Here is a 72089-nt window from a genome sequence, read left to right on the forward strand (position 1 = left end):
AGTGAAAATTAATGAAAGCATATAAAAGACTGGAAGGAAAATCTGTGTGATTCATGAGACATGGTGGAACCAATAAAAATCCTACTCTACACAAAAGTAAAAGTTTTAATCTCTCCATTGAGTCTGACTCATTGAGCCCCCATGGACTGCAACCCACCAGGCTACTCTGTACATGGAATTCTCCAGGCAAGAATAATGGAGTGGTTGGAGTGGGTAGCCATTCCCTTCTCCAGGGAATGATCTTCCCTACACAGGGATTGAAATCATGTCCCCTGCATTGCAGGAGGATTCTTTATTGTCTGAGCCACTATGGAAGCCCAGTCTACACACATGTGAATGTTACCATCATCAATAGCAGTAAGTATTAAGTGATATCTTTCCCAGTCATCACATACTATTTATTTCATATAGGTGAACATTTATTTGACAATTTTATTTAGATGGTTGAATTAATACCCAAGGAGGTCTCATAGCTTTCACAGTCCAAACTAGGATTACTATCTAAGTCACTACACAATATGGCCTTACTTATAATTTTAGCTTTTTTTTCTTCTTGTCACACTATGTACTAGATATGACATCAGTTCAGTTCAGTTCAATCGCTCAGTCATGTCCGACTCTTTGCGACCCCATGAATCATAGCACGCCAGGTCTCCCTGTCCATCACCAACTCCTGAAGTTCACTCAAACTCATGTGCATTGAGTCGGTGATGCCATCCAGCCATCTCATCCTCTGTCGTCCCCTTTTCCTCCTGCCCCCAATCCCTCCCAGCATCAGAGTCTTTTCCAATGAGCCATCTCTTTGCATGAGGTGGCCAAAGTATTGGAGTTTCAGCTTTAGCATCATTCCTTCCAAAGAACACCCAGGACTGATCTCCTTTAGGATGGACTGGTTGGATCTCCTTGCAGTCCAAGGGACTCTCAAGAGTCTTCTCCAACACCACAGTTCAAAAGCATCAATTCTTCAGCACTCAGCTTTCTTCACAGTCCAACTCGCACATCCATACATGACCACTGGAAAAACCATAGCCTTGACTAGACGGACCTTTGTTGGCAAAGTAGTGTCTCTGCTTTTTAATATGCTATCTAGGTTGGTCATAACTTTCCTTCCAAGGAGTAAGTGTCTTTTAATTTCATGGCTGCAGTCACCATCTGCAGTGATTTTGGAACCCAAAAAAATAAAGTCTGACACTGTTTCCACTGTTTCCCATCTATTTCCCATGAAGTGATGGGACCGGATGCCATGATCTTCGTTTTCTGAATGTTGAGCTTTAAGCCAACTTTTTCACTCTCCTCTTTCACTTTCATCAAGAGGATCTTTAGTTCCTCTTCACTTTCTGCCATAAGGGTGGTATCATCTGCCTATCTGAGGTTCTTGATATTTCTCCTGGCAATCTTTATTCCAGCTTGTGCTTCTTCCAACCCACAATTTCTCATGAGGTACTCTGCATATAAGTTAAATAAGCAGGGTGACAGTATACAGCCTTGATGTACTCTTTTCACTATTTGGAACCAGTCTGTTGTTCCATGTCCAGTTCTAACTGTTGCTTCCTGACCTGCATATCTGTTTCTCAAGAGGCAGGTCAGGTGGTCTGGTATTCCCATCTCTTTCAGAATTTTCCAGTTTATTGTGACCCACACAGTCAAAGGCTTTGACATAGTCAATAAAGCAGAAGTACGTGCTTTTCTGGGACTTTTTTGCTTTTTCCATTATCCAGCTCATGTTGGCAATTTGATCTCTGGTTCCTCTGCCTTTTCTAAAACCAGCTTGAACATCTGGAAGTTCACGGTTCACGTATTGCTGAAGCCTGGCTTGGAGAATTTTGGGCATTACTTTACTAGCGTGTGAGATGAGTGCAATTGTGTGGTAGTTTGAGCATTCTTTGGCATTGCCTTTCTTTGGGATTGGAATGAAAACTGACCTTTTCCAGTCCTGTGGCCTCTGCTGAGTTTTCCAAATTTGCTGGTATATTGAGTGTAGCACTTTCACAGCATCATCTTTCAGGATTTGAAATAGCTCACCTGAATTCCATCACCTCCACTAGCTTTGTTCATTGTGATGACATAGGATAGTAATTAATCACTCTGAACCTTTAGTGTACATATATGTGAAATAGACACAATGGTGACATTTCTTCAAAGGTTATCTTAAAGAATGAATGAGACAATGTCAGGTAAGCGCTGAGTTAATGTGTGATCATACTGCTCCCCAGTACATGGTTGTTACTACATTAACACAACTATTGGTTGTTGTGGTGTTAGTACACTTAGTCCAGTAGCCATTATAATAAACCTGAGAGATAAGAGCTATATCCGTCTAGGTTTCCCCTCTGACATCTACTCATACTAAGCCTCAAGTACCTTTTAATTTGACTTTTTTTTTCATTCATTTCTTCCTCTGAATTCATTCACTTCTCCAGAGAACTCCTTTCACTCATTCAACAAATCTTTGTTGAGTGTTTATCATGTGATCAGAACTGTGGAAAGAGGTGTTGAAGTTCGAGTGGTATGGAATTCAGGACACTAACCTGTGTGTGACAGTCTGAGCCACAGTCAGACCCTGCTAGTGACAATCACCATGCTTGTTCTAATTCATGACTTTTATTTCTTCCCTGTCAAAATAAGATATATAAAAGGCTTTGTCTTCTTGGGAATGTTAATTACAACTTCCATCTCTGATGTGCTTAATTACTCAGTCATGTCTGACTCTTTGTAACTCCATGGAGTGTAGCCTGCCTGTCTTCTCTGTCCATGGGGATTCTCCAGGCAAGTATACTGGTGTGGATTGCCATGCCATCCTCCAGGCAATCTACCCAACCCAGGGATTGAACCCAGGTCTCCCACATTGCAGGTGGTTTCTTTACCATCTGAGTCACCAGGGAAGCCCTTAAAGTTTTCTGGTTTCAGCCAAATCTATCAATAACCCTGTGACAATTCCACTTTGTCAGGAGAAGAATAAAAGACATTGTAGTTTTGAGCAGGTGATTAACACTTTCAGTTTTATATTTTAGAAACATTTACCTGGGGCAGGTAAATTATAGAAGGGGCAGGACGGAAGGGTTATATATATATATATATATACACATACACACAACTTAAAAGTTGCAATTTTTATATTGTTTGGAGACCTTAATGAAGACTACAGCCCAGAAGACAGCTGCTCAGATACCAGTGAGAAACTGATCTGAAAAGGTAAGAGAAAAGTCAGGATATACAGAAGTTTTGCTGAAAAAAAAATGTGGTTGAATATCAAACCATCATTGTTAATTTACAAAAACTGACAACAAACACACACAGCTCAAGTTCATGATGTTAGTGCTTTTCTTTTCATGGGAAGATGTAAGAATGACTTATTGAAAATTATTCCTTTGATATGCATCTTAACTATTAGCTTCCCTGATGGCTAAGTTGGTAAAGAGTCTGCTTGCAGTATGGGAGAACTTCATCCTCTGGAGAAGGAAATGGCAATCCACTCCAGTATTCTTGCCTGGAGAATTCCATGGACAGAGGAGCCTGGTGGGCTTCAGTTCATGATGTCACAAAGAGTCAGACACTGAGTGGCTAATACCTTCTTCCTTAACTATCTCTGGTTGATTCCTGTGTTATCCTGAATTCCCCCTAGGGCACACCTGGGGGTGGCTGCAGGGTCTGAGGGCTTGAAGGAAGACAGCAAATGTTTTTTACCAGAAAGGTAGGCAACATTGTTTGTTTACTTAACTGACAGGCAAGCAACTTATTATTTTTTGGCCACACCTTGAATAGTGACAGCTGGGTGCTGTGCTCAGCCATGTCTGACAGCCATGGACTGTCACTTGCCAGGCTCTTCTGTCCATGGAATTTTCCAGGTAAGAATACTGGAATGGATTGCCATTTATTACTGCAGGGGATCTTCGGATCTTCCTGATCCAGGGAACAAACCCATATCTCTTTCTTCTCCTGCATTGGCAGGCAAATTCTTTACCACTAGCACTATATGGGATGACATCTTAGCATATGTACCCTAACCTACTCAGAAGCTAGCCACTTCACACTGCTGATCTGATTTGCTTCCCCATTTTATCTTCACACTCTTGACATGCATAGTGGTTTCAACCAAAAGCTAGGTTATATTAAGACAGATTGTATTACCCTAATATTATCTCCACACAAAGTGGCTCTGTTTCTTCCCTTTCCTAAAAACTGCCTGGTAGTAATTTCCTGATTCATTTCACAGAACGAATTCAGTGAGAACTGAAGTGACAGGTAAGAAGTGAATTTATTTAGAAAGAAACACACTTCACAGATGGTGTGGGCCATCCTAGAATGCAAGAGTGTCCCTCAGAAGGCATGGTTACTTTTCATAGGCTGGGTAATTTCATAGGCTAAGTCAGATAAATATTCCAACTATTTTGAGGAACAGGTGGGGATTTCCAGGAGCTGGACCGCCTCCCACTTTTTGGTCTTTGATGGTTGGCCTCAGAACTGCCATGGTGCCTGTGGGTGCGTCATTTAGCTCGCTGATGTGTTACAATGTGTGTATACTGAGACTTAAGGTCTAGTGGAAATGGACTAGTTCCCTATCTTGGACCTATTTTGTTCTTATCAGTTTATGTTGTCATCTTTTTATGACAGCAATTTATGTTGTCATCTTTTAAAGTTTGTGCCCTATCCCCTTCCCTCCTATTTCAATTCTCCACAATTTATTTTTGCATTCTATCACAACTGCCTTAGAGGAAATCTTGAATCTTACTATTAATACTATTGAGAGCCATTTGCAAAAAAAGTCAATATGCTCAGTGATTACAAAGAAACATATATTTAATATAAAAACCTTTAAATTTTAAAATGAAGGACAGATTTAGCTATTATTTCATAAAATGATAAGAACTAGAAATGGTCTATGGACCCCACATTGAAGCAAGAACTATTATTATTTTGGCACAATTATTTGTTTTTATATTAGATTTATATCTTACTACTTTACATTTGGAATTCATTTTTTATGATTTCTGATTAAAATTTTACTTCCAAGATGTGAGTTTGCAGTGATGACTAGAAGAGTATGTCTGTTTCTCTCTCCTCCTCTATTGCTCCTCTGGTGCACAGAAAATGAGCCCATTTCTGTTTAGCTCTTTTTTCCTCCTAGATGACTTAGACAGTATGTCTAAAATAGTTTTTATATGATTTCACCTGTTCTCATTTCTGATGAGTCTTCTATCTTTCATTTTATGAGGTGTTGCTAGGCAATGTCTAAACTATCCTTTATTTCTTGTGATTCCTTAGCTCCTCGATGTTACAGAATAAGTTTTGAGTAGAGGGCACAGAAACACAATATGCCATTTCTACCCTGTGTTTGAATTTCTCTTGATCCCAGACTAACCAAGCTTCAGATGAAGGGAATGGGGTACTATTTGTTTAAAGATTTATTAGCAAAAATTCTACCTAACAGTTCAAACATAGGGAGAAACATAATTACATGTGCGGATTGTCAGCTGCCTCCTGAATTCCTCTGTGTCTCACGGGACAGAATAAAAATGGCAATTATAGTTCAAATTTCAGAGGGGATTGTTTTGATAGCTTTAGCAATAGCTTTCTTATTTTTTTATAAAGTTATGTTCATAAAAGAATGTCTGTGGTAATTTTTGCAATATTACACTTTGTTAGCAGTAATTACTACTTAATATAATCTATGTGACATAATGACATAAAAAAGCTTTCTGAGACATACACTATTTCAGGGTAAAACCTCATGAAATATCATTCTTATTTATGAAATATTTTGTGGTAATATTTTATCTAGTAATATCTACTTAATTTTAGCAATAGTTTATTTCTCTAGCTATGACATATTTTTCAAATTTAATTTCTTTATTGCATAAATTTAAAATCAGAAATTATCAACATTCAATGGTTATACAATTTCAGAGCATAAGAATCATCCATTTTCTTAAAAACCTGTTTGGATATGCAAATTTAAATAGAAAAGTACTCTTGCAAAGAAGTGTCTATTTCAGAGAATATTGAAAATGTGTAGTATGATTTTTTTATAAAGGTTTATATCTTCTCTGTTAACTTTACACAAACCAAAAAATTCAATTAACTTTAAAAAAGACAAAGCCTTACATGTATAGGCATGTATCCTGTTTAAAAGAAGAAAAAGATAAGAAAAAGTCTATCTATTTAGAGTTGTTTAACATGTTTTTCAGTTTACTGAAACTGGATATTTACCACGGTTTACATGTTTCTTTTAATTTAATATTATTGCTAGTTTTAAAGATGAAGATGTAGAAAACAGGATATCACAGAATGCCAATTGATATCTGAATCAGTCAGATAAGATAACTGATAAACATGAAATGAACATATGAATGTGTACATTAAATATAGCTCTCAAATCCTTATATAAGGTGGAGTAGTTAATAAATGATACACATGTGTGTTGTATTTGATTTACATACACCACAGTAGCCACCAATTACTGAGCATTTGATGCCCAAAGTTCAGTCTTTGTATAAACCATTGCCAAATCAAATCTTGGAGACAGAGTTTTGGGTGAAGTAGAAAAGGATAGCATTATTGTTTTGCCAGGCAAAGCAGGACAAAGTGGGCTCCTGCTTCAAAAATCCATCGCTCCCAACCTGGGAGGAGGATATGGTGAGGAATTTTACAGCAATAGTTCAAGGGTGAGAGTGTGCTGACAAGATTAGGGTGTGTTCCAGGTTTCAGGTGGTTGGTCTCCTAATCTTGGTGAACTTCTCTGGTTCTTGTAATCTTGCCCCAGGTGATTTCTTACTTCTTTTCCTTGATTAGCAACTGTTAAAATCTGTCCTTTGGAACTCAGGGAAGGTTATGAAGACTGGAGTCTTGCCTACAGAAACGGGGATAAAAAAGGCTTCTGTGACCAGGAGCCCCACAGAGTCCTCCTAGGTTACACAATTCCTTTGTGCTAGACACTGTACTAAGTGGTATGTATAATTATTATAATTTATTCATAACTCTACCTATCTCCTGAGAAACATGTATACAGGTCAAAAAACAGCACTTAGAACCAGACACGAAACATCAGACTGTTCAAAATTAGGAAAGCAGTATGTCAAGGCTGTATATTGTTACCTTTCGTATTTAACTTATATGCAGAGTATATCATGCAAAATGCCAGACTGGACTGATCATGAGCTGGAATCAAAATTGCCAGGAAAAATATCAATAACCTCAGATATGCAGATGATACCACTCTAATGACAGAAAGTCCAATAATTTGGCCACCTGATGTGAAGAGCTGACTCATTGGAAAAGACCCTGATACTGGTAAAGATTGAGGGCAGGAGAAGAAGGGAATGACAGAGGATGAAATGGTTGGATGGCATCACTGACTCAATGGACATGGGTTTGGGTGGACTCCAGGAGTTGGTGATGGACAGGGAAGCCTGGCATGCTGCTGCAGTTCATGGGGCCGCAAAGAGTCGGACACGACTGAGTGACTGGACTGAACTAAACTGAACAGAAAGAGGAACTAAAGAGCCTCTTGAAGAAGGTGAAACAGATGAATGAAAAAGCTGGCTTAAAACTCAACATTCAGAAAACTAAGATCAAGGCATCCAGCCTGATTACTTCATGGCAAATAGATGAGAAAAAGTGGAAACAGTGGAAGATTTCATTTTCTTGGGCTCTAAAATCACTGTGGTTGATGACTGCAGCCATGAAATTAAAAGACTCTTGCTTCTTGGAAGAAAAGCTATGACAAACCTAGCATGAGTGTGTGCTACGTTGCTTCAGTCATGTCAAACTCTGTGCAGCCCTACAGACCCATAGCCTGCCAGGTTCCTCTGACCATGGAATTTTCCAGGCAAGAATATTGGAGTGGATTTCATGCCCTAATCGAGGAGATCTTCCTGACTCAGGGATCAAACCCACTTCTTTTATGTATCCTACATTGGCAGGCAGATTCTTTACCACTAGTGACACCTGGAGTATTAAAGAGCAGAGAGAGCACTTTGCTGAGAAGGACCTTATAGTCAAAACTATGATTTTTCCAGTAGTAGTGTATGGATGTGAGGGTTGGACCATAAAGAAGGCAGAGCACCAAAGAATTGATGCTTTTGAATTGTGGTGCTGGACAAGACCCTTGAGAATCCCTTAGACAACAAGGAGATCAAACCAGTCAATCCTAAAGGAAATCAACCCTAAATATTCATTGAAAAGACTGAAGCTGAAGTTGAAGCTTCAATACTTTGGTCACTTGATGCAAAGAGCCTACTTATTGGAAAAGACCCTCATGTTTGGAGCAATTGAAGGCAAATGGAGAAGAGGGTGACAGAGGAAGAGGTGGTTAGATAGCATCACTGACTCCATGGACCGATATTTGAGCAAACTCTGTGAGATAGTTAGGACAAGGAAATCTGGTTTGCTGCAGGCCATAGGGAACCAAAGAGTCAGACATGACTTAGCAACTGAGCAACCAAACAACAACTTATGTGCTATTTATTATAAACTTTATATTATTGTTGAAGAATTGAACCACATATTAAGTAAATGAGCCCAGAATGGCCCATCTAATCTTTAGGCAGAACTTTGGTAGAACTTAGCCCTAATCCATAGGCTGTAATGCTGAACTGTCTCAACTCTTAATTATTTTGTCCTCTACCTTCTATATAAAAGTACTTCAAGAATCTGACCAAAGTTTAAAATATTTCTATTTTTCACCAAATAGTATCACTGAAAGTTTAGCTCGAGTCTTCAAGGTATGATGACAGTTATGATTGAATAAAATGACTTGTGAATAATCATTTGTACAATTAGATATAAAATAATCCCACATTTTCTTGAAGACATCACTTTCATGTACTCTATTAGACTTCATGGGCCTCAAACAAACTCAAAAAAAAGTCTTTATCAAAACATGTCCTCTCACTTGGTGACAATGTGTTATGTCTCCATGTATCTGCCAACATGTTTCCGTTGAAAAGTTAAAGTGTTTCTTTTCAATAAATTACAATGATATACTTCTTTACATTTCTGTAGAGAACATCTAAAGAATAAACATCTCTGAGGATAAATATCTCCACAGGGAGACTCGATGTGTTTTACAATAGATCAGTTCAGTTCAGTTCAGTCACTCTGTCATTTGCGACTCTTTGCGAACCCATGAATTGCAGCATGCCAGGCCTCCCTGTCCATCACCAACTCCCAGAGTTCACTCAAACTCACATCCATCGAGTCGATGATGCCATCCAGCCATCTCATCTGTCGTCCCCTTCTCCTCCTGCCCCCCAATCCCTGCCGGCATCAGGGTCTTTTCCAATGAGTCAACTCTTCACATGAGGTGGCCAAAGTATTGGAGTTTCAGCTTTAGCATCAGTCCCTCCAATGAACACCCAGGACTGATCCTTTAGGATGGACTGGTTGGATCTCCTTGCAGACCAAGGGACTCTCAAGAGTCTTCTCCAGCACCACAGTTCAAAAGCTTCAATTCTTTGGCACTCAGCTTTCTTCACAGTCCAACTCTCACATCCATACATGACCACTGGAAAAACCATAGCCTTGACTAGACGGACTTTTGTTGGCAAAGTAATGTCTCTGCTTTTGAATATGCTATCTAGGTTGGTCATAACTTTCCTTCCAAGGAGTAAGTGTCTTTTAATTTCATGGCTTCAATCACCATCTGCAGTGATTTTGGAGCCCCCCAAAATAAAGTCTGACATTGTTTCCACTGTTTCCCCATCCATTTGCCATGAAGTGATGGACCAGATGCCATGATCATAGTTTTCTGAATGTTGAGCTTTAAGCCAACTTTTTCACTCTCCTCTTTCACTTTCATCAAGAGGCTTTTTAGTTCTTCTTCACTTTCTGCCATAAGGGTGGTGTCATCTGCATATCTGAGGTTCTTGATATTTCTCCTGGCAATCTTGAATCCAGCTTGTGGTTCCTCCAGCCCAGTGTTTCTCATGATGTACTCTGCATATAAGTTAAATAAACAGGGTGACAATATACAGCCTGGACGTACTCCTTTTCCTATTTGGAACCAGTCCAAACATGGATCATTGTTCCAAGTCCAGTTCTAACTGTTGCTTCCTGACCTGCATACAGATTTCTCAAGAGGCAGATCAGGTGGTCTGATATTCCCATCTCTTTCAGAATTTTCCACAGTTTATTGTGATCCACACAGTCAAAGGCTTTGGCATAGTCAATAAAGCAGAAGTACGTGCTTTTCTGAAACTCTCTTGCTTTTTCGATGATCCAGCGGATGTCGACAACTTGATCTCTGGTTCCTCTGCCTTTTCTAAAACCAGCTTGAACATCAGGAAGTTCACGGTTCACATATTGCTGAAGCCTGGCTTGGAGAATTTTGAGCATGACTTTACTAGCATGTGAGATGAGTGCAAGTGTGCAGTAGTTTGAGCATTCTTTGGCATTGCCTTTCTTTGGGATTGGAATGAAAACTGACCTTTTCCAGTCCTGTGGCCACTGCTGAGTTTTCCAAATTTGCTGGTATATTGAGTGCAGCACTTTCACAGCATCATCTTTCAGGATTTGGAATAGCTCAACTGGAATTCCATCACCTCCACTAGCTTTGTTCGTAGTGATGCTTTCTAAGGCCCACTTGACTTCACATTCCAGGATGTCTGGCTCTAGGTCAGTGATCACACCATCGTGATTATCTGGGCCATGAAGATCTTTTTTGTACAGTTCTTCTGTGTATTCTTGCCACCTCTTCTTAATATCTTCTGCTTCTGTTAGGTCCATACCATTTCTGTTCTCTATCAAGCCCATCTTTGCATTAAATGTTCCCTTGGTATCTCTAATTTTCTTGAAGAGATCTCTAGTCTTTCCCGTTCTGTTTTTCCCTCTATTCTTTGCACTGATCACTGAGGAAGGCTTTCTTATCTCTTCTTGCTATTCTTTGGAACTCTGCATTCAGAGGCTTATATCTTTCCTTTTCTCCTTTGCTTTTCACTTCTCTTCTTTTCACAGCTATTTGTAAGACTTCCTCAGACAATAGATAATAAGATAGTTTTATATGGACAGGATTTTATTTTTCCAGACTCGATTTTAGAAATAGATGGTTCAGTAGCAAATATTCTGCTACTACATGAAAAAGAAGCAATGTTCCAATTCCTTTTGTCATGAGACTGAATTTTGAAGACTCTATTGCTTATCTCAGGAATCTTTGTTTTGTTCTAAAGTTGAAAGTAATTATATCTCACCATTCATAATGTGGTAATGAAGAAAACTTAATTGTTATATAAATATATATATTTTCCTTATCAACAAAGCCTGTCTGTATTATTACAACCATGTAGACTGTTATATTAAAAATTTAATGGTTATTACTATATTAGTTTTCTTAATATGCACTTCAGCTAGATTGAATATTTTCTTCTAATTCATTCAAAGGAAAATATTTTTATACATTTTGAACATTTATGTTTAAATTTTTTATAAATTTTTTATGCATCATCTTCTATACATTTTAGAAACCATACTAAGTGCTTCTCATAGACTTTAATCGTCAGCAAGTACTTATCACTATTAGGTTACAATAATATTAGTAGTAAAGCAAGATAATTTAAAGTGCCAACAAAATTCCATTTTTTTGCTTCAAAATGAATATGCTAATGACATTTTTATTCAATTTATTTTTCCTCTGGAATGATAACAGCAGGACACTTTCTGATGAATGTAAAATTAATTAATCAATTGCAAACTTCATAACATTAGACTGTAGAGAGGACCACTTAATGCATTCTTAGTTCATTATTTGGTCCATAAGCTATCACAGTGGTTTTCACCTCTGGTTTTGCATAAAAACTACCTCTAGAATTTTCAGAAAATAGCTATTCTTGGATTCCAGCATTTAAGATATTAAGTTTGGAGTAAGATCTGGGAATTGATTTTAAAATTTCCTTTAGTGGTTCTCCTATGAAATAATTTTTAGAACCACTTGTCTGTCTTAATTAGATTATCCTCTTTTGAGAATGGATCCATAGGGAACACATGGTGATATTACTTCTGGTGACAATCCACTTGTATTGATCTTGGATTACTCAAAGGAAGAATTTACTCTTCTTGTGAGTTTCCCAAAGATCACATGCTCATTCATCATACTTAATGTGCAAGGGTTCTGTAGAATAGAAATTTAAATATATCACCTACTTTGGGGAATGATATAATAGTTTTTTTTTTTTTTTTTAAAGAAGAAGAAGCATCAGCAGCTCATTTTCTAAGTGGTAAAGCCTTTAACACATGATCTTGTGTCAGTCCTAAAGTAGCACAGTTGTTGTTCAGTCGCTCAGTCATGTCCGACTCTTTGCGACCCCACGGACTGCAGCATGCCAATCTTCCCTGTCCTTCCTTATCTCCTGGAGTCTGCTCAGACTCACATTGAGTCGATGATGCCATTCAATTGTCTCATTCTCTGTCATTCCCTTTCCGTCTTACTTTCCCAGCATCAGAGTCTTTTCCAGTGAGTCACCTCTTCGCATCAGGTGGCTAAAGGTTTGGAGTTTCAGCTTCAGCATCAGTCCTTCCAATGAATGTTCAAGACTGATTTCCTTTAGGGTTAACTGGTTTGATCTCCTTGCTGTCCAAGGGACTCTCAAGAGTCTTTTCTAGCACTACAGTTTGAAGGAATCACTTCTTTAGCACTCAGCCTTTTTATTGTCCAGGTCTCAAATACATACATGACTACTAGAAAAACCATAGGTTTGACTATATAGACATTTGTTGACAAAGTAATGTCTCTGCTTTTTAATATGCTGTCTAGGCTTGTCATAGCATTTCTTCCAAGGAGCAATAATCTTTAAATTTCATGGCTGCAGTCACCATCTGCAGTGATTTTGGAGCCCCAGAAAATAAAGTCTCTCACTGTTTCCATTGTTTCTCCATCTATTTGCCATGTAGTGATGAGACCAGATACCATGATCTTCGTTTTTGAATGTTGAGTTTTAAGCCAACTTTTTCACTCTCCTCTTTCACTTTCATCAAGAGGCTCTTTAGCTCCTCTTCACTTTCTGCCATAAGGGTGGTGTCATCTGCATATCTGAGGTTATTGATATTTCTCTCAGCAATCTTGATTCCAGTTTGTGATTCACTCAGCCTGACATTTTGCATCATGTACTCTGCATATAAGTTAAGTAAGGAAGGTAACAATATACAGTCTTGATGTACTCCTTTCCCATTTTGTACCAATCTTTTGTTTCATGTTTGTTTTAAATGTTGTTTCTTGATTTGCATACAAGTTTCTCAGGAAGCAGGTAAGTTCACCTGGTATTTCTGTCTCTAAGAATTTTCCACAGTTTGTTGTGATCCACAGTTTCAAAGGTTTTAGCATAGTCAATGAAGCAGAAGTAGATATTTTTCCGGAATTCTTTTGCTTTCTCCATGATACATTGGATGTTGGCAATTTGATTGCTGGTTCCTTTGCTGTTTTAAATCCAGCTTGTACATCCAGAAGTTCTCAGTTCACATACTGTTGAAGCCTAGCTTGAAGGATTTTAAGCATTATTTTGCTAGCAGGTGAAATTAGGGCAATTGTATGGTAGTTTGAATATTCTTTGTCATTGCCCTTTTTTGTGATTGGAATGAAAACTGACCTTTTCAGTCCTGTGACCACTGCAGAGTTTTCAAATTTGATGGCATATTGAGAGCAGCACTTTAACAGCATCATCTTTTAGTATTTGAAATAGCTCAGCTGGAATTCCATCACCTCCACTAGCTTTGTTCATAGTGATGCTTCCTAAGGCCCACTTGACTTTGCATTCCAGGATGTCTGGCTCTAGTTGTCTGGCTCTAAAGTACATTGTAATCAGAAGGGATTGTTAGTTTAGATAACTCGGAGAACTTAAAATTAATGAACTAAGAACAAGGGGTTCACTACAAGGGCTACATTATTATTAATTTATTTTAAAGTTCCATTATCTGATTCTGTTATAAGGCCAAAATGGTCTGAGAGTCTTCGATATGATTGCATTCACAGATAACATATAGGGGTCTCTTAAAAAGACTGTAGCCAAACTTAGTAGAAGAGCCCCTAGGTATAAATAGACCAAGGAACAAACCAGGCTTATTTAATCCCTCATCCCAAAGTGCAGAAAAAGAGAAGTAAGCACTAACTAGTTCATACATGAGGAGAGTCCCTAAGATCAACCTACTAAAGCCTGTTTGTGGTTTTCTCTTTTCGCTATTTCTCACTGTATAGATAGAACTGCTAGACAGAAGGCATTAAATTCATCAGGTATACAGTGAAATGTGGTGACCATAGAATAACTGGACTGCTCTCTGTAAGTAAAATAATCAGTCTCATTACATCTTACCAAACTTTTAATACATCTAAATAGGTCAAACTGTCTCTTCTTTTTATATACTGTGATGTAAAACTCATGTAAGAGAGGCATTTTTAAAACAGTAAAAGATGGAAAAGAGTTTCTGTAACCCCCTTAAGGCAATATGTGTGAAGAGACTGTCCAGAAAGAAGTGAAAGAAATATGTAGGGGGGAAAAGCAGCAAGATTTATTAATGACAGAATGCCAGGATACTAGTGGACTTTATATTCATTACCTAATGGAGCTGTGATGAAGACTTGGGGGCACTGACCTTTCTCTTCTGTGCTGATTCCAGCTTTCAGTTTATGAAACAAAAAGGGACCTGGAACAGGCTCTACCCCCATCAGAGCACTCAGAAAGAACCAATTCTGCCAACATCTTGATCTTGAACTTCTAGCATCCAGAACTCTTAGAAAATAAATTTCTGTGGTTTAAGTCACCCAGTCTGTGGTAGTTGTTATGATCGCCCTAGCAAATTAATCTAATGATGGTAAACTCATATAATTGAATTTGTTATTTTATCAATATTATTGGAAAAGAGGAATTTGCTGAAACTGTCAACACAGAATGTAAAGTACTGATCAACACACAACCTCATATCTCTTTTATAGTTTAAGGAAAAATATATGTTTAAATAGGAAAAATTATAAGTAGCAGAAAGCTTTTTGATTAAAAGAAGATAAGCTCTTTTTTTAGGGAAAATGTTTTTATTTTTTTATAGGGAGAAAACAATTACTGAGAAATAAGCTACTTTTATATCTCATATAAGAAGATACTCAAGATATGTTCTTAAAATAATACATAAAATAATCACATTTGCTTTAAATTAAACAGAAAAAATGACAATATTTTCAGTTCTATAAACAGTTGGCTAAATTTGTAACAAGTGGCAGTAATATAAGTATGGTTTATAGTATAACTATACTATGGCTAGGAATCCTAGTATTATTACAAATATATAAAGTTGATTATACCCTAAAAATAAGATGATTTTTATCACCTACAGTTATTTTATGTCTATAAATTTTTCATGACAAATAAATGTACTTTAATTGCAACCTTGAAATGTTACTTAGATGGAGCTGAGTGATTAAATACAGAAAATAATTGTATATAGTGAATGCTTGTTTTGATTTTTCCAGTTTTAAAATATAGATGATATTAAAATATAAATCTTGTGTGTATTACCCACTGCAACTGAGCTCAATTCTTTTCTAGTGTCATTTTGAGTTCCCTGTTGCCATAGTTGCTGCTAAGAAAATACATTTTTCTAAAAGATTTATAAATAATGATTGCAATGTTTTTAGCTCTTTGTAGTGAAATACAATATCCGATGCCTCTGAGAAGAATATAAATCCAAGCACTAGGGAGCCATTCAGGTCACACTTGAGTCTTGTTACAAGTAGGGCAAGAAAAGTGTCTCACTGGTATCCATTAATGTGTACTCTCCTGCCCACTCAAAAGATAAATTCCATGTATTTAGGTTCAGAAAAAATATATAAGACTGTCTTTAAGCTTTACATCTGCTTTTGTTACTCCAACATCTTGTCAAACAGAAAAAGATTGCATTTATTAACCCTTCTCTTTTCTAACATTACTTACTCTCGTCATTCTTCTAAATGCTAAGTTAAAATATTTAATTTATGTGAACATGTTTTGCCAAGTGCATTCTTAATTCTCTGAATATTAGGTAAATTCTAATTTTTTACTATAATAAGGAATCAAAGTTACCTATATTTGATAAACTGATTTTCATTATGTCTTTTCATATGAGATGTAAATTAATATTCAAAGGTCCTTTGCTCCTCATTTCCCTCCAAACAAGCCACTATTTACTAATTGAATAATTGTTTGCTATTCCACATATAGTGTATGCTATCTGAAAGAGCAAATGTACCAAAAAAAACAAAAAACAAGAAAACAGAGGATGCCAATAAAAATAACATAAAAGACTAGCATCTAGGAAAAAGGAAAAATTGAATGTTTCTGATATACACACACATAAATACACATATCTGATATACATGTCAGCAGTATATACACATTGATTATGTAGATTGTTTAGATTATGAAGCAGTAACAAAATCAAATTTGCATGGGCTGAAAAAACAAAGGTTTGTTCCTTCCTCACATTTATACTCAACTGTGTTCAGTGAAAGAGTTTGCTTTCCTTAGCCACTCTGGGACCCCTAAGACTGCTGAAGTTCCATAGTGTTATAACACCTCCATCTCATCATAAAATTTCAGAGTTCACTGAGGGCTTCCCAGATGGCTCAGTCAGTAAAGAATCCGCCTGCAATGCAAGAGATGCAGGTTCAATCCCAGGGTCGTAAGATCCCCTGGAGAAGGAAACAGCAACCCACTCCAGTATTCGTGCAGGGCAAATCCAATGGACAGAGGAGCCTGGCGGGCTATGTATTCCACAAGGTCACAAGAGTCGGACATGACTTAGCCATTAAACCATCACGGTGGTAGGGGAAGAGAAGGTTAGTGCTGCAGGCTCTCACATGAGCAATTAAATGCTTTGGCAATAGTATATTACTCACAGTTGGTCAAATCACCTTGACTAATTAAAGGTGATGAAGTAATATTCCTTCCATATGTCTAAAAAGAGAGTGTCTATCAATAAGCATTAGAAAGATCAATCACAATGTTTTGCACAACTATTCATTCTCTTACTACTTCTCTTCTGTTTTTTATGTCTTATTTATATCTTGCCCAAGAGTGTCAGTAATAATGTTATCATTTTTATGTTAATAGATACCTATATTATCACCTTAGTGGTTTTCTGATTTTCCATTATATAGATTTCAAAAAAAAATGTTCCATTTTATCCATTCACCCGTTTCCCTGTTTTTTCTTTTAATAGGTTGAAATATGGGTCACAGCGCTTTGTACATGGTGTATCTAATGAATCATACAGTTTACAATTCTCCTTCTGGTCTTGTGTATGTTTGCGTATGGCACCCCTAAGTTCTCAAAACCTGTTAGCTCTTATTATTAATACTTTTGGTCACAATCACTTTTTATCATTTGAGTTTCATTTTTAGTATATATAGTGATGCTATGCTATGCTAAGTCACTTCAGTCGTATCCAACTCTGTGTGACCCCATAGACGGTAGCCTACCAGCCTCCCCGTCCCTGGGATTCACCAGGCAAGAGTACTGGAGTGGGTTGCCATTTCTTTCTCCAATGCATGAAAGTGAAAAGTGAAAGTGAAGTCGCTCAGTCGTGTCCGACTCTTAGGGACCCCATGGACTGCAGCCCACCAGGCTGCTCCATCCATGGGATTTTCCAGGCAGGAGTACTGGAGTGGGTGCCATCGCCTTCTCCATATATAGTGAAAACTCTTCCATTTCTTCTTTGACGTTTTTCCCTCCTGATTTTACATTTTGGTACTATTTCTCCAAAATGTCATATTTTCCAATAGGATCCCATGATAATATGAAAAGGAAAGGAATTAAGTACACAAGCTCACAGTGTATTCATTTGTGAATTTTTTTTTTTAGTGCAAAATTTTTAAAAAAAAATTTTCCTCTTGACAAGATGTGGTAAATTCTGAAAGCATACTGGACTTACATGTGATCTGGATTTAGCTTACAATTCTATTAATAACTAAGGATGTGTTTTTAAGAAATAATCTATTAGAGTTAAATATTTATTATATCATTCAAATAAATCAGTGAGTAACAAAAGTAGCTAAGATGTATTATGATAAATAGAAAAATGCAGAGAGCATGTTAAAATATAATGGACTGTTAATACAGGTTTGTTTGTTTTCTTTTCCCCACATTTTCTCTTTTCTGAAATTTTAAACCACACAGAAGCTCTGTTAAATATTTATATGTGAATAGTGTTATACTATTTTTAAGCTTTTGATTTTTACTGGCAATCACATAAGTTGATATCAGTGGAAGTAAATAAGACACACTTATGTAAATATAAAGGAATTTAATTTTATGATTTTTTAAAATTTTGAATTTATTTTTTCCTTTATTTAAAAGAACAGTTTATTTTTATTATGTATCTTCTTATGTTATTTTTATAATAAAAATATATTTTTATTTATTTTTCAGTAGTTTTATATTTATAGAAACGCTAAGATTGAACTGAAATGAAGATAGTAATGAAAGTTTCCATATAACCTGCACCCAATTTTCTCTATTACTAACTTCTTGTACTAGTGTGGTAAATTGGTTACTATTAATAGATCAATATTGATACATTAGTATTAACTAAAGTTCATACTTTATTTAGACTTTCTTAATTTTCAACCAATGTCCTTTTTCTGTTTCAGGGTCCCATCCAACTTAGCACATAAAATTAGTCATCGTGTGCTATTCAGCTTCTCTCAAATTTGCTTTTCAAAAGCAAAACCAGAGCTCCTCCATGGCTCCTGGTAAATTAGCTTCTTCTGCTTCTAATCTTTGCTTCCTGGCCCCATATACAATGAAAAATTTTTAAAGTATGCTTCCTGATGCTGTTCTTTGTAAAATTAGAAGATAACGGGTAAGAATAATAGTCCAACACTCAAAAATCCAAAGCACTAATTTATGTGCTACATACTTAGTTCATGAAGTTTATATAACAATACAATAAGGTAATCTGTATGGAGTCTGCAGAATCCTCATTTATTTATTTATTATTATTACTTATGATAGAAGAAGTCATGCTCTCTTGCTCTTTTATTCCAAGTTTCTTTTGTGATTCAAATTTAGCTAAAGCAATGTAAGAGAAAAATATTTAGCAAGGCTTCAAGGAAAGTTTGTGTAATATACAAACTCTCTTGGCATGTCACTTTCCTCTTTATCATTTGCCCTACCCCATGATTTTTATGTTGAATAACAAAATTCATTTTGGTTGATAGAAGGACAGAATCTATTTTATATATTATGGATGAAAGTCAACAGCTAAAATGGAATAAGAACATAAAAGTAACAAAGACCATTTTTTATATTTTTGTAGCTTGTATAAGCCCCAACAGCCTAGCTCCATAATTTTTGTGTTTTGAAAAAATAATTTTCTAATTTTTGTTAGTACTAGTCGATTGTGTGACTGCTGCCATTAACTAAAATCCTAGTTGACATTCTAAATTAAATCTTAAGAATAAGGCCTGGTACAGGTACTTTGATGTTTTTAGTAGATATTGTTATAAAGACATCTACCAGTTCAGAAAATTAAAGCTACCAAAATATAAACACCCAGAATATATTAAAATTTGGTTTTCCTTAATAAAAAATATTTACATTAAATATTTTTACACAAAATGAACAAAGTGGGTCATCAGCCATTTCCCTATACACATGACAAAAAGAGAAACTTTGCTGTCTCCAGGACAACAGTAACTCACAAGCCAAAATACAAGATATGGAAAAAGAGGAGTATTTCAAAAGAAAAATAGAAATTGAACAATACATATCATCTAAGAGCAATTATTGAAACCAAGAAAAAATAATTTAAAGTAAGCTTAATAAATATATTTAACTAAAAGAAGGAAATTATTACCAAGTTAGATATGAATGAAATGAAGAACACAGTGGGAGAGATAAAATGTGGAATGAAAATAAAAAATGTGAGATGAATGATCACATTGAGATAAATTTCACAGAAGATGGTGAGAGTAAAGTGATCTAGAAAACAAAAGAAAATTTAAGTTTAGAGGAAAAAAAGCATAAATATCCCAATTATATGGGTATCGTACAGAGAAAATAAAATTAGAAAGGTGAAAATATTATGGTATTAATGGAATAAAAATTGCCCAGATTCAAATAAATTTCATAGATCTTAGACTAAATGGTTCATAGAGTACCTGCTAGGTGAAAGAAGGAAAATTTTAACCTAAATATGTAGTAAAACTTTAATACAGTGATTACAAATTAAAATTTTTTAACCCTTTTTTAAGCCATACAATATGGTTGATTATAGCCTTCTCCAGCAACCGCCTATTTGTTCTCTTCATCTATGAATCTGTTTAATTTTTTTATATTCCACACTCTGAGTAGGGCACCTTTCCTACCTTATTCAATAGAAGAGAATATGAAGCTATCTATGGGCTATGATAGCAGAAAAGGAGCAGGTAACCCAGAAATAACACATTCCCACCTGAGGTGTGTCTTACACTGAAATAGAAAGATGCCCAGGCTGAATGATCACTGGAAAATCAGGGCTCAGAGATGTTTTGGGAATCAGATGCAGCATGGAAGAACACAAATTCGAAGAACTGTAAGTAACTGAGTATAGCTGGAGCATTTTGAAAATCCTGTCACTGTAGGGAAAGCAAGAAGAAAAAGAAGCTAAAATTATAAGTAGGGCCATATTGTCAAGTGACTAAGATGGTAATACCTTAGATGAATACCTTTCTAATTCCAAATCTCCTTAAGATGGCATACCAAGTTTTGTTAAAACATGTCTTTTAGCATCCCTGTGTAACATGCAAATAATTATGCTGTGTAAATTAACCAATTGTTTTATTCATTAATTATGGATTAATTCTTCACATTAGGAGCATCATCATGCATATGTATGAAAAGAAGGGACATTGCTAATGTACATCAATTCTGAGAACATTGGAGCATATAAACTGAGGTTGAAATGATGAGCATAAAATACAGTTATTTGAGATTTTAATTATTGCTTTATACTCAGAACTAGTTAATTCAGCACTGATACAACATCAATTGTCTAGTTTTCTTCATTGGCTTACATATGAATTAGGCTATTTTGTTTACCTCTTGTTAAATTTCTTATTTTTTTTAATATTATAAATTCAAATCCTGTATATATACTACAGAAATTGAATTATAAACAATATTTTTGTTCTTTATTCTCAAGAATATGTTTAAAAGCATGCTTGAACTTAATTTAAATTCTGAGTGAGAATTACTCTTTTCTCTAACTTCATACGTCTTACAAAGATTCAATATGGGTAGTTCCAAAATAAATGACTTTAAAACAAAATATTTTTTAGTAAACTTCCTCAACTTTGCACTTCATTTATTAAAACCGGTGCCTGAAAATAGTTTCAAAGTTTATATACATTGTGCTAAATGAAGTGCTTTAGCCACTAGCAATTTCAGGTATTTAATATTCAACATAGTTCTAAAAGTTGGTGCATGTTTTAAATTTTCATTGCATAGCCATATGTTATTGCTGAGCTCTTAAAATCATTGCTTTGTTATACTACTAAAAGTTGGCAGATGACGTATTCATATGATACTCTAAAATTTTAAAGTAAAAAAAGGTTGATGTATTTTCTGAAAGTTGTGCAGTGATATGCTTAAATAGTATGACAGAATTCTCTCTATGTTCTCAAAATAACAACCCAGTACGTTTTAAGCTTCCAAAAAATATATGAAATCATTACTACTGTTTCAATATATTTTATTCTGAAAATTTAAATAGGACAAAATAAAAGTATGTGCATATATGTATGTACAGAATGGATCACATCATTTGAAATCTGTATTTTCCTTATGCTTATGTGTTATGACCATGTGCCTACATCTCTACCTTTTTCTTAAAGGCTACATATTATTCTTTACCTTGCTGAATAATAATTTGTTTATTCAACCCAAAGTTATGATTTTTCAGAAATAATTTTAATATGTATTGCTTTTTAGTTTGTTAATTAACAACAAAAATCAGGTTCTGTGCTCTTTTGCATCCTGCAGCATCTGACATGTCACTCAACAATGACAACTTGCAAGGACAATAACCAGCATCAGGATGGTGTATAACCTCCTTGCAATAGCTCTATTGCAATTTACCATAGATTTAAGATATTGCTGATGGGGCTCCTGTTGCAAAACCTTAAGATAGTTTCCATTAAGTTGCACCTGAGGCCTTGGGAGCAGACATGTCCCAAAATTATATGCAAATATGACAACACTAGTATTCAAATGACTATTCAGCTTTTGCAGCTGAAAATTCTTACTATCTCTTTTCTCATCTCCTCAAAGCAGTTAACCAAAGGCCAATTAGAGATCATTTTAATGCAATTTTCTGTGATGTAGTTACCTATCCGGGTTGAGAATATGAGAAACAGCTATATTTGGAGAATGGTTCAATACATGTGACCCGCTTTCCAATTTTTTTTATTCTTCAATTAGGTTATAAAATAATGAAATAGAAGAGAAAAGTCAGATGCCAAGCAGTGAATTGCAACTGAGGAGATGAAAGCTCTAATATTCTTCAATCACTTAAAAAGGAAGATTAAAAATTATCTGTCATTTTATCTAGTTTCTAAAATAGTATCTATATTCTGCTTTTACATGTTTTTGTAGTCTACTTTGGGTAGTAAAATTGTATAAAATAAAATATAAATGGGTTAGAGGTCAGCTTGAAATTTTTTCTGAAATATGAATTACCAGTTACTTTTTGCTTCTTAGCTGTCCTTATTTTATCTATCCACCAAGTATCTCAACCTCAGACTTCATTTATCAATGATACACCTTTTTTCCATATATGATATGATGTTTATAATTTGAACTTATTTTTAAAATTTAATGATTCAATAATTTATGTATACACATATGCCACTTCTAATACAAGTATACAAATACATACTTTAGCATGTTACTTGCTTCTGTATTGGAAAAAGTTTAAAAAGCATGAATGCTTATAATGAAATATTTGATGTTAAATGGGAAGTTTCTTATATTAACAAAATGCAGTACACATTTGAAATGGGCCCTTCCAGATACAAATTCTTTCTGTGTCCCTCCTCACCTCTCTGCCCATTTCTTATTTGTAGGAAGGCAATGGCACCCCACTCCAGTACTTTTGCCTAGAAAATCCCATGGACAGAGGAGCCTGGTAGGCTGCAGTCCATGGGGTCGCTAGAGTCGGACACGACTGAGCGACTTCACTTTCACTTTTCACTTTCATGCACTGGAGAAGGAAATGGCAACCCACTCCAGTGTTCTTGCCTGGAGAATCCCAGGGATGGGGGAGCCTGGTGGGCTGCCGTCTATGGGGTCGCCCAGAGTCGGACATGACTGAAGCGACTTAGCAGCAGCAGCATGCTTCATTCACCCTCCTTGACCTTCCTTGAGTTCCAAAGGGCAGATTTAGCTAGTTACTTGTCAGGGAAGGGAAGGAATGCAGAAATGAAGGAGGAACAGTCAAGAAACAACAGTGCAGTGATAAAGCACTCCCCCTCAAGGAATTTGTATTATACTATCTTTGAGTTCTTCTGCAGGAAATAGTCTTTACCCAAGTGGCAGATACTGCGTATCAAAGGAATGATTTCAGTGGACCCAGAACTTTGTATCTTTCCATGCATAGAAAGTAATAAATTCATTAACTTGAGATGCCTCATTTTCTTTAATTAACAGTAGTCTTTTGATGTTCTGTGGTGATGGCTTAGTCACTAAGGGGTGTCTGACTCTTTTGCAACCCCAGAGACTATAGCCAACCAGGCTCCTCTGTCCATGAGATTTCCCAGGCAAGAATACTGGTGTGTGCTGTACTAAGTTGCTTCAGTCGTGTCTGACTCTGTGGGACCCTATGGCCTATGTTCCACCAGTCTCCTCTGTCCATGGGATTCTCCAGACAAGAATGCTGGAGTGAATTGCCATGCCCTTCACCAGGGGATCTTTCTGACCCAGGGATTGAAAACGCCATCTCTTATGTGTCGTGTGTTCACAGGTGGGTTCTTTACCACTAGCGCCACTGGGATGTTGCTATTTCCTTCTACAGGAGATCTTCCCAACCCAGGGACCAAACCTGCATCTCCTGCATTGCAGGTGAATTCTTTACCAACTGTTATTGCAAAAACTCATATGGATCCTATCTCCTTCCTTTCATCTTCAATGAAGTCCTTCAGAGATACCTGAGAGGCTATCTACCAGGCTTAAGTTCTTGCAAAGTTCACTGAAAAGATGTGCAGTTCTGTCAGTCAATGAGCCTGAATTATTACCTTATGTATGAGACTTTCAAACTATGCTTTATTCCAGAGTTTGGAATCTATGTCAAGCACATCCTAAAGCTCAGTAGAATGTACAGATTTTGACTCAATAAATAAAGAAATACCTAACAATAAATGTAAAATTACAAAAAGGATTTAACTTTAAATTCTGAATCTTTTGGCATCAATAATGCAAATTGCAAAAACAAGCAAAAATGTACATAAGGCACAAGAAAACAAAGGCCCAAATTTCAAGAATAATAGGAGAAAAATAAACCCATTAATGATTATTCTTTGCTGTTTCCAATTCAGAGAGGAAGAAACTGGAATACAGTTCAAATAGCACACTTTTAAATGACATTAAAATGGCAACATGTCCTGAAAATCAACTGGACATGTCTTTAAGGAAGGGTGTAATGACAAAATCTGACTCCCTCTTTCCTTTTCTTTGGACTTAGTAAATGTGAAAACTTCACTGATCTTCCAAGTTATATAAAGAAATCAAATGTTGAAAATTTTGTGTAACATCGTAAGGTATAGGATACCCATTAAGTGCTGTCTTGTAATTAACCTTGCTGAGGACATACCTGAGACAATATAGTGGAGGAATTCCACAGTTCACAGGGGCCCTCTGGTTGGGAAGAAGCCCTGGAAGTTCTATCAGGCTGGGGAGTTATTAACTGGTAGGAAATCTAGCCCTCAGGGATGCTAGTCACAACACTAATAGGCATAACTTCAGTGGAATCCTTGGCAGTACAGGAGCTTTATAAGAGAAGGCTGAAAGCACAGACCCCTTCAGAGCAAAAGGCTTAAATAATCCACACCACATCCATATCATGGAACCTTCTGCCAATGTTAAAATAGCAGTGTAGGTCACAGATGGGCAATTATGATCCACAAAACAATCATGGCACATCTCTTGTTTTTGTAAATAAAGTTTTATTGTAAAAAAATACATATTTATGCAGTTATCTCTTATGGCTGCTTTTAAAAAAAGAGTTGAATAGTTGCAACAGAGATCACTTGGGTTTGCTTTTACACAAAGTTTTCTTGTTTCTGGTGAAAAAAAAAAAACAAAAACAAAAAAAGAGGTGAGAAATGAAGTATTTCCTTCCATATCAGTAAACAAGGATGTCACAGTCGGTGACATTGGAGGGCTAGCGATTGTAGCCCTCCAGTGTGAGCTGGTGGTTCCAAAGGGCACTCATTCATGCTATGTCACTTCAGCTGTGTCCAACTCTTTGTGACCCCATGGACTGTAGCCCGCTAGGTTCCTCTGACCATGAGATTCTTCAGGAAAGAATACTAGAGTGGGTTGCCATTTGCTTCTACAGGGGAATTCAGGACACTCAGGAGGGAGAAAAATACTTGCAACCTAGCACAATTAGACTGTAGCCCCTCCTCACTGTGGAGAAGGACATGGCAACCCACTCTGGTATTCTTGCCTGGAGAATTCTATGGACAGAGAAGCCTGGTGGGCTACAGTCCATGGGGTTGCAAAGAGTCAGACATGACTGAATGACTAACACACGTACACACACTCCACATTGTGAGCCCAGGATGTGAAAAACACAGGATATTGGCCCTAGATAGCTGACGTTCTTATGAAAGGAATGATTTCAGTAAACCCAAAGTCTTGAATCATCCCATATATAGAAAAGTGTTAAATTCTTTAACTTGGGACATCTACTTTTCTTTAATTAAATATTTTTATATTTAGACTACCTGTCCTTCATTGCAAAACTTCCATATAGCCTGGCTCCTCTCCTCACCTCCTCAGAGCAGTTTTCTCACGATTACTTGAGATGCTGTCTTCTGAGCTTGAAGTCCTCCCTCCTCCAGGGGATCTTCTCAACCCAAGGCTTGAACTCAGGTCTCCCACATTGCAGGCAGATTCTTTACTGTTTGAGCACCAGGAAAGCCCATAAAACATAACTCTCAACTTTTAGGTTGTGAATATTTTTTTAAGTCAACAGAGGTGTATTTACGAACATGGAAACATTTTTGTTAGATAATATTAAGTGTAAAAGGAAATTATAAAACTATGTATGCCAAGTTCATATATTTTTTTAATACCTAAAAATGTGTATGTGTAAATGCATGTATGTAAATGTGTTTGTGTATGTGTGTGTTTACTTACACACACATTTGTGAGCTTTATAGGAAGGATAAATATCATCTAAACAATGGTTCTGGCTATTAGAAAGGATTATTAGTGACTTCCATTTTGCCATTATCTATTTTAAAAATTTTTAAATAACCCTGTGTACAAGACAGCAAAAGAAACACTGATGTATAGATCAGTCTTATGGACTCTGTGGGAGATGGAGAGGGTGGGGAGATTTGGGAGAATAGCATTGAAACATGTATAATATCATGTATGAAACGAGTCGCCAGTCCAGGTTCGATGCACGATACTGAATGCTTTGGGCTGGTGCACTGGGACGACCCAGAGGGAGGGTATGGGGAGGGAGGAGGGACGAGGGTTCAGGATGGGGAACACAGGTATACCTGTGGTGGATTCATTTCGATATTTGGCAAAACTAATACAATATTGTAAAGTTTAAAAATAAAATAAAATTAAAAAAAAAAAGAAAGGGAAAAAAAAATTTTTTCCAAAAGAAAGTACATACATTAATACACACAAAATATTTTTTTTTTTTTTTAAAGAAAGTGAGCAAAGCCTTTGAGACATTCTTTATCATTGGTTGTACAGTTGAATTTTAGAAAAGGAGAACAGACCCTTCTTGTGCTTCAGTAGTGTGGAGCCTGCCAGCCTCAAGTAACATGTAGGCTTCATTCTAGTGCAGGACAGTCTGCAAATTATGTCAAGGTTCTATGAGTTTGACAGCCGTTGTCTGGAAGGGGACAACTGCTCATTTTCAACTGTGGTCTCACAAGCATGGAGAGACTTATTTTCCTCTGTGCTCCTTCAATCGAACACAGAACATCTGTCACAAGACTAATGTCTGATGTGGCAGCAAAGATTTCTCTTGATCTAAGAGCCCAGTAGCTGCTACAGGAAAGGAGATAAGATGTATAATCAACATGTCAATACTGTACCAGACTTCCATGATTAATTAATTTTTTAATGACAATAAACATTGGAACATTGGGAATAATGATCATGGCAGTGTGTGCATTATATATATATATATATATATATATATTTTTAGATTTTGTTGAGCCTGTCTTTAACAAAAATACTCCTGTTATTAAGGGAAGAATGCAATAATATATTTGAAATATCTCTAATAATTAATGCTATTTATTTTCAGTATGAATTTAAGCCTTTGACTTCAAAGTTTGCTTTTCATTATTCAATATAAGATTGCAAATATTGTCACAAATATCCCCAAATTATTTGAGGGTACTAAGGTTTTTGTTTGTTTGTTTGTCCTGCAAAAATTGAGTTGAATTCAAATGTAACTATAAAACAAGGTGAATAAATCTTACCCAGGATTTGTGCCCAAGATTAACAAATTAAGGTGCAAGAAATTTGGTGAATTTTAAAAGCCTTGGCCTTTTAAAAAATGTTATCTATGTATTATATTTGATTTATTAAACCTCTCCTACTTTATGCTGGCTACAAGGAAAATTATAGATGAAATCTGGGGCTCAGAATGAATTACTTAATTTAGGGCACCGGAGGGGTGAATGTTTAACAAAGTACCCAGGTTAAGAGCATAATCTCTAGAGATTGGGGTTGAATTCTACTTACTGACTTTGAAAAATCAGGCAAGTTTCAAGCCCTCAGCTTGCTTATCCTGAGAGTGTAGGTAATTATACTATACCTGTCTCCCTCATAAGTTTATTTAATGGTCTAATAAAAGTGTTTAGCTCAGTAGATGACATGTATCAAAGACTGTGTATATTACGTACTGGTTAAGTAAATCATGACAAGTGTGAGGTTTATTTGTTAGATCATAATGAGCCACCAATGTAGTCACTGGAGAGAGTGAACATGAATAAAGAAACACTTAGGAAGGGAAGATGAGCTTTTGATTGCAAGCTGACATCAGACACAGAATTTAACAAATTCCAAAAGGAACAAGACTATTGAGAATTCTGAATATGATAGAAAATGTGATGACTAAAGATTGAAACAGTCTAACAAAATATTGAGTTGTCTGGAGAAATGTAAGCAAATTTTGTTCTACTCTTACCCTGGCCCTTCTGAATTAATATGAGGTAATCCATGCAAGGGACAATGGACTCTGATTTTTTTTTCTTCTTCTGTATATTCCACAAATGACCAGCAAGCACAGTACATTTTTCTTTTTTATCATCCCTCACTGTGAGAGTGTTGGTGAATTCCCATATCTCCACCCATCCCTCAAAGCCCCACCTTGGACACCCAAACTATTAAAACAGGTGATGCATCTTTTAAAGGTTGTTTGACTTCAATCCATTTCACTGCCCACGTATCCTTGTCATTAATATGAATTTCTCCCATTTATTTCTCAGTAGTGTATTCTATTCCACAAAAGTACATAATTCTTAAGAGTTAATTGGATATCATTTAAAACTTCCTAATGATGTGAAACCAACCTGCTTATTCACGATGTATTTCAACCTCTTTTGGACTGTGATTGTTTCAATTAGTGAAAAAAACTTCTATTAAATCTCATCAACAAGTTATCAACAAAATTATGTAGATGTGATTTTATTTTGTGGGCATTACCAGATAATTTTAGATTGCTATGCACAGCTTCAATTATCCACTTTGTACTTCAACTTAAAAATCTAAAATTTAAAGACAGAAATATTTCTCAATTTAAATATTTTTGTTAGACAATACAGAAGTATTTTTATTTCTCTATGATTTATAAAACCTATTACTTCATATTATATCTACTCTGCATAATTACCTATGTGATTCTTTTTTTTAATTTAAATTTATTTATTTTAATTAGAGGCTAATTACTTTACAATATTGTATTGGTTTTGCCATACATCAACATGAATCCGCCACAGGTGTACACGTTTTCCCAATCCTGAACCCCCTTCCCGCCTCCCTCCGATACCGTCCCTCTGGGTCATCCCAGTGCACCAACCCCAAGCCTATGTGATTTTTAAAGCACACACATAGCTATATACACATAAACACACATATACACACACATATACTTTCATAATATTGCTCAAACCTTAAGTCCTTTCTAAAATCTTACCTAAGTAAATGGAAATCCATCATCTGATAAGCTTGAAAACTGAAGTTAAACAGATAACAACTCAAATAACTCAAAGACTAAAACAGAGATTTGATGTGGTCTTTTTAACAGAACTACCCAATTTTAATTTTGGGATGTTGAAGTCACAAGAATAAGGTCAAGGGAGTCAGTACCAAAGAATATTCAATGATTAGAGTTCTAGAAATGAAGGGGAGAACCCTTGAGAAAGACAAAAATGCATACGTAAAACTGGAATGCTTAATTTTATAGAATAAGTAGGTGTCATCTCTGTAGGTTGTTTCATTTATTTCCATTGTTAAGAAAATATAATCCAAATCATAGAGTGGATTTTCAGACTTTTTAAGTCAAAATCCACCATCAAAGACTAAACAGCTTCCTGGAAGCTGTTGCTGTGATATCCCTCTATAACTTTTTGTTTCATCCTGGCATCCTCTTGAAAGACTTGGCATACAACATCTCCCTTGCTTATTTATTGCTATTCTGATCATCTGTGTGGTATCTTTATCCCCATTCTCTCCTCCGTTTTGGTTTATATCACATACTATTGACATTATTCTTTCTGAAACAATGCCAACACACTTCTCTCTGAACACAAAAAAATACTCTTAAACTTCAATAATTCCCCAAAGATAACCCAGTAACATCCAAATTCCTTAGAAAGCTAGCTCCACTCAAAATCAAGATATTTTATTAATAATGAGTTATTATACTCTTCTTAGAACAAAAGTTTGTTATTTATTTTACAAAAGTCTAAAGTAAATTGAAAAAAACATTTCAGTGGAAATAGCTATTTTCAATTTTGAACCAAATTTCCTTTGCTATCTCTGAATGTTGGTAATGTAACATACTATCCTCTGGGGCCAAATAGGTAATTTTTGGAAGACATGGACATTTCAGATATTGTAGAAAATAAAACTTCATATGCTTTAGATCAAGCTTATTTATAGTCAGTTCATGTAAATTTTAACTATAAATAAGTAAGCTTGATCTGAAGCATACAAAAATTTGTTTATAGTCAGATCATCTACATTTTGGGGCTTCCCTGGTGGCTTAGGTTCAATCCCTGGTTAAGGTGGACCTGGGTTTGATCCCTGGATGAGGAAGATCCCCCGGAGAAGGGAATGGCAGCCCACTTCAGTATTCTTGCCTGGAGAATTCCATGGACAGAGGAGCCTGGTGGGTTACAGTCCATGGGGTTGCAGAGAGTCAGAAATGACTTAGTGATTAATTTCTAAATTTTTATTCATTTTGTTTCCTTGGGTGATTGAATACTGAAAAAAATTGTAATAGAAGTTTCTACAATTATAGTATTTCTCATATTCTAGGTACATTTTGCTTGGACTTCCCTGGTGTCTCAGTAGTAAAGAATTCACCCTCCGATGCAGGAGATGCAGGTTTGATCCCTGGGTTGGGAAGATCTCCTGGAGAAGGAAATGGCAACCCACTCTAATAATCTTGCCTGAGAACTCCCATGGACAGAGGAGTCTGGCACATTACAGTCCATGGAGTCACAAAAGAGTCAGACACAGCTTAGTGAGTACACAACAAAAACAACACAGTATTATCAGTCCAATGTATGCTTAAATATTAACTAACAAAAATAAGAAAATAAATTCATCCTATCAAATAGAGGTAAATGCTGTTCAGATCTTGGTTTATAGCCTTATATAAATGTTATATATACATATGTATTATATATGTATATATAACAGTTTTCTAAAAATAAGATTATAACATTCTTTTCAATCAGATATTGTTCACTAAATGTTATATGTTCTATCTTTGGGAGGTTTACCAATTAAAAGTTATTCTGCAAGATCATTTACTAGCTTTGAGATCATAGGGGAGTAGGTTAGCATCTCTTTGATTAAATTTTCTAGTCTGAAGTACAGAGATGAAAACTGTACCTTCCTCTTGGGCTCCTGAGAGGATTAAAAACAAAGTATTACAAAACACAGTATGCACTGCAAAATAATAATAACAACACGTTATTTCAGATCTTCCTCAACTTACCCATTGGGTTATCTCCAGTAATCCCACCCTAAATTGAAGGTAGCATACACTGAAAAAGCATTTAATACACAAAGCTACAGAACAGCATCACTTAGCCTGGCCCCTTGAAGGTTCTCAAAATACTTATGTTAATTTACAGTTGGACAAAATCCTTTAACACAAACCCTATCTTATAATAAACTATTGAATATCTCATATAGTTTATTGACACACTCTACTGAAAGTGAAAAACAGAATGGTTGTCTGGGTCCAGAATGGTTGTAAGTGTATCAGTTGCTCAACCTCAGTACCATGTGACTGACTGGGAGCTGCCTGTAGGTCACTGCCCAGTACTGTGAGAGGGCCTTATACTGCATATCACTAACTTGGGAAAAGATGAACATTCAAAATCCAAAATCCAGTTTCTACTGAATGCATGTTACTTTTGCACTGTCATAAAGTCAAAATATTGTAAGTCAAGGGCCATCTGTATTATTGTGCAAAGATAATTTTTTTTTCCTGGAGTAGTATATGGTTTGTACACATTTTTATTGTTTCATTGCAAACAATCTATATGAAATAGTAGAAGCTTGCTTAAACTGCAAAGTGTCAAATAAAAATTTAGAATGATATTCTAAAGTATTATTTCTTATGAAGAACAATTTTTAAAATACACTGTTGATTAGAAAAAGTAGGTAACAGATTTGCATAACACATGTAAATAACTAGTTTAAATTTAGGTTTCCTGCCACTCAGTTGTTTCTCATTTTTCCATAACAAATACAGATTGCTAGTGTTGCAAAATTTACTAAATTGTAAAGTGAAATACATTTGCTGAAAATTATTTGTGATAATTATGACTAATTGAGTTAATTTCTTTGAATATCAAAGGTCATTTAAGTTATCAAGACAGCCTAAATGTTTATTTTAGCTTGGCTAAACTTTAGACCACCTTCTTTCTAACTCTAAACCTCTAATTTCCCATTTCTGACAGTGATTTAATTGTGAGGGAAATGTAATAGTAAATCCTTGTTCTACCCAAAGCCTCCTGCCAGTTTCATAAGCCAAAATTGTCTTTCTCAAGGATCTGAGAAACTACTTTTTGACACAAAAACATCAGGAAATACAGCTGAAATTTTTACTGCTTGATCTGTAATTTGGGATGAGTTTTATAGCTCAATCGCTAAAGAATCCACTTGCAATGCAGGAGACCCCAGTTTGATTCCTGGGTTGGGAAAATCCGCTGGAGAAGGGATAGGCTACCCACTCCAGTGTTCTTGGGTTTCCCTTGTGGCTCAGCTGGTAAAGAATCCACCTGCAATGCAGGAGACCTGGGTTCTATCCCCGGGTTGGGAAGATCCCCTGGAGAAGGGAAAGGTTACCCATTCCAGTATTCTGGCCTAGAGAATTCCGTGGACTGTATAGTCCATTGGGTTGCAAAGAGTTGGACTGGACTGAATGACTTTCACCTTCACTTTAATGATTATGCTTCAACTTTTGATTTGATTTGTAAATAGGAACTTACAGCATCTCTAAAGCAAGGTGGTTGTTACAGGATTAAAGAAGATAACACAATATGTAAAGTGTTATGGGGGCTTCCCAGGTGGCTCAGTGGTAAAGAATCTGCCTGCCAATGCAGGAGACACAAGAGACATGGGTTTGATCCTTGGGTTGGGAAGATCCCCAGGAGGAGGAAATGGCAATGCACTCCAGTGTTCTTGATGGAAACATCTTGTGGACAGAGAAGCGTAGCAGTCTGTGGGGTTGCAGAGTCGGACATAATTGAGCACACATGAAAGTATTGTGCAGAATGATACATAGGAAGTGCTCAGTAAAGATTAGGAATAAGGCAGACTAAGGTTTTAAATAGGCAGTTGCAAAAATAATCTAAAAAATATTTCATGTCAATTGTAAGTTTCTCTTTAATGGAAGTTGAAACAGTAAAATGTTAGTTTATTTTTTTAAATGTCTATACAGAGTTGGCAGACTTTTGGCAAAGAAAATATTCTCACATATCAGGAGTGAAAATATAAATTGCTGTTTTATTTCTGGAGTAATAATGACATTAAATATAAGAAATATTTAAATGTGCATACTTACAATTCTGCTTTTAAGGTTAAAATATAGTTCAACATTAGTAAATATTAAGCAATACAGATGTTTATCTCACGTCTACTTGTAATATAATTATATTATTATTTTTATTATTGGAGCCAACCTTAAGAAACCAAATTATAGGAGATAAAGCAATTAACAACTATTCAAGGGAATATATTATATAAATGTTTAGAATCACGTTTAAGAACCTATTATATGTTGAGAAAATTTTCATGATAAATATGAAGTGAATAAAAAGTAAAACAGTTTGTACATTGTAATCCACACGTTCTCAACAAAGAGATCTAGTTAGCAGTCTAAAATACATACACACACACACACACACACACATCCTTCACTGTGATGGTCATCTTTGCAGTTTTCTGCCATTTCACAACTAATCAAAAAATATGTAAAAATGATCAAAGTAATCAACTTTGGTATTCATCTGCTAGTTAAAAAGAAAGATTTTCTTCTAGGTCATTATTTTTCTAGAAGAAATTAAAATAAATATTTGTGCACTATTTGATGTCTTCCTTTCAGGCATTGTTGACTGCTTTCTTTTAGCATTTTAACTTCATTCCCATGTGCAGGCCTGCACAGTTGTTCAGTGCTGTCCAACTCTTCGCGATCCTATAGACTGTAATCCGCCAGGCTCCTCTGTCAGTGGGATTCTCCAGGCAAAAATACTGGAGTGGGCGGCCATGCCCTCCTCCCGGAGATTTTCCTGACCCAGATCGAACCCGGGTCTCCTGCACTGCAGGGGAGATTCTTTACCTCTGAGCCACCAGGGAAGCCCTTATTCTCATGAACTCTCATTAACTCCTTTATACAGACCTATAGTAAATTGTGTTATCTCACAATTAATGTAATATCTTCTATATTTTTATATTTGTAAAACTGTCCCATATCCCAAAGAGACAATCTTTCCTTGCATATTTTCTTTTTGTTGTCAAGTGGTATTCTTAATGTTATATAATGCTATGTATTGTTTCCAGAGAGTCAGTAAGCCATAAGTCAGTTCAGACAGTCCACCGATGATATGAGGACTAGAAGGAAGCTAGAAGGCAATCTTTTTCTGTTTGACTTTTAATAAATATGTGTGATATATTTCTGTTCTCCACATAAACGTAAAACCACTGCCTGCATGCAGTATATTGAAAAAAAAAAACTGGAGGATTTTATTTGTTTAGACTATGTAAAAATAGCTAATTGTAATTTAACTACATTTATAATTATATAATTGTTTTCCTCTCCAAATCAACATTTTCTTTTAAATTTCTAATAATTTTATTCAAAGCATATTTATATGGTAAGTTATTTAGCATAAATGATGTTGTTGAATTGTTACATATGACTTATGTGGAGATACTCAGGAAACTCAAACTATACATTTATGAACTTAAAAACATCATAGGAAAGCAAATTCAGAACCAAAATTTCCATACACCTGCTGTAGATCACATTACCTTTAGCTTAAAATTAAAATGACACCTGGAAAACATAACTACCCTTTTCAAGGGCCAGATCTGAAATCTAATAAACTTCTTACTTAATATCATTTTGGCTTGAAACAGGACAGTTAATCGAATTTGGGTAAAGGAACAGGCAGTATCAATTTATTTATGTGGCATGTATACTGTTCTCTTTGATATCATAATGATAATTATAATTTTATAATGCATAATTTCTTAAGGTTGATAGTCTTTTTACCAGGTTTCATTTAAAGCTACACTATTACAAAGATTTGTAAGAAAGGACACTTTAGAACTAAAGTAAATCTGATAGACTTCTAAATTCTGAGCATCACAGATTATTTATACACCCATCTGCTCATTTATTTTTTGTTTTGAAATAATGTCAAACTTAGAAGTTGCAAAAATAGTACAGAGTGCCTTTATACTTTCACCCAGAATCCTCTATTGTTAACAGTTTATAAGACCACAGAACAATGATAGAAGCCAGGAAATTACATTAATATAATATTTTAAACTGACTGGCTGATATTCTTTGAAACTTGCCAGTTTTCCTGCCTATGTTAGTCCAGTCCAACCTCCTACATTGCCCATAGGTGTCACGTCTCCTTAGATTCCTCCTTTGATAATTTCTTAAGATCCCTTCTTCTTTATGATTCAGACAATTTTGATGAATACTAGTAAATTATTTTGTATAATGTCCCTCAATTTGGGTTTATCTGATATTTTCTTAAGACTAGATTGAAATTGTGGATTTTGGGTAAGAGTAGCACTGCATCTCATCATGTATATATGATGTTATTCTAACTTACTTTATCCTTGTTCTTCAGAAGTAGGTTACACCCTTGAAAATATCATAGAAGTAACTCTTCATCACTATCCCCAAATGCTCACACTGAATAATTCATATTTATGCCTATGATGCCTGATCAAAAATTATCATTAAGAAAGACGAACAGATCAAATTGCAAACATGCATTGTATCATAGAAAAAGCAAAAGAGTTCCAGAAAAACATCTACTTTGGTTTTAATGACTATGCCAAAGCCTTTGACTGTGTGTATGACAACAACCTGTGGAAAATTCTCAAAGAGATGGGAATACCAGACAACCTTATATACCTCCTGAAAAATCTGTATGCAGGCCAAGAAGCAGCAGTTAGAACTGGACATGGAACAATGGACTGGTTCCAAACTGAAAAAGGAGTGTGTCAAGGCGATATTCTCACTCTGCTTATTTAACTTATATGGAGAGTACATCATGCGAAATGCCGGGCTGGATGAAGCACATGCTGGAATCCAGATTGCTGGGAGAAATATCAATAACCTCAGATATTCAGAGGACACCACCCTTATGGCAGAAAGTGAAGAAGAACTAAAGAACCTCTTCATGAAAGTGAAAGAGGAGAGTGAAAAACCTGGCTTGAAACTCAACATTCAAAAAACTAAGATCATGGCATCTGGTCCCATGACTTCATGGTAAATGGATGGGGAAACAATGACAAACTTTATTTTCTTGAGCTCCAGAATCACTGCAGATGGTGACTGCAGCCATAAAATTAAAAGATGCTTGATCCTTGGAAGAAAAGCTATGACAAACCTAGACAACATTAAAAAGCAGAGACATTACACAGACATTACACAGATGTATAGAACAGTCTTTTGGACTCTGTGGGAGAGGGCGACAGCAGGATGATATGGGAGAATGGCATTTAAACGTGTAAATTATCATATGTGAAATGAATTGCTAGTCCAGGTTTGATGCATGATACAGGGTGCTTGGGGCTGGTGCACTGGGATGACCCAGAGGGATGGGATGGGGAAGGAGGTGGGTGGGGAGTTCAGGATGGGGAACACATGTACACCCATGGAGGATCCAAGTCAATGTATGGCAAAACCAATACAATATTGTAAAGTAAAATAAATAAATAAACAGAAAAAAAAATCCAGCACACACACACACACACACACAGCAGAGACATTACTTTGTCAACAAAGGTCCGTCTAGTCAAAGCTATGGTTTTTCCAGTTGTCATGTATGGATGTGAGAGTTGGACCATAAAGAAAAGCTGAGCACTGAAGAATTGATGCTTTTGAAGTGTGGTGTTGGAGAAGCCTCTTGAGAGTCCCTTGGACTGCAAGGAGATCCAACCAGTCAATCCTAAAGAAAATCAGTCCTGAATATTCATTGGAAGGACTAATGCTGAAGCTCCAATACTTTGGTCACCTGATGCAAAGAACTGATTCATTGGAAAAGACCTTGATGATGGGAAAGATTGAAGGCAGGAGGGAAGGGGGACAGCAGAGGATGAGATGTTGGATGGCACCACTGACTCAGTGGACATGAGTTTCGGCAAGCTGTGGGAGTTGGTGATAGACAGGGAAGCCTGGTGTGCTGCCCTGTTGGACACAACTGAGCGACTGAACTGAACTGAACTGTGCTTTTAGAAGTTAACTCCTCATTTTCCTAATTTCAAATTATAAACTTCAATATTTTTCTATTAAGCTGAAAGTGAGGCTAACATATGACACCAAAAAAGCCATAGTGCTGCATCTATCTTCCAGAATGAAATCTCTGTATTGATATTTGAGACACTGGGGTTGGCAGAAACCTAAGTTTACTAAGAACTGTGTGAATTCAAGCACAGTTTAAATGGTGTTTTGATATTAATTTTTGGTGTTTTGACTGGTGTTTTAATATTAATTTTTAGCAATGCCAAAAACTATATCATAATTATATATATTAAAGAAAAATACTTAATATTGAATTTCGAGAGATGTCTAATTTGGTCAGTTGAATAGGGAATAATAGAAACTATGTACAAACTGTCAGTTCTAAGTACTAGGGATGTAATACACAGCATGATTAATGTAATTAATATTGCCATGTATTTTATATAAAAGTTGTTAAGAAATTATTTTCAAAACATTTCCTCCAAACTCAAATGAAATATAAAGAATAGGTACAAGAAAATGGGATGTTTTTAATAGTTGGAAATTTACCATTACTCATTGTTGGAAGTCATCCTTATCCAATTTAAGCTAAGACCCTGAGTCCCTTGACATAGTTGAGATGCCATTTATTTCTTTGAAATGTGGTAGCCAATATTAGAAGAGCATAATATATTTAGGTTGATATAAAATAAAGGAAGGCCACAACTGAAAAAGAGACCAAGTAAAATATGCCAAGAGTAAATGCTAATATAGTTTTAACAGATCAAAAATCCTAACGTTTATGACAATTTTTCCTATATGAGCTTTTAAAATCTTAATTTTTAATATTGAAAAACATTATATACACACAGAAAAATGTTACAAAGTCAGCGTGAGTTAAAACAGTACATGTGAGTTTATCTGTAATTGGAGTTATGCTGTCACTTAGATTACTTCAATTTTATAAGCATTCAGCATTTAAATAAATTATTAGGCTATAAGACATATCAATTTTAGCTACTTTGATATTTCATCTCTCACTTTTTGACAGAGACCTGATAGGAATACTGAAAAAACTGGTGCTGAGCTTTGTAAGGATTTACGTTAGAAACAACAATAAATACAGACTGCTTCATGTCATGGCAAAATATTACTTTCTCTCATTTCTGCTTAGTTTTATTTTAAAAAATCTACAGAAAGGATATTCAAGTAACCTCATAAATTTATTACTAAAAGCACCATCTACCGGTTAGTAGAAACTGATGCATTTCAATCTGTCTGTCTTCAGTTCCTCTGATAAAAAAATAGAAACTCATTTCACTCTTGCATGCCTGCACAGTTTCTCCTCTGCATACTGAAGCATAGAGAAACAGGAGGTAGATTTCATTGGTAAAATGTTTTAGTCTATGTGTGTGTTTGTGCAATGGAAATCAATTTTTCAGCTTGCCTTTTATAGGAAATCTTAGTTATATAAATGAGAGTATTTTCTCTTCTAAATCAGTCTTACATTACCAAATGGCAATTTTCAGCTCAGTAAGTGCAAAAGCCTGCCCCACAGGAGACATTACAGCATCTAAATTGAAGTTTTTAACTTGTCTAGCCTGTAGCCTGATTCTAGCCCACAGTAGGTTCTAAATAAGTATTGGCTGAATGAAGTAAGGAAAGATAAATTCCTGCTCTGACAAGGATGTGAGATAAGACAAGAAGGGGGGAACCTCATATTTTATATTCATTAGAAAGATTTTTTTAACCATGACAAAATTTGATGTATGAATTTAACATTAGCAAGGGAAAAGTGAAGCATTTTATTTTTAAAGCAAGATTGTCATACAAAGAATAATTTTAGAATATTTTGAACTTTCAAAACTGTAGCAAGGTATTATTTCTGGGAAGTTTAAAAGACTTTCAGTATGAACATTTGACCTAATGGATTACAAACACAGAACAAAAAATCTGTTGCTATGTAGCTTTGTTGTAAATTCAATAGAACTCATTTCCTACATTCTCTTGAGAGGATTAAATTGATTATTTCCAGCTGAAATTTAAGAAATGAAATTTCTATTTTTAGGAGAGAAAATTTTGTTTTATTTTGATATTAATTTCTTTTGATTACAGATGGACAATTTGAATTTCAAGGATAATCAAGGCAATATCACATCACAAAAGTAGAATTGGTAGACATTTGGAATCAGGCCTTTTGCTTACAAGATGATTTTTCAAATTTGTGAAGAAGAAGCTCAATTATACCAGTCAATCTGCTGGGAGGTGGGTAGCTGAGAGTGAATCCTTGTTGTTTTGTAACCCCATGGACTGCAGCACTCCAGGCTTGCCTATCCTTCACTATTACCTGGAGTTTGCTCAAATCCATTTCTATTGCTTCAGTGATGTTATGTAACCGTCTCATTCTCTGCTGCTCTTGTCTCCTGCCCTCAGTCTTTCCCAGCATCAGGCTCTTTTCCAATTAGTTGGCTCTTTGCATCAGGTAGCCAAACGACTGGAGTTTCAGCATCAGTGTCAGTCCTTCCAATGAGTATTCAGAATTGATTTCCTTTACGATTGACTGGTTTTATCTCCATGCAGTCCAAGGGACTCTCAAAAGTCTTCTCTGACACCACAAATTCGAAAGTATCAATTCTTGTTGCTCAGCCTTCTTTATGGTCCAACTCTCACATCCATACATAACTATCAGATACTTAACATGTAAATAGGCAATTTCCTCTAACTTTTACTAGGATGCTATTTCACCAATCATCTTATTTGATCCAAATATACCTCATTAAGTAAAATAAATTGACATTAAGAATATTTCCTATGCATTTGGCTCATCTAAGCAATTTGAGGACAAACTCTCAGTATTTCAAGATGTGATTCCATCTTAGTATAGTTAAAATAAAAATGATTGTGCATTCATTAAATGATGGACAAATTTAACAAGTCATTCCACAGATACTTTCCCAAATATTGAAATGTTTCTGAATCCAGTGAGGAAGGGGAAAATGCATTCATACAAACTATGTAGATGACTATTAAAAAATGTGCACGCGAGAGAGTTTGGCATGGCTTTAGGGAGAACAAATGGCTTCTGTCGGAAACACATACCTAACTCTAGGGTAAAAATAACTTTCACAGATCACAATATAAATAAGAGATCTTCACCAAAAAGGTATCAAACTTAGTTTAAAAAGTGAAACAAATAGATTTCACACAAATTTTTATAAACTCCATCTGATTTTGGTATGCCTGTGCCAAAGAAAGTAAAAGATTGAGAGGTAGGATTTTGAAACTAAATGACTCTACTCTCCCCCAACCCCAAATGGTTTGTTCCAAATATCCACTTGTATAAAACAGAAACATTAGCAACCAACACCTGTTACATAGATATTTATATTAAAACCAAACACTATAAAGGCATTATATAATATTTAGTGAAAACTCATTGCTTGTCTATCCAATATCATTGTCTCTCAATAGCATCCAGAGGTTCCTTGGGCAAATCACCCTATTTTCCATTGTGTCTAAAACATAAGGTGTGGATGGCACTGACTTCTGGGGAGAGCTATGATTATCATACACCAGCTACTGCTCTACTCTTCATTCCTCAATGGGCAGTAGCCAAGATATTTGCAACTGTCTCATGGCAATCATTCAGGTATGACCTAAATCAAATCCCTTATGATTATACAGTAGAAGTGACAAATGGATTCACAGGATTAGATCTGATAGGCAGAGTACCTGAAGAACTATGGTCAGAGGTTCATAGCATTGTACAGGAGGCAGTGATCAAAACCATCCTCAAAGAAAAAGAAATGCAAAAAGGCAAAATGGTTGTTGAGGGAGACCTTACAAATAGCTGAGAAAAGAAGAGAAGCTAAAGGAAAAGGAGAAAAAGAAAGATATGCCCATCTGAATGTAGAGTTCAAAAGAATAGCAAGGAGAGAAAGCATTCCTCAGTGATCAATGCAAAAAAATAGAGGAAAACAATGGAATGGGAAAGACTAGAGATCTCTTCAAGAAAATTAGAGATATCAAGGGAAGATTTGATGCAAAGATGGGCACAATAAAGGACAGAATGGTATGGACCTAACAGAAGCAGAAGATATTAAGAAGAAGTGGCAAGAACACACAGAAGAATTGTACAAAACAGATTGTAATGACCCAGATAACCATGATGGTGTGATCACTCACTTAGAGCCAGACATCCTGGAGGGAGGGTAAAGTCAAGTGAACCTTAGGAAGAATTACTACGAACAAAGCTAGTGGAAGTGATGGACTTCTGGTTGAGCTATTTCAAATCCTAAAAGATGATGCAGTTAAGTGCTGCACTCAATATGTCAGCAAATTTGTAAAACTCAGCAGTGGCCACAGCCCTGGAAAAGGTCAGTTTTCATTCCAATCCCAAAGAAAGACAATGCAAAGAATGTTCAATTTACTACACCATTGCACTCATTTCACATGCTAGCAAGGTAATGCACAAAATTCTTCAATCTAGGCTTCAAAAGTACAAGAAACAAGAACTTCCAGATGTACAAGCTGAATTTAGAAAAGGCAGAAGAACCAGAGATCAAATTGCCAATATCCACTGGATCATAGAAAAAGTAAGAGAGTTCCAGAAAAATTCTGGAATTTACTTCTGCTTCCTTGACTATGCTAAAGCCTTTGACTATGTGGATCATGACAATGTGTGGAACAGTCTTAAAGAGATGGGAATACCAGACACCTGACCTGCCTTCTGAGAAATCTGTATGAAGGTCAAGAAGCAACAGTTAGAACTCGACATGGCACAGTGGATTAGTTCAAAATTGGGAAAGGAGGATGTCAAAGCTGTTTATTATCACCCTGCTTATTTAACTTATATGCAGAGTACATCATGCATGCAAAATGCTGGGCCAGACGAATCACAACCTGGAATCAAGACTGCCCGGAGAAATATCAACAACCTCAGATATGCACAATATACCACTCTAATGGCTGAAAGTGAAGAGGAACTAAAGAGTTTCTTGATGAAGGTGAAATATGCGAGTGAAAAAGATAATTTAAAAATCAACATTCAAAAACCTAACATCATGATAGCCAGTCCCATCACTTCATGGCATATGTGCTGTGCTTAGTCACTCAGTTGTGTCTGATTCTTTGTGACCCCATGAACTGCAGCCTGCCAGGCTCCTCTGTCTATGGGGATTCTCCAGGCAAGAATACTAAGTGGATTGTCATGTCCTCCTCCAGAGGATCTTCCCAACCCAGGGATCAAACCCAGGTCTCCAAATTGCACATGGATTCTTTACTGCCTGAGCCATAGATGAGGAGAAAATGGAAACAGTGACATATTTTATTTTTGTGAGCTCCAAAATCACTATGGACAGTGACTGTAGCAATGAAATTTAAACACTTGCTCCTTGGAAGAAAGGTTATGACAAACTTAGCATATTAAAAAGCAGATACATCACTTAACTGACAAAATTCCATCTAGTCAAAGCTATGCTTTTTCCAGTAGCCATGTATGGATATGAGAACTGGACCATAAAGAAAGCTGAGTGCCAAGGAATTGATGAGTTTGAACTGTGGTGCTGGAGAAGACTCTTCAGGGTCCCTTGGACTTCAAGGTATCAAACCAGTAAATCCTAAAGGAAATCAACCCTGAATATTCATCAGAAGGACTGATGCTGAAGCTGAAGCTCCAATACTTTGGCCACCTGATGCAAAGAGCCAACCAATTGGAAAAGACCCTGATTCTGGAAAAGATTGCAGGCAGGAGGAGAAGGAGGCAACAGAAGAAGAGATGACTGGATGGCATCATCGACTCAATGGACATGCATTTTACCAAACTCTTGGGAGATAGTGAAGGACAGGGAAGCCTGGCGTGCTGCATTCCATGGGGTTGCAAAGAGTCGGGCATGACTGAGCAACTGAACAACAACAACAAATCTCCAGTTCACTTTGATTCCTGACTACAGTTATACTGAACAGAGTAAATCCCAGAACTTCCTTCCCCAAAATTTGTTTGGTTGTTAAAGGAAAAACACTCTCTCTAAACCAGAAAGAAGTGCTTTCATTCTCTGCCACTATCTGAGAACATAAAGGAATCTAACCTTTAAATAAAGCTGCTAGTCCAGAAGAGCAATATGTTGGAAAAATCCTGCACCCTGGGTCACAATGATCTGACCCTCGCCTGGAATCCACCTTACATTGGATGCTCAGCTACATGAGCCAGACATTTCCCTTTATTGTGTATGCCAGTTTGATTTAGGATTTCTTCTAGTTGCAAACAAATACATAATCATAATACAGTGGCAATGACATTAGTTATTATTATTTGAGTATTTCCTAAATGAAAGATATTGTGGTAAATGCTGACCTGGGAAGCAAGTGCTTTTCTTGCTTCCATTTCAGAAATAAGGAAACAAATTTGAAGAAGTTAAATGACTAGCTTAGGATCTTACATCTACTAAATTGTTAGAGCTATCATTCAAATGACATCTTTCTAATTATAAAGTCTATATTCTTAAACCTTAAACCAAGGGAGCCCCGAATGAGAGCATGAGTGTTAAGAAAATTAATCTCGAACTTAATTATTGGCTTCACTATCACTAGCTGTGTGATCTTGGGCACATTATTTAGCCTCATTCTCAATCTCTTCAAACATAATTTTTGGAAAAAGAATAGATACTAACTTATATGAGTATTAAAGTTGTTAATACATATGAAGTGCTTGGAAATGTACCTATGTGATAGTAATCACTCAAAAGTACTGGCTCCTTTTATAATTACTAGTGATAAAGTTAATTTGTGTACTAGGACTCACAAAATGGAGGCTGCCCCCGGGGCCTGACATACATCACAAATATAAACCTAAGTCAACCTACACTTCCAGGGAACACCTGTCAAGGAAGCCTAATATGCACCAATCACAATCTTCCAGCTAATCTTTCTTGATCTCTCCTTATCCTAGAAAGCAAGACCTGCTCACCCTCTAAGAAAATGCCTGATCTCCTAGCCCATCCTGTTCTTCTAACCTCTGTAAAACTCGCTCTTGCCCTAAACCCCTAAGGAGTAGTGCTCCACTGCTTGTGAGGCACTGAACTCCCCTAGTCCATGGATTGCTCTCCCTTGCATTCAAGAAGGACATCAAACTCAATATGAAATTGCTTTAGCCACTTGGCACTAGGCTCACATTAATTTTCATATTAGGTTTCCTAAACAACAGAATACAGATTCTTTAGGTACCTCATCCTTGCCTGAAAGTAGACCTAGATAAATCTCAGCCAGAAACACAGAGTTTTCATAAAGCTCAGATAAGAACGGCTGCAATATTTCTGGGTTTTGCCTTATATTCCATATGTATTTGACCTTTTCCCAACATATGTTTATTAGCATTTAGCTTGTGTTTCAGAGTTTTGGAGAAGGGGAACAGAGTAGCATATATAAAGTATGTAAAATTTTTACTTTCATGAAAAATAACAGTCTTGGGTGGTGTAGGAGAGAGATAATTAATAGGGAAACTCACACATAAAAGTATATTTTTGACAAGTGCTACAAAAGTAAAGTGTAGTGTACTGTGAGACCCATAAGTAAAGACTCAAATCTAGTCCAGGAAGCTCAGGGAATGGTCCCTTGTGAATGAGATTTCTATCTAGAACTTGCTTCTTCTGGAGAAAAGTGTTTAGAATAGAGGACAGTGTGAACAAAAGCCATTAAATAGGAAACAACTTCTGCTTTTAGGAACTTTTATGTCCTCTAGAAGCTAAAGAATGCACTTCTTAGGTAGCTCAGTGGTATCAAGAATCTGCCTGCCAAGCGGGAGACGTGGGTTTGATCTTTAGGTCAGAAAGTTCCCCTGAAGAAGGAAATGGCAACCCACTCCAGTATGCTTGTCTGGGAAATCCCATGGATAAAGGATCCTGGTGACTACAGTTCTTAGGGTCTCAAAAGAGTCAAACATGACTTCATGACTAAATAACAACAACAAGAAGCTAAAGTAGTCAGGGGATAGGCAGTTGGGGAACTGACTGGAGAGGTTGACACAGAACAGATCATATGACATTTTTTAGATCACTTTATAGATTTGTAAATTTATCCTATGAGTCTTAGTTAAGGCAGTGAGGTGGTTTCATTTTGGTGTTTTAAAAAAGTTACTGACTGTTTTGTGGATAGATGAGAGAGGCATACCAATGGATTTGTGAGGAATAACTAGGAGAATATATTATATATTAGAAGAGCAAAACTATTACTATGAACAGGGTAATGGTAGAACGATAGAGGAAAGTAGCTAAATCAATAATTATTTTAAAATTTGAGTTAATGGGCTTGGTGACCCACTAGATATAGTTGATGGAACAGATACTATGGCTCTCTCTGGCTCTGCTTTCTTGCTCAGTTGTGTTTGACTCTTTGCAACCCCATGGACTGTAGTCCATGGAATTGGTGGCCTACTCAAGTCTGCTCTACTGGCAGGGTACTGTTTAAATAGGTTGCTGCTGCTGCTGCTGCTAAGTCACTTCAGTCGTGGCCGACTCTGTGTGACCCCACAGACGGCAGCCCACCAGGCTCCCCCATCCCTGGGATTCTCCAGGCAAGAACACTGGAGTGGGTTGCCATTTCCTTCTCCAATGCATGAAAGTAGAAAGTGAAAGTGAAGTCGCTCAGTCGTGTCCGACCCTCAGCAACCCCATGGGACTGCAGCCTTCCAGGCTCCTCCATCCATGGGATTTTCCAGGCAAGAGTACTGGAGTGGGCTGCCATTGCTAGCTTACTCTTAATCCCTTTAAGAGAGAAATTCGACACCTGCTTGAAAGTTAGATGCCACTCTTCATCCTTTATACTCACACCCTAAGTTAATGACTGTCAATCTCCAAAGGACTGTCCCCCTTGTCACAGAATATTGTGTATCCAAATCCCTATCTCAATCTTTGCATCTAGGAAACCTGAAATAAGATACCCAGACAGTTGTCAAAGGAAAAAATACTCCCAGGATGATTTTTGATTCTTCTGGCCAAAGCAACTTGGAAATACCACTGGAGGTAGGACTGAGTATGGGGGTTATATGCAAATTCAGCTGGAGACGTTAAGGGTTTGAGACCTGTAAGTACCAACCAGGTAGAGATGTAAAGTTTTTGCTTAGCTGAAGCAAGGAAGTGGTCCTTTATGGACCTCAGAAAGGAAAGGAAATAAAATTTGATCATGTAGATATCATAAAAAGTAAATGCAACTTGGGAATGAGAGAGAGAATAACATGAGAAAAAGGGTAGGCTTCCCCTCAAAGATTTGGAATTACAGGGAGCAATTTGCTGACAAAATTTTCTCCACTTCTTCTCTGAGGTTCCTTTCATGTTGAAGTTTGGGAAATTTACCCTTGGGTTTGTTTTGGTGAGGGCACTATTTCTGAAGTGCTACCAACTATTTTTGCAGCTTTCAGCTCTTTGTACTTTGTACTGGTAAAAATTGTTGTGAAAGCTTTTTTCCTTAGGCAGTGCATCAGCTTTATCTGGGGTTGATTCTGCCAGTAGAAATATTGTGTGTCATGTTCAAACCACTCACAGTTTACCTTTTTTATTGTCCAAATAGATCACTGCTCTGCCAGTGTCTACTTTAAATAGAATCTATAGAATCTAAACTTATTTCCAGCCAATGGAATGAAAGATACTGCATTCCATCCTAGTGGAAAGGGACTAGTTTCCCTTTCTCTGTTACCATCTTATCACAAAAGTGCATGCTTGGTCTGTGCAGACTTGAAGCTATCATTTGACACATTTTCACCTCAATTTTGCTTATAAGTTTCCCTTTCCCTCTTCTGCCTGTATTAATTTCAGAATGCAAAACGTTTCCTAAACCTGGGTCTGAGCTGTCTCTGCTGCAAGACATGTCTTAGGTAAAAGGGAGATTTGTTTCATTTGCTTTTTCACCTTGGTTCTCTTCTCTAAAGTGGATACAAGTGAAGGAGTAGGGGAAAGAGTTTCTTCCTAAGTTAAATGTAAAGGACATCTCATTACCTGAATGCAAGGATGGAGATCAGCTAATTTATTATATTAAACCAATATATACACTCTGGAACTAAAGATTAACACTGTATGAATCAAAGGTGTGGGTCTAAGCACACTGTCCAAAATACAAATAAGTACATAAATAATAGCTTAAAAGCCTGGGTAACTTGAGAATGTGATAGAAATTGTTTTTTATATAATTTCAAATCTCTCAGCTCCTACATTTCCCCAATATTATACACTACTTAGGTGAGTATAGAGTACTTTTTTCCACACTAATTAGTAAAAATATCAATAACAATGAAGATCTATTTTGCTATATATATATATAAAAACTATTATGTAAAATTGCTCTTAAGTGATGGTACACTTTGTATTTGAAAAAGTAACAAGTTCTCCATAGGTAACAGAGGGAGTGAAGAACAATAGGTTATAAGCTGGGCAGGTAGAGATAAAGGAGAGAGGAATTGAAGGATTCTTTATTCTTCTACATGATTACAGTAGTTTGGACTGACATTATCTCTCATTTGCTTTGCAGTTTTTTTTAGTTTAATTTTAAGGAAGCATACCCACTCCAGTATTCTTGTCAAGAGAGTCCCATGAATAGAGGACCCTGGGGGGCTACAGTCCATGGGGTTGCAATGAGTTGGATACAACTTAGGAACTGAATGACAACAAATCTTCTCTAGGTAGTGTGATTTTGGGAGAATAGGGAGCCCAATAATATTTACATGGTTATCAGAAATGATTTCAATAGCTAAAGTGTAGAAAGAAAAATGTAAAGAAACATAGAATAGAATATTGTTAAATGGGGAAAAAACAGAAAGAAGGAAAATAAAAATTCAACTGAGAATGGAAAGAATAAAAGAAGGGAAGAAGTGAGAAGGAGGGAAAAGAAAAGAGTGATTTAAAAGGGAGTGGGGAGAAAGATAGTCAGAGGAAAGAAACTGGTAGAAGGAGATTAAAGAAGAGAAGTGAAAACAAACAGGGGAGGAAAGGCTACTTGGTGGATTTTTCATTTCACAGATTTATATCCAGAATCTGCCTTTTATTAAAATACACATGTTAAAAGACACAACATTGCATTTCTTAATACATACTGTGCTAAACCCTCAGTGACCTCTTATTTTTGGTAATACAAGATGATTTCAGGAAATAGGTTTCATCCTTTAACTCCATAGCCTACTTGATACAACTTGAGATTAAGCTAAATTTAAAGTCCAAGTCAGTTCAAAGGTGTAGATGAAGGTTGCCTCTACTAGGCCTAACTGAATAATAGACCTTTGTAAAATCCCAGCCTTGTGAAACCCCTGCTCTGGCAGTCATAGCAACCTCGTCACGTCAGCTGTGATTGCTACCAGAGATTTCGCTGATTTTTCCATGGAAAATCCTGAAGCTTGTTGTGTGAGTTGACATTTTTATAACTGTGTGGTTGAAGGGGGATCTTTCCAGTAATGGGGAGTGGTATTATCTTTCTTTCTCCCCTCTCTCCCATTCTTCTTTCCTTCTTTCTCCCTGAATCTCTCCTCCTCTTTCTTTCCTTGACAACAACTATTCCATTAGGACACATTCTGGTCACAGGGTGAGGGTATAAAGATTGGAACTGTATAATGATAGTTTCCTAAGCTGTAACTTTCCACATTCGTGAGCAAAATGTGAAGCCCTGGGGGAAAGTGAAGTGAGTTATGATCTATGGTTTACAAGTGCTGTCACTGGGAGAAGTTACACAGGAGTCTTCATGTAACTGAGAAAGTGATTTATTTCTATTTGGGGATTTCAGGAAGCACCACAGGCACATAAATTGAAATAAACGGATGAATGGCTTCTATACTTCAGCACTGATGCTCATATTTCCTTCTCCAATGCATGAAAGTGAAAAGTGAAAGTGAAGTTGCTCAGTTGTGTCCGACTCTTAGTGACCCCATGGACCACAGCCTACCAGGCTCCTCCATCCATGGGATTTTCCAGGCAAGAGTACTGGAGTGGGGTACCATTGCCTTCTCTGGATGCTCACAAAAGGCATTGCAAATGCTCTAGATATAGAATCACTTCAGCAGAGATCTCTTGAGAACGAGGTGAGACAGGAACAGCCAAAGGGTTCATCAGCTACCTGGGAACCTTGATCTTTGATGTTTCTGAACTGAGTTTCTCACTTGTAACATTTAGCCAGGATTTTGTGAGGCCCAGATGAGACGACCATTAAATGTTAACATCTTCTTTTATATTATTGATATTCGAGCACTTAGGTGGCTTGCCCCAGTATAAGACTAATCTTAGTCCAGCCACCCACTCATCACAGAAGTGGCTGTGGTACTCCATTGTCTGGTTAAAATGCATTTAGTATGAGTAACTTTACTTAACTCAGTCCAATTTACCAGAAAATTCCTCATGTAAAATTGTGTCATTACCTCTGTGTCCTCTTACTTTCTAATCAAATATAGGTTTTCATTCAATAGATATTTAAGTGAGCAACTAATATGTGCTGGTCTAGGAATTATTCCAGATAAGAAATACTGGCATGAACACATGGAAACAGAATCTTATCCTTGGGGAGTTTAAATTCTCCAGGTAACTGGCAATTGGAAAGGAAAAAACAGAGATGTACTAGTAAAAGCTATAGTATGTTTAACAGTGCTTAAATGCTAAAGAAACAAATAAAACCAAGGAGGGCTTGGATTTGACTGATGTTCTAAAGCTGCCCACACAATAGTTGCTGGACTGAAGCTGCTCAGTTTAATGAGGGGGTTAGGTAAAACAACAAATATGATGCATGGGTCATAGATTCCCTCACAATAGGATGCACAGGAACACGTGGGAGGAAAGTGATGAGAATATTTACCTGTAACGTGTGTGAGGCAGAGAAAAAAAAATTGAGAAAAATTTCATAGAAAGAGTTAACATTTGTTTGGGGTCTTGAGAGTGTATAGAATTTTTCCAGATGACATTATTGGCCAGTATGAACATGTTAGAAGGGTAAATAATAATTCCATTATTATTAGAATAAACTGAATCATCCTGTTTAGCTAGAAGTCCGGAGTTTAATTAGGCAAGGAACAGTTAGGAAACTAAAAGAATGGACAACAACTTGGGCTTGACTGGAGGACGAGGAGGGATGGGAAGACAAAGAAAGTTAGAATCAGATAACCCAGATTTTTTCCCCCTGAACAACAGACTTGATTCGTTTGGAACCTTGGATGATAGAGTGACTGACTTAGATTTGTATTTTAGAAATGCCACTTGGTAAATGTTACTTGGATGATTTTGAGGGGCAGGATTGTAGGTGGGGAGAACATTTGCTTATTACTGATTAGGCATTCATTAAAAGTTTTGGAGTTGTTTTGATAATTAATTGTTTGCTTTCCTAGACTTGGTTACTTATAATGTGCCCACATAGTTCAAATGACTTGCTAATTTTCCACAGAAAGAGCTGACATGCATCCAATTAATAATGCTTTATTCAGTAGAGCTGATTGCAATCTAAATTGTGATATTTAAAATATTATTAATTGTTTATGTTTTGTTGAGTGGGGAGAAATTAGTCCTTCAAAGAGTTTCATCCTACACTAAGTGAAGAATAATAAGTTGATAAGCTGCCATCCCAAACTATGTTTTCAAAATTTTTAATAATATAAGGAAATTCACATGTTGCACCATATGAAATAAAATGAAAAATTGTGTTTATAATCTAGTTTCTATTTTATATATGTATAATATATATACAAATAAAATATGATATTTCATAATTGATATCTTTAATACTTGCATATTGGATTTTTCTTTTTATTTATACTTATGTATATAATAAAAAACTGTTCTAAACTTTCTTATCCATCAAACTACTTACTTGAAAAAATAAAATTTAGGAAATTTCATGTATTTAGTTCTTCTTAATGATGGAATCAAATTCAAAGCCCAGTGCTTCATAATGCTTTTTTATGTTATGGGAAAAGGAGGTGATTAAATTGTCAGAATATCACAATGTCACTTTGCCTATTATATAAATAAAGCAGGGTGACTCAATTAGAGGTTTATTTATTAATTTTTGTTCATTAAGACTCTGTAAGGGGGCAATAATATATTTGTTAAACACTGGTTTATGTAATTTGAAAGACAAAACATCCAACTTGGATGGATCTAAAAATTCAAAGAAAATAGTATTTTAGGGATCTAATTTGGTACTCAGTATTTTTATCTCGTTTTCTTTTATTATCTTTCTCTTCAGTTCTCTTTCCACTTTGCTTTTTTCTTCTTACTGAGATTATTCTCTCTTACTTCAGGTATGTATTCTTTCCATGATACAAGTTTAGCCATTTCACTAGAAAAAAAAACAAAAAACAAAAACTACCTTCTAAGAATTATATAGTGATTTCAAAGAAGATTCACTGACCTTGTTTGATATGCATTCCCTTCATTGTACTAGTTATTATAACTAGGGCAAAATAATGAGGGATGATGATTGCCTAGGCCTACTTGTAAAGTTTGGAGAGGGAAAAATACTATAATTAAAAGTGTATTACTCAGCAATTAAAAAGAATACATTTGAATCAGTTCTAATGAGGTGGATAAAACTGGAGCCTATTATACAGAGTGAAGTAAGCCAGAAAGAAAAACACCAATACAGTATACTAACGCATATATATGGAATTTAGAATGATGGTAACAATAACCCTGTATACGAGACAGCAAAAGAGACACTGATGTATAGATTGGTCTTTTGGACTCTGTGGGAGAGGGAGAGGGTGGCATGATTTGGGAGAATGGCATTGAAATATGTATAATATCATATATGAAATGAGTTGCCAGTCCAGGTTCAATGCACGATACTGGATGCTTGGGGCTGGTACACTGGGATGACCCAGAGGGATGGTACGGGGGAGGGAGGATGGAGGAGGATTCAGGAAGGGGAACACGTGTATATCTGTGGCGGATTCATGTTGATATATGGCAAAACCAATACAATATTGTAAAGTTAAATAATAAAATAAAATTTAAAATAAATAAATACTGGCTTCAGAAAAAATAAAAAATAAAAAAGTGTAGGAAAGTGAAAGTGAGGTCGTTCGGTCGTGTCTGACTTTTTACGACCCTGTGGACTATAGCCTACCAGGCTCCTCTGTCCATGGGATTCTCCAGGCAAGAATACTGGAGTGGGTTGCCCTTTCCTTCTCCAGGGGATCTTCCCAACCCAGGGATTGAACCTGGCTCTCCAGCATTGCAGGCAGATGCTTTAACCTCTGAGCCACCAGGGAAACCCTTAAAGTGTATAGTCAATAGTGAGACCTCAAAAAAGTGTATAGTCAGTATTTAAACAGCAAGTCTGCAAAATGTTCTCTCCTTTTATTAGGTGCTATCTTAGAGAAAGGGCGCAAAAGTTATGAACCTATATGAGTGAAAATGGAGAGGTTGCATGATTAAATTGACTTAAAGTCTGTAAGTTATGTGATTGCATACAATGAGTAAGAACCTCTCATGTTGATCTGGGCCTGAATGTGACAAGAGAACATATGGGAAATTGTATTTGAGGTCTCAGAGTTTTCTCTGCATTGAGTCTACCTTGTGGTTACTCTAGAACACTCGTAGAAATTTTAATACAGTTGATACTGAGAAAGATCTTTAATTTTGGCAAGTATAATTGACCACTCTGTCCTTTGTGTTAAGCCTTGCCAAAGCCATATGGAAAGGAATTGGGATAGTTCCCTAAAGAAATAAATGGGCACACACAAGTAAATAAATTTTTATGAAAGATCTCTGAATTAAATATGTATTGCAAGCCTATGCAGACAGACATAAAGTATATTTTTACTAATTAAAATCAATTTTAGTTTCAGGGAAAAGTGACAGATATTGTCATAAATAACAATAATATAAATTTGTTTCCTAAGAAAGGCTAGCATTCCTACTTTTTTAGGAAAAAACTTAAATATTGTAAACTGGCTAAATTCCAGGACTGAATTTCTTCAAAATGTAAGGACTATCATAGATATTACAATCTGATATGAGTAAAACATAGAACAAAAAAGTACAAGCAAATTTTTTTTAGATTTATTTGCACTCACTCCTCTAAATTCCAATTTAGACACTTGGAATTTGACTTATAAATAAGCCAAACAATAAATATGGCAATCCACAAAGGTCAATAGTTGGATGTTTGGGAACTTCTGGTGAGAGTCAAAAAAAAAAAAAAAGAGAGAGAGAGAACCAGGAGCTTCATAATAAGTAAATAATAACCCAAGGGCTCAGCTGGTAAAGAACCCAGTGCAGGAGACACCGAAGATGCATGTTGTCAGGATCCCTGAGTCAGTAAGATCCCCTGAAGAAGGAAATGACAACACATTTTTTATTAAAAAGCAGAGACATCACTTTGTTAACAAAGGTCTGTATACTCAAAGCTATGGTTTTTCCAATAGTCATTTATGGATGTGAGAACTGGACCATAAAGAAGGCTGAGCACCAAAGAATTGATGCTTTCAAATTGTGGTACTGGAGAAGACTCCTGAGAGTCCCTTGCAGGGCAGGGAGATCAAATTAGTCAGCCCTAAAGGAAATCAACCCAAATATTCATTGGAAGGACTGATGCTGAAGCTGAAACACCAATACTTTGGCCACCTGATGCAAAGAGCCAACTCATTGGAAAAGACCCTGATGCTGGGAAAGATTGAAGGCAAAAGGAGAAGGGTATGGCAGAGGATGAGATGGTTAGATAGCATCATTGACTGAACAGACATGAATTTGAGCAAACTCCTGGAGATAGTGAAGGAGAGGGAAATCTGGTGTGCTATAGTCCATGGGTCTCAAAAGAGTGAGACATCACTTAGCAACTAAAAACAAGAACAAGTAGCTAAACTAGTCAGAGGGCATGCAATTGGGGAACTGACTGGAGAGGCTGACACAAAATAGATTATACTGCATTTTTTAGACCATTTTATAGATTTGTGAATTCATTCTATGAGTTAGACATGACTTAGTGACCGAACAATCATAATTATGAACTTGTTTTTTCTCTAAAACAAAGTATGTACTAATGCTCTAATAAAGGGATATGTGAATAATAATACTAAATCTGAAGGGGTTCTTCCCTTGGCCAAAGTGAAAATGAAAGTGAAAATCTCTCAGTTGTGTTCAACTCTCTGCAACCCCATGGATTATACAGTCCATGGAATTCTCCAGGCCAGAATACTGGAGTGGGTAGCCGTTCCCTTCACCAGGGGTTCTTTCCCAACCCAGGGATCAAACCCAGGTCTCCCAATTGCAGGCAGATTCTTTAGTAGCTGAACACCAGGGAAGCCCTTGGCCAAATCATATATCAAATTCTACCTGACTTCTACCTTTAAATAGGCTTCAAGAAAACATTGTTAATTATATTCATTCTTAAAGTGCAATCACGGAAGGGTCAGATTAGAGTTCCAAGCATTTTCCTCAGTAATAATATGAAAGTGGTCCAATATCCCCAAGTTTATTAATTATTTTTTGCATTTACTTGGATATACAATGTGCATAGCGTACCATTTGCTAGTCTTTGTGCTGCATTGAATCTCATACCTATACTGGACAATTGTGTAGCTTTAATTATTTACAATTCTATTTATACATATTTTAATTTTTAGAAGCACTAAGCTTCCATTGAGTACAGTTACATTCTTCCTTAGTATATTTATCCTTATTCTCTACTATCTATCCATCTTTCTTATAGATGGTGTTCTATTTAGAGATAAACTATGTTTAGTCAAAGACAGGATAATTGTCTTTATCTTTTCTTTCAGTTTTGTCACTCACCCACCACAGGTACCATTACACATGATAGTTTCTTAGGTATAAAACTACCTTGAGCTTTATCTTCAAAATAGAAATAATAACTCTCTTGAATAGGTGTTTTTACCAATAGAATACCTAAAATGCAATTATAGTATCTGGCATGAAATAAATGTTTAGAAAATGTTAGTTTCCAATGCTAATACTCTCTTTTCCCATTTAGATAGTCTTGTAAATTTTTTCCTTAATTTGTTTCTTTTATTTTCCTATCTTAATAGCTCTAAATTCTTATCAATAATATAAACGTTACCTTTTGCTAGTAGCTTATATTAACACGAATATTGTGAGATACTCTGCTTTGTTATAGAATCTACCAATTGATCTAAAATGGAATTGGAGATTTTGGTGTATTTTTTTGTGTTCAATCTGTTTATTTGATCAAAATCTTCAAATCACTTCCCACTTCAGATTTAAAACCATTGCCTTACAATGGCTACATGCATGAAACAATCTGAATGAAACAGTGACCTCTACTCAACCTACTTGGTCCCTTGTTGAGTTGGTTTTAGTCAGGCTGGGCTCATCCCTGCTGACCATTTAACAGGCAGACATATCTGTTTCAGGGCCTTTGCACTGACTTTTCTCTCTGCTGGAAATGCAGATACTTCACAATTCCCCTAGCTGCATTATCATCTTCTTCAGGTGTTTTCTCAGATTACTTCTGTTTCAGTTCAGTTCAGTTCAGTCGCTCAGTAGTGTCTGACTCTTTTCAACCCCATGAACCGCAACACATCAGGCCTCCCTGTCCATCACCAACTGCCGGAGTCCACCCAAACTCATGTCCATCGAGTCAGTGATGCCATCCAACCATCTCATCCTCATACTCCTGTTTAGGAAGGACTATCTTCATCACATTCCAGTCATTCCTCAGTATCTGAGGGAGATGTGTTGCAGGACCACCTCCTGCCCCCACTGGGATACCAAAATCTGTAGATGTTCAAGTCCTTTATATACAATGGCATAGTATTTGCATATAACTTATGAATGTCCTTCCATATACTTTAAATTAACAGTAGATATTGCTTAAATCACTGCAGATGGTGACTGCAGCCATGAAATTAAAAGATGCTTACTCCTTGGAAGAAAAGTTTTGACCAACTTAGATAGCATGTTGAAAAGCAGAGACATTACTTTGCCAACAAAGGTCCATCTAGTCAAGGCTATGGTTTTACCAGTGGTCATGTATGGATGTGAGAGCTGGACTGTGAAGAAGGCTGAGCGCTGAAGAATTGATGCTTTTGAACTGTGGTGTTGGAGAAGACTCTTGAGAGTCCCTTGGACTGCAAGGAGATCCAACCAGTCCATTCTGAAGGAGATCAGCCCTGGGATTTCTTTGGAAGGAATGATGCTAAAGCTGAAACTCCAGTACTTTGGCCACCTCATGCGGAGTTGACTAATTAGAAAAGACTCTGATGCTGGGAGGGATTGGGGCAAGAAGAGAAGGGGATGACAGAGGATGAGATGGCTGGATGGCATCACTGACTCGATGGACGTGAGTCTCAGTGAACTCCGGGAGTTGGTGATGGACAGGGAGACCTGGCGTGCTGTGATTCATGGGATCGCAGAGAGTCAGACACGACTGAGAGACTGAACTGAACTGAACTGACAATTTAAATGCTATGTAACTAGTTGCAAATACAAAGTGAGTGCTATGTAAATATTTGCCAGTGCATGGCAAATGCAAATTTTGTCTTTTGGAACTTTCTGGAATTTAAAATATATATATTTTTGATTGCATTTGGTTGAATCTATGAATGCAGAACATGTGAATTCCAAGAGCCAGTTGTATTTAAAATTGCACCTTGTCCAAGTATCTTCACTTTTCTTTATCTCTTATAATCTGTTCTTGTATTGAACACAAATAATTTGCTTATTTTATTTATTATATCTAAGTGATATATTCTTCAGTGCTTCCCATGTGGTGCTGGTGAAAAATAACCTGCCTGCCAATGCAGGAAACACAAGAGATGTGTGTTAAAACGCTGGGTAGGGAAGATCCTCTGGAGGAGGGCATACCAGCAGCTCCAGTATTATTGCCTAGAGAGTCTAATGGACAGAGAAACCTGGCAGGCTTCGGTCTATAGGTCCATAGGTTTGCAAAGAATCAGATACAACTGAAATGATTTTGCACACACAATATCAGTTCAGTTCAGTCACTCAGTCTTGTCCAACTCTGTGACCCTATGGACTGAAGCACGCTAGGCTTCTCTGTCCATCACCAAATCCTGGAGCTTGCTTAAACTCATGTCCATCGGGTTGGTGATGCCATTCACCCACCTGATCCTCTGTGGTCCCCTTCTCCTCCTGCCTTTAATATTTCCCAGCATCAGGATCTTTTCCAATGGGTCAGTTCCTCGTATCAGGTGGCCAAAGTATTGGAGTTTCAGCTTTAGCATCAGTCCTTCCAATGAATATTCAGGACTGATTTCCTTTAGGATGGACTGATTTGATCTCCTTGCAGTCCAAGGGACTCTCAAGAGTCTTCTCCAACACCACAGTTCCAAAGCATTAGTTCTTCAGCCCTCAGCTTTTTTTGTAGTCCAACTCTCACATCCCTACATGACTACTGGAAAAACCATAGCTTTGATTAGACAGGCGGGTTTCAGTCCATAGGTCCATAGGGTCACAAAGAAATCAGACACAACTGAAACAACTTAGCACACACGGTATATAATTCATTTATTTATCATAATTCTTGTTCCTGTAGTTTAAACTCCAAGAGGAAAGGAGTTTATGCCTGTTTTGAACAATGATGAATACAAACTGCACAGGCCATAGGAAGCACTAAACAACCATGTTTTGAATGAATGTATAAATTGATCCACAATTAGGCTTATTTTCATAATTGTGCCTTGATTATACTAAATTTTGGGGTTATTACATGTGTTTATCTAGTGTTGATAAGTTTGAGACTGATCTTGGTATTTCCTCAAATAGCTCAGAATTCCTTTAAAAGATGTTTCAGTGGAAATACCTCTTCTTCATCCTATGTATTCACAATATATATTAAAGTAAACCATTCAAATATTTTTATCTCATTTTATTATCTCTGTAATACTTACACATACCATCAATTGTTTATATGTGATAAATTGTTTATATGTGATAAGTCTATCAATTTATTTAATTATATTTTTTCAAAAAATGTATAAATATATATTTCATTGTAGACAATATTGTTTAATAGTACTATAAAATGCATGAACTTTTTTCATTAAAAAAATTTTTTTTAATTGGAGGATAATTGCCTTACAATATTGCATTGGTTTATGCCATATATCAGCATAAATCAGCCATCAATATAGGTATGCCTCCTCCCGTTTGAACCTCTTTCCTACCTTTCACCCCAGAGGTCTGGCAAGCTTGGATATGAACACAGATTCTAACATTTCCTAGTTAGTTGGTCTTAAATACTCTAACTCCAGTTTTCTCATCTTTAAATAGGGTTGATACAGTACTTTGCCCATGTGATTTGTGAGGTTGAGTGAGGTACTGCAATAAAACACTTAATGTGATGCCTCCTACACTGTAATGCTTACTACATGCCCTTGCCATAAAGAGACATTTGCTGACCTAGCACTGCAGAATGTAGTGAACAGGTCCATATTTCCTTGGCATGCCCTTTAAAACCAAATTTGTCATCTCTACTTCAGTCAGGACTTTTCAAATAGAAGTAATTTTTGAGCTTCTTGCAAAGTATCCCCCATTAATTTGTCATGTCTAATAGTCCTTGTACTCAACAGGTTAGGGGTTAGTGCAGGGGTCAGCAAACTTTTTCCATAAAGGAGCAGACAGTAAATATTTTAGGCTTCCTGAACTATGTAGTCTCTATCACAGTAACTCAGTGCTGCTGGCATAGCGCAATAGCAGCTGTAGACAACACATAAATGAATGGGTGTGGCTGAATTCCAATAAAATTTCTCTTAGAAAAAACAGCAAGTGAACTGGATTTGGTCTGCAGCCCAAAATGTGCAGATCCCTACTCCAGTGATAGTACAGTTCTTTTGTAAGTTATTTCTGAATAAAATAAATAAGAGAGGGAGAGAGGGGGGAAAAGAATTAAAAAAAAAAAACAAACAAAAACACTACCTCAGAATACCTTATGAAAGCCTTGGACTTTCAACCATTAGCTCATAAATGAATTTTTGACCAAAATTGTAAATTGTTTCCTAAAATTCCTTTTAAGATACATCAAAATACTGTCAAGAGTCTCTTCAAATTATTCTTCATGTAATATTTTAAATAGTTTCATTATCTTTTCTAAAGTGAACAGTCAGGATATATAGTTTTTTCTTTCTCTGCCATCAGGATTTTGGAGGTCAGTGAAGGTCACTTATCTTTGTACAGTGGTACAAAAATCTCTCAAAATCAGTCCCTTATTGTAACTGTAGCCAAGTCTAGTACATCTGCTTCTTTGCTTTAAAAAGTAAAATGGTTTTCAAGCTTTAAATAGTTTAAAACAGCCTTAAAAGTTTTTTTGACTAAACTAAATAAATCCTCTCTTACAAAAACTTTACTTTTACATCTAGGTCAAAAAAGAATGTCATATCAATGTGGTCATAACTGAAGTTTATATTGTTTAAACATGGTATAAGTTTATAGTCACCCATCTGTTTAAGGGAAAGACTTAGAATGCTTCTGTGACTGCAAGGACATTTTACCAATCAATTTGATATTCTTTTTAACTTGTAGCGACTTAAAAAATAGTTGACATACAACTAATAAGACCCTGCCTTGAAATGGCTTTGTGAAATGATTTGACAAGCCCAAATTTAATTGTGCCACCAACTTATGAGTGACCAATTATTCACATAACTGAATAGATACTATGTAAGCACCACAAATATTTATGGCTTCCCAGGTGGTGCTAGTGAAAAAAGAACCTGCCTGCCAATGCAGAAGATGTAAGAGATGTGGGTTCCCTGGGTTGGGAAAATCCCCTGGAGGAAGGCATGGCAACCCACTCCAGTATTCTTGCCTGGAGAACCCCATGGAAACAGAGGAGCCTGGCAGCTTACAGTCCACAAGACTTACAAAGAGTCAGACACAACTGAAGCAACTTGACACACAAACATTTGTCAGCATCAGAGGGCCCTGTGCATATGTCTGGATGAACTAGAAGTTTCTGATCACTGCTGTTCACCCTAATGTTGCTCTTTGCTTTACTTGGTCTCTTTATTCCAGAAAATTAGCCTGCTTCCCTCCTCTGACACCCACATTCTGAATAAATTTGAAGAGACTTCACAAAATAAAATATACACATAACACTTCACATTTCAGAAAGTTATGGCTTGTTCTATCACTTTATTTATGCCTCATTCAAAACCTGGCTTCTCAGGAAAATCTTCCTTGCCAACCCTATCTAAAGTACCCTCCTCTGTTTCCCCATCAGTCTCCACTCCTCCCTTTCTTGCTTGCTTTATTTTATGAAGCAGTTATTACTATTTGATAGTATGTTTACATGTATAGGTCTTCAGTTAGATAGTCTCCTTTCAGTCAGTAAAGAATCCACCTGCAATGTGGGAGACCTAGGTTTGATCCCTGGGTTGGGACAATCCTCTGAAGAAGGGAAAGGCTACCCACTCCAGTATTCTGACCTGCAGAATTCCATGGACTAGTCCATGGGGTCACAAACCATCAGACACCACTGAGCGACTTTCACTTTACATATTTATTTACTTGTTTACTATTTGTCTTCTAATTGAATTCCATAAGGGCAGCATGGCCATGTAGCAGGTGTTTAATAAGTATTTTTAAATGAATAATTAGGTAAACTTTGTTTATTGGAGATGTTGTATTTACGGGCCCTAAATTAGAAATGAGGAAAATGAGACTTGATGCATAAAAGATGTGGTTGAGACCATATAGCTCATTATTAAGGTTTCCAGACACTTTCAGAAAACTAAGATCATGGCATCCAGTCCTATCACTTCATGGCAAATAGATGGGGAAACAGTGAAAACAGTGGCTAACTTTATTTTTCTGGGCTCCAAAATCACTGCAGATGGTGATTGCAGCCATGAAATTAAAAGACGCTTACTCCTTGGAAGGAAAGTTATGACCAACCTAGACAGCATATTCAAAAGCAGAGACATCACTTTGTCAACAAAGGTCCGTCTAGTCAAGGCTATGGTTTTTTCAGTGGTCATGTATGGATGTGAGAGTTGGACTATAAAGAAAGCTGAGCGCCAAAGAATTGGTGCTTCTGAACTGTGGTGTTGGAGAAGACTCTTGAGAGTCCCTTGGAGTGTAAGGAGATCCAGCCAGTCCATCCTAAAGGCGATCAGTCCTGGGTGTTCATTGGAAGGACTGATGTTAAAGCTGAAACTCCAATACTTTGGCCACCTGATGCGAAGAGCTGACTCACTGTAAAAGACCCTGATGCTGGGAAAAATTGAGGACAGGAGGAGAAGGGGGCGACAGAGGATAAGATGCTTGGATGGCATCAGCAAGTCAATGGACATGGGTTTGGGTGGACTCTGGGAGTTGGTGATGGACAGGGAGGCCTGGCGTGCTGCAGATCATGGTGTTGCAAAGAGTCGGACATGACTGAGCGACTGAACTGAACTGAGACACTTTTTCCTTAAAAACTCTCACTTTATTATGCTGCTTTATCATCCCCAGTGTGAGATGGGTCAGAAGCAGATATATAGAGACTGGATAGAAGGAAGAAAGGGTTACAGCTGTATCTCCTCTCTCAGAGGCCGGAAGTAGTGTGACAACTGAAGGAGAAGAATAGACTCAACCCCTAAGCAGAACAAAGCTCTCTGTCAAGGAAACTTATGTATTTTTAACCCTCATCATTGGGTTTATTCCCTTCAGTGAATGTTGTTTTCTTTCTAACTAGAATGATATCCAATGATAATTGTGACCAAAGAAATGGGCAACACTGAAAGGCTATAAATCTGTAGTCTGAATGTGAGTTTATATGGACTTAAAGGAATCCTAGTTTAAAATAGATTTCATAGAAATGTGATGCACCACATTCTGTTAGATTTTCATGAAATCAGTTAACATATATCCTCAAGAAATAGATTTCATAGAGTAAACTTCATTCTTGCCAGGCAATTTAGCACACATCTGTTTGGTTTTCAGTTCAGTTCAGTCGCTCAGTCATATCCGACTCTTTGTTACCCCATGGACTGCAGCACACCAGTCCTCCCGGTCCATCACCAACTTCTGGAGTTTACTCAAACTCCAGAGTTTGAGTAAATGTCCATTTAATCAGTGATGCCATCCAACCATCTCATCTTCTCTTGTCCCCTTCTTCTCCTGCCTTCAATCTTTCCCAACATCAGGGACTTCCCAAATGAGTCAGCTCTTCCCATCAGGTGGCCAAAGTATTGGAGTTTCAGCTTCAACATCAGTCCTTCCAATGAATATTCAGGACTGATCTCCTTTAGGATGGACTGTTTAGATCTCCTTGCAGTCCAAGAGGCTCTCAAGAGTCTTCTCCAATACAACAGTTCAAAAACATCAATTCTTCAGCGTTCATCTTTCTTTATAGTCCAACTCTCATATTCATACATGACTACTGGAAAAACCATAGCCTTGACTAGGCAGACCTTTGTTGGCAAAGTAATATCTCTGCTTTTTAATATGCTAAGTTGGTCATAAGCTTGTGCTTGTGCTTCTTCCAGCCCAGTGTTTCTCATTATGTACTCTGCATAAAAGTTATATAAGCAGGGTCACAATATGCAGCCTTGACATACTCCTTTTCCTATTTGGAACGAGTCTGTTGTTCCATGTCCAGTTCTAACTGTTGCTTCTTGATCTGCATACAGATTTCTCAAGAGGCAGGTCAGGTAGACTGGTATTCCCATCTCGTTCAGAATTTTCCACAGTTTGTGATGATTCACACAGTCAAAAGCTTTGGCATAGTCAATAAAGCAGAAATAGATGTTTTTCTGGAACTCTTGCTTTTTTGATGATCCAGCAGATGTTGGCAATTTGATCTCTGGTTCCTCTGCCTTTTCTAAAACCACCTTGAACATCTGGAAATTCATGGTTCAGGTATTGTTGAAGCCTGGTTTGGAGAATTTTGAGCATTACTTTACTAGCATGTGAGATGAGTGCAGTTGTGTTGTAGTTTGAGCATTCTTTGGCATTGTTTTTTACTAAAATATAAATGTTAAATATATACCCTCAGCCATGCACTGTTAGAAGTAATAGCATAAAGCAGTGGTGAAGAATGTGGCTTTGGAATCAGAAAGGAATATATACGTAATTTGAAGTCACAGATATTGTGCAAAACAACCATACTATATGGGTGTCTTCAACTATAAAATTTGGTATTAAATAATCTACTATATAAGACTGTTGTGAAGATTATACAACTCAGTACATGTATGAGTTTATTACACTACCTGGAACATTGTAAATCTTACTAAAGATTAGGTATTTCTGTTCAAATAATCAAATACATACTTAAATGCTGAAATAACACTAAATTAACCATGCTAAAACTCTTCACAGATTGTTGACTTTTTTTAATACTTTCATTGTTCTATGCAGAAAATGAGGGGTGCTTATACTCGGGGAAGAATTGGTAGGGATGGAATTGTGAGTCAAGAGTTCTAATTAATGGAAAAATAAAAGAATTTATGGTGCCACTGTGCTTGTAGTGCCTTCCTTTATCATTTATTGAGACCAGAAGTTATTTTAATTGGCCTCCATAATTCACGATTTCAATATTCTTTTAAGGCATTTGAGTCTACAAGTTTCTTAATATAATAAAAATATGGACCTTGCTCAGGGAGCATGATCTACATTTCAAAGTTAAAGAAGTTTAAAAAAAGTTATTTGGTGAGAGTATAGAGAGGAAATTTAACAGTGCATATCACATAACCTCATAAAATACCTCTGAGTCAGAGAACATTCAGGCAGCATAAAATCCTGACATAAAGCATTTTGAAATTCTAATTTCAGGTATTCTGCCAATGAAATGAAATTCTTCATATTCACAGTGATGTACATACAGATCTGTTACTATCCCATAGATCATCAAGACTATAAGTGGTTCATTTAATCAGAAATATCCTGTGAATAACTAACACTCTGTTAGCCACAGGGGCAGAGGTGAAGACTAAGGACACAGTCTTTAACATCTGGCTGATGTTAAGGTGGAGAAATACATCATCTCCAGGTGAAGAAATACATCATCCCCAGGTGGAGAAATACATCCATACTTGTACTAAATTCCTCTTCACATGCTCAAAACCTAAGATAAATTCCTCCTAGAATTTTTGTTTGCTCCCTTTTGCCTCTGAGCACTTGTTCATGTTTTCTTCCTGTTTATGACACTCCTTTACACTGCCACTCCTTTTGCTGTTCTTCCTAGAACCTCCTTAGCTCTGAGGTTAAAAGATTTCATGGAAAATAATGCAAATCATATCATTGAATTAAAATATTAGAGATTCCTTACCCTGAAGTTAGTTACGGGCTTTCATTCAAAGTATATTTAACTTTTTAAGACCAGTAGATCTCAAACTTGTAATAATAATTTTTTATTCTGTACCCTATTTCTAATTTTAGTCCTATAGGACTAGTACTACTTCTGTAACTTGTACTGATGTTTACCAGAAATGTCTGGTAAAGCTAAAAATAAAAGTTGAAAAAGTTGAAAATATTATGATTGTAACCATTATGTACTCTAAATATAGAATAATAAAACAATTTTTAATTATGTATAGTAAATTTATTAGGTATTTGCCTACTATGTTCTGGTTATTATGCTGCAAAACTGTTTTTACATTAATAGTGAAGACACATGATGAGATAAAAACCTTGTATTTTAGTACAATGAAGTAATAAAATGTGACATATATATATATATATATATATATATATATATATATATATATATAGGCGTACCTCAGAGTGATTGTGTATTAAGTTCAGACCAACACAATAAAGCAAAAATGGAAATAGTCATTTTATTCATATATTTTAATAAGAATATATGAATATTTTTGTTTCCCAGTGCATACAAAATTTATATTTGCACTATCTTTGAGGTTAATTAAGTGTGGAATAATATTATGCCAAAAAATTATACAAGTCTTAATTTAAAAAAAGATTTAATTGCTAAAAAATGCTAGGCATCATCTGAGTCTTCTGAGTTATAACTTTTTGTAATAGTAACATTGAAGATTATTTATTGAAGAATTATTATAAAAATAAAATAATAATGAAAAAGTTAGAAATATTGGGAGAATTACCAAAATATGACACACAGAGTCATAAAATGAGCTTTTGGAAAATGATGCTTTTGGAAAAATATCTCCCATAGACTTGCTTGATGCAGGGTTGTCACAAACCTTCACTTATAAAAAAACAAAAAAAAATGATATCTGTGAAGCACAATAAAATGAGATATGTCTGTATGAAAGATGTCGAATAAAGCTTTTCTGAAGAAAGACTATTAAAACTGACATCTGAAAACAGAGAAGTGAGGCAGGTAAAACTGTGTGAAAATTGAATCAAGGAATTCAAATTCTTGATATAAAGTTTCCTAGAGAATTAGATTGTTGTACTAACAAAATGCAAGAAGAGATGGGATGGCTAGAAAAAGGCATGGGAAAACTGGATACAAAATAAATAAGTGAATTTTAAAATTTGTGCCTTTCTGGCCATTAAGTGATATTCACACAAGTATGCTAAAACAAGCAAGTGAAGAAGCAAACAAAAACATTCTCTATATGTGGATCTAGTGTTCACAAAATAATAATCAAACTATTTGGGATACAAACCAAAATTATTCTACATATCAAACACATATATAATAATGAGTATTTAGTCACTCAGTCATGTCTGATTCTTTGCAACCCACTGGACTATAGCCTGCCAGACTCCTCTGTCCATGGGATTTTTTAGGCAAGAATACTGGAGTGGATGTCATTTCCTTCTACAGGGGATCTTCCTGACCCAGGGATCAAATCCAAGTATCCTGTGTCTCCTGCATCTCAGGCAGATTTTTTATCCACTGAGCTAGTGGGGAAGCCCCCATATATCATAATGTCTGCTCTGTCACTAAGTCCTGTCCAACTCTGCAGCCCATGGACTGTAGCCCACCAGGCTCCTCTGTGCATGGGATTTTCCAGGCAAGAATACTGGAATGGTTTGTCTTTTCCTTGTCCAGAGGATCTTCATGAACCAGGGATTGAACTTTGTCCTCTGCATGTCCTGCAATGAAGGTAGATTCTTTACCACTGAGCCACCTGAAAAACCCTATATATCATAATCAATCATATTAAACACATAGCATAGCATATTGATATGTCATAATAAAAAGACAATTAACAGATACTAATTAATTTTGAGCTACTCAGATAATGAAATTATTTTACAGATTATATATAAACAATAGAAGTAAGAATGAGTACCTCAAATGAATTGAGACACATGAAATCTTGGCAGATAAATAGAGGACAAAGTTTTAGAATGAAAACTTATTGATTGAGCATCATAGGAGAATGGGACTTACATAAGAAAGTGTGAGTGAACCTGAAAATATAGCAATAGAAATTATCCAATATTAATAATAGGGAGGGGAATGATTGACAATTAAAATGAACATTAAGCATTAGGAACTTGTGGGGCAATACTAAAAGTGTAACATTTATATTATTATACTACCAGAAGAAAAGAAGAATGTGGTGGAGAAAACCTCCAAACTGTGAAAATGATGAATTTACAAATTTAAGAAGCACAGAGAATCCCAGATGTTATTAACTCAAAGAAATCTGTGCTTTAGAGCAATTCCTAGAAACATCATACAAATAGTAAAACATTCAATAAAAACTAAATAAAATAATAAAAACATGCAGACAATTGAAAGAAAAAAAAAAAAACAAAAAAAGAGTTGTAAAATAAAGGGAAAAGAGGAGAAAACAAAAAGTAAAATCCAAACATTCTAATAATCATATTTAATATAACTTGTGTAATCATATTAATTAAAAAGAAAAACAGGCAGTGAGAATATATTTTTAAACTGGTAAGTTAGCCTTTATGAAATTAATTGCATTTTCTCTGAGAAATTCATTGATAAAAGAAGAAAAAGGCAATCCACAGGACAATGCAAATTCAAATATCAAAATATGAGATATCACCATATAGCAACTAGAATGAAACAATGATAGCAGAAATGCTCTGACAATACCATTTGTTGATGAAGATGAGCAGCAACCGGAAAGCCAAACATTATTGATGAGAATGCTATGTAATAGAGCTACTATGGTAAAAAGTTTGGCATTTTCTTTTAAAGTTAGATATACATTTACATTATGAATTTGCAATGTCATTACTAGTTATTTACCATAAGATTAAAGCCTACATTCACACAATAAATATACATTATGCTTATAGAAGTTACACTGATAGCCAAAAAATGTAAATGCCCTTTTCTGAATGGATAAACTCTGGTGTTTTGTACAATGAACTACTGCTGCTGCTGCTAAGTCACTTCAGTCATGTCCAACTCTGTGTGACCCCATAGACGGCAGCCCACCAGGCTCCCCTGTCCCTGGGATTCTCGAGGCAAGAACACTGGAGTGGGTTGCCATTTCCCTCTACAATGAACTACTCAGATCAGATCAGATCAGATCAGTCGCTCAGTCGTGTCCGACTCTTTTCGACCCCATGAACTACTACTCATCAATAAAAAGGAATGAACTACAGTTACACACAACAACCTATGCAAATCTCAACAGTATTATGCTGAGTAAAAGAAACCATTCTCAAAGGGTTATTTAATACTGATTCCTGTATAGTACATTCTGAAAATGGCAAATTAAGGAATAGAGAACAGATTAGTTCCTAGCTGCTAGGCACAGAGTAGTTTGAGTACAAAGGATTAGTACCAGGTGAGATGATAGAGCTGTTTTATATCTCAATTATGACAGTAGTTATCTGGATCTAATCATATGTTAAAATTCATAGAGTGGTAAAACCAAAAAAGGTGGCTTTACTAAAATTTTTTTTTTTAATTTTGAATATAAGAAAAATTTTTGGTTATTTATTTTCAAGTTTATGTGCGTCTGTTCTAAGTTGCTTCAGTCAAGTCCAACTCTTTGCAAACCTATGGACTGTAGCCTACCAGGCTCTTCTGTCTATGGAATTCTCCAGGCAAAAATCCTGGAGTGAGTTGCCATGCCCTCCTCTAGGAGATCTTCCTGATACAGGGATGGAACCCACATCACCTGTGTCTCCTGCATTGCAGGCGGATTCTTTAGTGTTGAGCCACTGGGAAAGTTCTTTCAATTTTCAGTCAGTTTAGTCCCTCAGTAGTGTCTGATTCTTTGAGATCCCATGAACTGCAGCATGGCAGGCTTCCCTGTCCATCACCAACTCTGGGGGCTTGTTCAAATTATTGTCCATCCAACCAGTGATGGCATCCAACCATCTCATCATCTGTTATCTGCTCCTGCCTTCAATCTTTCCCAGCATCAGGGTCTTTTCCAATGAGTCAGATCTTCACATCAGGTGGCCAAAGTATTGGAGTTTCAGCTTCAGCATCAGTCCTCCCAATGAATGTTCAGGACTGATTTCCTTTAGGATTGACTGGTTGGATTTCCTTGCTATCCAAGGGACTGTCAAGATTCTTCTCCAACACCACAATGCAAAAGCATCCAAGGGACTGTGAAGAGTCTTCTTCAACACCACAATGCAAAAGCATCAATTCTTTAGCTCTCATCTTTCTTTATGGTCCAACTCTCACATCCATATGTGACTACTGAATAAACCATAGCTTTGACTAAATGGACCTTTGCTGACAAAGTAATGTTTCTGCTTTTTGTTAGGCTGTCTAGGTTTGTCATAGCTTTCCTTCCAAGGAGCAAGTGTCTTTTAATTTCATGGCTGCAGTCACCAACTGCAGAGATTTTGGATCCCCAAAAATAATCTGTCTGAAAAAACTGTTCCCATTTTTTCCCCATCTATTTGCCATGAAGTGATGGGATCAGATGCCATGATCTTAGTTTTTGAACGTTGAGTTTGAAGCCAGCTTTTTCATTCTCCTCTTTCACCTTCATCAAGAGGCTTTTTAGTTCCTCTTCACTTTCTGCCATAAGGGTGGTGTCCTCTGCATGTCTTACTGATATTTCTCCCGGCAATCTTGATTCCAGATTGTGCTTTATCCAGCCCAGCATTTTGCATGATGTATTCTTCAAGTTATACACAGGCAAAAATTGTGTTAGAAAAAAATATAGGTTTGAAAGAAAAAGTGTTTTGTGAAAAATAAATGCAAAGAAAAAATGCAAGCAGATTATACTTGAGGAGAAATTTTGCAAATCACATGAATCTATAAATTTTAATTAACCGTAAGTTATGAAGAGTTCTTGCCAACTGATTTTTTAAATTGATATTCAAATTCAAAAATGGTTAAAGCCATGTTGTCTATTCACAGAAAATGGAAATAACAATGGTTAATATGATATGAAAAAAGTTCAAATTTACTATCAAATAAACATAAATTTAAGAAGTATGAGAAGTATGCCTAACAAAATGACAGAGATAGACACGTACAAGTGTATGCAGGAGTAGGCCTGTGTGGAGGAGTCTGTGTACTTAACTGTGTACATGAGCAATTGACTGCCTAAAATAGGACAGGGAGATCAGTTTCTCCCCCACAAATTTATAGAAAGATCATTTGAACACTGAGCAAATACCACAAAACAACTTCTGAACGCTGGCTGAGGACACCAGACACCCAGAAAGGCAGCCTATTGTCTTCGAAAGGAGGTAGGAGAAACTATAAAGATAAAAAGACAGATAAAAGAGTTAGGGATGAAGACCCATCCTGGGGAGAGAGTCCTAAAAGAGGAGAAGTTTCCAAACACCAGGAAACCCTCTCACTGGTGGGTCTGTGGGGAGTTTTGGAATCTCAGAGGGCAACATAACCGGGAGAGAAAAATAAATAAATAAAACCCAGAGATTATGCACCTAACTGAAACTCCCAGCGGAGAAGTAGCCCAGAAGCTTGCATCCACCACCAGCAAGCGGGGGCTGAACAGGGAGGTGCAGGCTGCATTGTTTAGGGTAGTGACAGGGTCTGAATGCCCTGAGGGCAATCTGAGGGAGCTAATGTGAGATAGTGAGCCAAACTGTGGGATAGCCAGAGACAGAGAGAGAGAAAGAGGAAAGAGAGAGAGAGAACTTTCCCATGAAAAGCTCTAACCTAAGGCACTGCCAGCCCACTCACAGAACAAAGGACTGAGTGAATAACAGAGGAGAGCTAGCAGCAGATTGGCCCATCCCCCACTGGAGGCAGGTAGGCAGGCGGGCAACAGCCAGAGCCAGAGGGAGAGGGGCAAACTCAGCTCCAGAGGTGGCATCCTCTACCAAACTGTGAGCAGGCTCCCAGTTGCTAACCAAATCTTCCTGGGATCCTGGATGGTTGACATCTGCCAGGAGGGTCACAGCCAGAGATCAACTCCCTAGAGGAGACATGTCACACCTGAGACGGCACTCCGCTGTGCACCCAGGAAACCAAGCGGCTGGGACAGAGGAGGCGATAAGCTACACCACCTCACCTGGGGAGAGTGCACTCGCCAAGCACCTGGTCGCCTGAGCAGCTTGGACACGGGAAGGGCACAAAATGCAGGCCCAACCAAGTCTGTGCCTTTGTGGAGTACCCGAGAACCTGTACCTGAGCGGCTTAGACCTGGGAAGTGCACTCAACTCGGTGCCCTCATTAGACAGTTCCCCTGCACAATAACCTGGAGCCTGAGCAATGTAGACCAGGGAAGCACACACGCCATGAGTGGGGGCAAACCCAGTGTGGCCCAGACACTGTGCACACTTCCCACACATGCCAGTGGTATTTGTTTGCAGTGTTCCTCCCTCCCCACAGCACAATTGAACAAGTGAGCCTAAATAAATGACCACCTTCGCCCCCTTGTGTCAGAATGGAAGTTAGATAATGAAGAGACTTGTGAATAGCTGCTAAGTCATTTCAGTCGTGTCCGACTTTGTGCCACTCCATAGACAGCAGCCCACCAGGCTCCCCCGTCCCTGGGATTCTCCAGGCAAGAATACCGGAGCGGATTGCCATTTCCTTCTCCAGTGCATGAAAGTGAAAAGTGAAAGTGAAGTCGCTCAGTCGTGTCTGACCCTCAGTGACCCCATGGACTGCAGCCTTCCAGGCTCCTCCGCCCATGGGATTTTTCCAGGCAAGAGTATTGGAGTGAGGTGCCATTGCTCTCTCCATGTGAACAGAGGAAGCCAAAATAAAGAAGAGGGAACCACTTTGGAAGTGACAGGTACAACAGATTAAAACCCTGTAGCTAGCATTGGCTACATTGGAAGGGACCTATAGACCTTGAGAAGAAGTATAAGCTAGAACAAGGAACTATGTGAAGTGGAACTGACCCCACACTGCCCTCAACAGCTTCAGAGAAATTCCTAGATGTATTTTACTATTACCATTTTTTTTAGTTTTTAATTTTTTTAAGTTATTTATTACACCTTTAATTTTCATTTTTAAAACCTACTATTACCTTGCAGGAAAAAAGACCTATTTTTAAAGCAAATTTCACATATATACTTTTTATAACTTTTGTGATTTTTTTTTTTAATATTGTATTTTTGAGAGTCTAACCTCTACTCTAGATTTTTAATCTTGCTTTTTCGTATTTGTTATCAATTCTGTACCTTAAGACTCCAATCTTCAGTACCCATTTTTACTTATGAGTGAGATTACTGGCTTGACTGCTCTCTCCCCTTTTGACTCTCCTTTTTCTCTCCCAGGTCACCTCTATCTCCTCCCTCCCCCTTCTCTTCTCTACTTAACTCTGTGAATCTCTTTGGGTGTTCTGGGCTGTGGATAAAACTTAGGGAACTGATCACAGGCTAGATTGGTCTCTCTCCTTTTGACTCCTCCTCTCCTCCAGGTCACCTCTATCTCCTTCC

This window comes from Bos mutus, chromosome 11 (genome assembly GCF_027580195.1).
Source record: "Bos mutus isolate GX-2022 chromosome 11, NWIPB_WYAK_1.1, whole genome shotgun sequence".
Taxonomy (NCBI): domain Eukaryota; kingdom Metazoa; phylum Chordata; class Mammalia; order Artiodactyla; family Bovidae; genus Bos; species Bos mutus.